At 32.8% G+C, this 70,820-nt stretch overlaps 8 protein-coding genes and 1 non-coding gene across 12 annotated transcripts; 4 read left to right on the forward strand and 5 right to left on the reverse strand.

The window, feature by feature from the left end:
• Positions 1–7,481: 7,481 nt before the first annotated feature.
• Positions 7,482–9,717, forward strand: LOC130967265 (zinc finger protein CONSTANS-LIKE 2). Its single transcript, XM_057892084.1, has 3 exons — positions 7,482–7,671; positions 8,495–8,638; positions 9,367–9,717. Exons 1-3 carry the CDS (start codon positions 7,504–7,506, stop codon positions 9,610–9,612), a joined length of 558 nt encoding a protein of 185 aa, XP_057748067.1. The 5' UTR covers positions 7,482–7,503; the 3' UTR covers positions 9,613–9,717.
• Positions 9,718–19,249: 9,532 nt separating this feature from the next.
• Positions 19,250–22,375, reverse strand: LOC130969381 (receptor-like protein kinase HERK 1). The gene is made up of 2 exons (XM_057895066.1): positions 22,130–22,375; positions 19,250–22,018 (listed from the first exon to the last, which is right to left on the reverse strand). The coding sequence occupies exon 2, from the start codon at positions 21,930–21,932 to the stop codon at positions 19,428–19,430; it is 2,505 nt and encodes an 834-aa protein (XP_057751049.1). The 5' UTR covers positions 21,933–22,018; positions 22,130–22,375; the 3' UTR covers positions 19,250–19,427.
• A 3,395-nt stretch (positions 22,376–25,770) lies between these two features.
• LOC130969223 (serine/threonine-protein phosphatase 7 long form homolog) lies at positions 25,771–26,800 on the forward strand. The gene is made up of 4 exons (XM_057894865.1): positions 25,771–26,357; positions 26,450–26,540; positions 26,637–26,696; positions 26,762–26,800. Exons 1-4 carry the CDS (start codon positions 25,771–25,773, stop codon positions 26,798–26,800), a joined length of 777 nt encoding a protein of 258 aa, XP_057750848.1.
• Positions 26,801–34,708: 7,908 nt separating this feature from the next.
• LOC130969243 (uncharacterized) lies at positions 34,709–38,348 on the forward strand. The gene is made up of 2 exons (XM_057894886.1): positions 34,709–36,899; positions 38,215–38,348. Exons 1-2 carry the CDS (start codon positions 34,709–34,711, stop codon positions 38,346–38,348), a joined length of 2,325 nt encoding a protein of 774 aa, XP_057750869.1.
• Positions 38,349–40,988: 2,640 nt separating this feature from the next.
• Positions 40,989–46,528, forward strand: LOC130969260 (probable NOT transcription complex subunit VIP2). 3 transcript variants are annotated; one of them, XM_057894914.1, is made up of 15 exons: positions 40,989–41,208; positions 41,825–41,943; positions 42,361–42,469; positions 42,544–42,722; positions 42,877–42,925; positions 43,040–43,246; positions 43,645–43,830; positions 43,914–44,009; positions 44,540–44,628; positions 44,704–44,889; positions 45,015–45,437; positions 45,531–45,583; positions 45,662–45,703; positions 45,988–46,132; positions 46,258–46,528. In XM_057894914.1, the coding sequence occupies exons 2-15, from the start codon at positions 41,926–41,928 to the stop codon at positions 46,315–46,317; spliced, it is 1,842 nt and encodes a 613-aa protein (XP_057750897.1). In that variant the 5' UTR covers positions 40,989–41,208; positions 41,825–41,925; the 3' UTR covers positions 46,318–46,528. The 3 variants fall into 3 exon arrangements, with proteins under 3 accessions (XP_057750897.1, XP_057750894.1, XP_057750896.1); XM_057894911.1 differs by having other exon boundaries at positions 42,877–43,246; XM_057894913.1 differs by having other exon boundaries at positions 42,361–42,430; positions 42,877–43,246.
• LOC130972381 (small nucleolar RNA snoR35) lies at positions 42,389–42,469 on the reverse strand. The gene has a single exon (XR_009083563.1). It is a non-coding gene; the product is annotated as a small nucleolar RNA snoR35 (small nucleolar RNA).
• A 93-nt stretch (positions 46,529–46,621) lies between the features above and the next one.
• On the reverse strand, positions 46,622–53,303 carry LOC130969259 (E3 UFM1-protein ligase 1 homolog). The gene is made up of 20 exons (XM_057894910.1): positions 52,967–53,303; positions 52,478–52,789; positions 51,943–52,209; positions 51,575–51,622; positions 51,351–51,416; positions 50,860–50,963; positions 50,685–50,778; positions 50,546–50,602; positions 50,001–50,439; positions 49,761–49,915; positions 49,603–49,668; positions 49,451–49,519; positions 49,271–49,363; positions 49,122–49,187; positions 48,890–48,936; positions 48,712–48,775; positions 48,376–48,453; positions 48,233–48,295; positions 47,942–48,034; positions 46,622–47,400 (listed from the first exon to the last, which is right to left on the reverse strand). Exons 1-20 carry the CDS (start codon positions 53,138–53,140, stop codon positions 47,293–47,295), a joined length of 2,463 nt encoding a protein of 820 aa, XP_057750893.1. The 5' UTR covers positions 53,141–53,303; the 3' UTR covers positions 46,622–47,292.
• Positions 53,304–53,880: 577 nt separating this feature from the next.
• LOC130968928 (ankyrin repeat-containing protein At5g02620-like) lies at positions 53,881–56,988 on the reverse strand. Its single transcript, XM_057894434.1, has 4 exons — positions 56,613–56,988; positions 55,848–56,479; positions 55,350–55,759; positions 53,881–54,928 (listed from the first exon to the last, which is right to left on the reverse strand). The coding sequence occupies exons 2-4, from the start codon at positions 56,197–56,199 to the stop codon at positions 54,050–54,052; spliced, it is 1,641 nt and encodes a 546-aa protein (XP_057750417.1). The 5' UTR covers positions 56,200–56,479; positions 56,613–56,988; the 3' UTR covers positions 53,881–54,049.
• A 10,309-nt stretch (positions 56,989–67,297) lies between these two features.
• Positions 67,298–70,681, reverse strand: LOC130969593 (nudix hydrolase 9). 2 transcript variants are annotated; one of them, XR_009081883.1, is made up of 9 exons: positions 70,454–70,681; positions 70,299–70,373; positions 70,172–70,228; positions 69,776–69,858; positions 69,311–69,369; positions 68,830–68,978; positions 68,425–68,553; positions 68,133–68,220; positions 67,298–67,761 (listed from the first exon to the last, which is right to left on the reverse strand). XR_009081883.1 is itself a non-coding variant. In XM_057895383.1 (9 exons), the coding sequence occupies exons 1-9, from the start codon at positions 70,562–70,564 to the stop codon at positions 67,666–67,668; spliced, it is 918 nt and encodes a 305-aa protein (XP_057751366.1). In that variant the 5' UTR covers positions 70,565–70,681; the 3' UTR covers positions 67,298–67,665. The 2 variants fall into 2 exon arrangements, 1 of the variants encoding a protein (XP_057751366.1); XM_057895383.1 differs by having other exon boundaries at positions 68,133–68,291.
• Between the last annotated feature and the right edge of the window lie 139 nt (positions 70,682–70,820).

Raw genomic sequence — 70,820 nt, forward strand, 5'->3', positions numbered from 1 at the left:
CTCCTACCTTATACCATACTTTACACTTATATTTAAATCTTATAGTTATTCAGTATTCGAACATCTATATACATAAATATGCTAAACTTTCTTGCTTATCTAAAACACATTTAGAAAGTAAAGTACTGTTGCTTCAGACCACACTTTTCCCTGACACCTAAGTTTTACAAACTATTTGATCTTTGGAAAATTAATACATATATCTGCCAAGATCTCTGCTTTTCTAAAGTATTCAAAACTATTTTAGAATATTGTGTATTAAGTTAATTTTTGAGGACGAAAATTTTTATAAGTGGGGTAGGATGTAAGACCTCTAACTTTTTAAAAGTTATTAATTAATTATTTATGATGCATTATATTTATTTAAGACTGTATTTCGGAGATTTTTATATAAAAGTTGAGTAAACTCTTATTTTTTTATTTAGAGTTCTTATAATTGAAAAAAAAATAGTGAATATTTTATATGCCTTAATTTTAAATATTTATATTTTTAACCTTATTTTATAAATAAAGGAGAATTAATTTAATTGTCTCCAATTTTTATTTAATTAGCATTTAATCGAAACTAATTTATAAATTTGTAATTGAAAGGATATTTTAAAGATGGATATTTTATATTTAATTTAATATAATATCTCTTAATTTTATTAAAATTTAACAAAACCCCAATTTGTCCAAAAAAATCTCTAATTTCACATTTGCCCCAAATTAAACCCTAAATCCCCAAAATACTAGCCTAACCCTAATTTTAATTTTCCTAACCCTAGCCGCCATACCCCTTTCTCCCAAAAACCACCGAACCCCCATCAGCAACATACAATACACTCAGCAATTGCAGTAAGAAAGAAAAGAAAGGGGAGAAGTGAGAGGGGAAGATCGCGGGAAGAAAGGAAGGGGGAAAAAGAGGGAGGCGGTGCGGTGGGTGCCACTGCCGCCGTCGCCGCCGCTGTCTCCAGGAGAAGAGAGGGAGATCTGAGAGAGCTGAACGGGAAGAGAGGGGAGGAGACCTCGCCACCGCGCCCAGCCTGCTGTGCGCCTTGTTGCATCGCCGTCCAGACCGTGTCCCTGTCACCGCGAGCCGTCGCCATCGCCGACCAGGACCCATCATTGTCGCCGTTCCCTGCGCCGCCGACGCGCCCGGCCTTGCCGTCGAGTCGCCGCGCGGTCACACCACGGAAGAACGCTCGCGGGAAGAGAGAGAAGACGCCGTCAAGGATCCCGTCACCGTCAGTCTGTCTCGCGCCGCCGTTGAGGAAGCTCGTCACCGCCATGCTTCCCTCAGCGTCGTGAATCTGCTTCATCGCCGAACTGAGCTTTGGAAGGAAGAGTTAGAACGTGACGGAAAGGAGAGACACCTTCCGCCGCTGTCTCGCCGCCAGAGCTGTGTCACCGCCACGAACCGCCACTATTCTAGCTGCCGGAAGCCGCCGCCAAGCCTTTTCCTTCTTGGATCGAATTCCGATGATTTAATATCAAAGTTAAGGTTGCTGTTGGACTATCAGAGTTTCTGGCCGCTGTCGGAGCTGCCGCTGGGTCAGCTCGGGATCGTGGCTATTCCATTTTGCTCTTACTGTAGGTATATCTTATTACGAACCCTCGCCGTTAGTTTTCTGTTATGCGTTATTAAGGTTTTCGCGATATTTATGTTTTAGGATTGAGTTATCAGGATTGCCTGTTGCAATTAAAGTCGTTTCTGCTATTGTGGAAGTGAGCACACCTGCGATTGAGGCTGCAGTTGGTTTCAGGCGGAGAGGAATGGTTCTTGTGACGCCTTTAGTTTATGGGTTCAACTTTCGAGGTAGGGGTTTTTCTTAAAATCTAATTGATATTACAGAGTTGTGATAAATAGATATTAATGTGAGAGAACATATGCCTGTGATTATAATTGCCTTCTAAATGTGGTTGTTTGCTGGACTGAATGACTGATTGCCTGACTGCTTGAGTAGTTTGTGATTGCTGAAAAGAAATTAGTTTAAAAGGTTATTTAGTTGATTATTATGATAAATGTCTTTTCTTGGTTTGAAGCTATTTTTGATGATGTAAAGAAATTGGCTTTGAAAGTGGTTTAATTTTGAGTTAGTGACTTTATAAATGATTTAGTATTTGAGCTGGTCTGATTTTAAAAAGAGATTTATTATGGGCACTGATTCGCTTTGAAAATTATTTGATATTGGAACTAGCCGAATCTTGGAAAATGATTGAGGTTTTGGAAAGGTTTGAGAAATGTTTGGATGGGACCCGAAAAGGGTGGCAGAATCCGAGTTTTAGAGGAGATGCTGCCAAAATTTTATAAAATTAGAAGTTTCATTTGAAGTAGTTATTTAAAAGGTTTAATTTTAAGCATTAAATGATGATTTAAGAATACTTCATTTATCAAAGAAAAAGTTATGTTTCGGATTGAGAATTGTTAGTGAACAAAACGGAAAGAAGGATGATGAGGATTGATTTGAAATATGATTTTTGAATGAATTTGGAAATGGATATGGATTGATGAATGATGATAATATTGAGAATGACTTAGATATTGATGAATGATGAATGAATTATTTATATGGTTTATGAATTTGAAATATCTGAGATACGAGGTTCCCTGGATTAAGTGCCGTGGCTTGCCACCACGTGTACCAGGTTGAAAACTCGATACTCTGTTGACCCTACGACGTAAGTGTGACCGGGCACTATATAAATTCCCGGGAATGTTACCCCCATTGAGTAATATTGATTATTTGAGAAAAAACTATGCATAGACTCTTGGGGATGCACGTCGGGGGACAGTCTAAGGACAATTCAGACTTGTCGGGTTGGCTGGATAACCGACAGATGAGCCTCATCAGCCATAGGACAGGCATGCATCATATGCATTTGTATGCTTTGCTTGGGTTTGAACTTGTTTTGGTTTGCCTAATTGCTGAACTGTTCTTAACTGCTACTTGAACTACTTGCTGTAACTGCTACCTACTTGTGCTTTCCTTGTTTGCCTTGCCTGTGTTTGTCCTGGTGTGCTACATTTGAGAATGAACCTTGGTGCTGAATTAGTGACTGTGTTGTTTGATTGTGTGGTTGGTTTCTGATTGAGATTTGCTTATGAGAAAGGAAAGACTTTGAATTTCTGAAAATGTTAAACACTGCCTCTTTGAAAAGGTTTTAAACGATTAGCTATTGAATTTTAGAAGTATTTATAAGACAATGATAATCACAGAATCTGAAAATAGTTTTCTTATTGAATATCTTATTATGACAACTTTGAAACTCCGTGGTGAGACCGTGTGGTTAGGTTCTCACCCCCCTACAGCTTTACCTTTTCAGGAACCGGATGAAGAAGCGTTAAGAAGAAATATACTGCGTTTGGTTGATATGTTGTTGTATTAATTAGATTATTTTATTCCCTCGTCTTTGTTATTACAAATTTGTAAGAGGGATAGGATTTATATGTTTTATAAGTATATTATATTATGAGTTATTATGTAAGGAGTCTTGTATATGAATCTATGCCTGTTTGTATTTTTATTAAGATAAAGTGTTTATTTCTGGTTTTCAAGGAAATCAGCGATACAGTGTCGAGTCACAGGCTCCTATTTTAGTATCTAGTATGTAAAGTAGTCGTAATACTCCTTGCTATCAGAGTGGCGCAGCCGGAAGCGTGACTACTGACAGTGAGGGTGTTACACTAAACCAACTCAACTTGGTTATCATGTTTAGATTTGTATATAAAGGGTATATTATATATAGCCTAATGTAAATTAAAACCCATATATATGAACACAAAAGAAATTGACATAATTAGATAGTGTTTACAACTATGTATCGCATGTTAGATTCTTTTCTGTTTAAAGATTCGGAAATAACTACAATTAATTCATCAAAAAGCTTATTTAATGTTCTCTATTTTGTTTTTCCTTTTTTCTCAGTTAGAATCATAATGTGGGTTTCTCAAACGAGGAATCAAATATACCATTAATGAAGTATTGACTTTCGCCACCTTTAAATAATGATATATATATATATATATATATATATATATTCAAATTTAATAATTAATGAATATTAAAAGATAAGTTATAATTTTTTTTTTAATATTATTGATATATATAATGCAAGGAACAAAAAATAAAATATGCTTTATTTATTATTTATTAATTATAGCAATAATTAATAAATATTAAATAAAAAAATTTTGATTTTTTAATTATTTTTTTTACTATTAAATATTTTTATTGTTATACGTAAAGAAAAACATAATAAATTAATTTTTAAGTGGTTAATATTAGTTAATATTTTTATTATACAAATATTTTTTAATTTTAATTTTTTAAAATTTAAAATTAAAAAAATAACCGAGGTTAATGTTTGTTAAAAATTAAAGTTAACTCTCTAGTTGAAATCACGTATAAACGCCAAATCAATTTGCAAGTGGTCAAATCACAATGCATGCAAGAGCATCGAGAACTATAATAAGTTAAAGAAAAATTACGAGGAGCCAATGATTTAAATATAAAATGTATATAATAAGATTAAAAAAGAAAATAAAATTAAAATAAAAAATTAGATCATTAATCGTTTAATTTTACAAAATTAGAATTAACATTTAAATTTATTCACATTATGTAGAGTTATTTCTAGTCTCACCATAATCTATAATACAAGTTTAAAATTCGCCGTCATTTTTTTTGGTCTTCACATTACGATGCTGTACTCCCCGCCAGTCATACCGACGCTGTCGCATCTTCCCACCAACACCGCCTCCATCTCCGTCAGTCAGTCCGACGCACTACCTCACCTTCTGCCGCTGTTTTCGTGCCACTCTCCTGGCAGCCATCATCGCAGACGGCAAATTCTACCTTCCTGTCGCGCGTCTGTTGTGCTAAGCTCATCTCTCTCTTCTGCGCCGAAAGCCAACGTCGATGTTGTTTTCAACCACTACAGTCTCTTTCTTTTTTTATAGTCGTACTCCTCTCTCACTCTTGGAAGCAAGACAAGCTTGTAGAACCGTTTTGCCTTTTTCGTATTTAAATTAGAAGCAAAAATTCTAGTTACTTGATGCAAAGTATGTGGTGACCAATTCTCAAGTTCGGTCAAATACAATATCTCTTCCTATTGTGGCATGTAAAGGACGAGTTTGATAACTGAGCATATTATAAGATGGTTATTTTAGTAGGTATATACAAATGGTTATTTTAATTATTATGTGGATGGTTATTTTGATTGAATTGAGTTTAGTTATATATAATTAAAATACGTTGGATGTTCAATCTATTAGGTATGCGGATGATTATTTTTTTTCTTGCGTGGATGATTATTTTTACTATGGGTAACCGAGCCGGTGATAGCGTGTGGCAAGCTAAGCAATAACGGTGGAGTAGGATGATTATTGATAAAGGTAGGATGGCAGTCAGTTGGGAGAGAAGAGGGTATTGGAGTGAAATATTTTGATAAATTAGAGTTTGAAATTATTATTTTTTTGGAATAATTGAGTGGATTTTTTTTATATAATTTGTAGAATTTTTTATTTTTTATATATATTTAGGATAAATTCAAAATCTATTATACACATTGTCAGAATTTTTCATCGTTTATTTAACGAAATTTTAAGTTAATAACCGTCCATTAATAGAAAATTAGAAATAGAAACCTGCATTAGTAAGAAAATCAAAATAACACCATCATAGTCAAACAACATTTTCATCCTAACTATAATTAAAGAGACACAAAAAGAGAGAAATATAAATAGAAGAAATTAGCAAATTCCATAACCTCCTTAGCTTGTTTCCAATAATTTGGCAACATGAAGCTCCGAATTTTCTTAAAGGTGATGTTTACTAACTTAAATTCTAATTAAATGCTAAAAGTTACAATAATAAAATCAATTCCATTAATCAACACTTTACGGCAACTGGCAAGTTGCTATTTTTCCTTTGGGAGAAAACAAACCATAAATCGAAGTTATGAACAATGAAATTGAAACATGAAATATAGTGTGTCTCACTAATATTCGTGGCACTTTGGGAGCAACAACCACCTAAGCAAACGGATGGTCGTGGAAGCCAAATAAGATATCATCATTATTCTATTTCTACTAACAAGTTGATTATATATGGCTATTATTATTTCCCAATTATATTAAGGATCATTCCAAATCATAGCAATAACGGTTCGATACAAACCACATAAGAAAAAAAAACCGGCGAGTTCAAGATGCATCTACACAGTTTAATTTTGTGTGTATGGGTTTACTTTAATTAACACTTTACGCGTATCTCATTCACATGCATGCAATATTTGGATGACCTACATAATTGTGTACATTAACTCTAAAACATATATACATAATTAATTGAGATTATTAAATAATAATTTAATCAAATATATTAAATTATTTAATCATTCTTAATTAATAAATTTACATAAAAATAAGTGCAAGTAAATTTTTATCTTAAAGATCTAAAATTCTAACATGGTTTTTATGACCGGAATAGTGTGAAGCACCGGAATACACAAAAGACAAATTAGCAAAGTAGTAATATATATCAGGGGAGTCATCTCGCATTTCCCATTTCAATTTGTCTTAATTTGTTTTTATTTAAGTCATGGATACGCCTTGCAAAACAGAATTTGTCGGTAAATACCGTAATTAAGCCCACTTTGAAAACAAAATTCTGATTATTAACAATAGTGACTGTGATTACAGAGGGTTGAATTAACGTGATGTCTGATTAAGGAAAAATGGTTAAAGATAGTGTATGTTTATATATATAGAAAATATTCAATTTGATATCCTGAAATTATATTTGAATCTCAATTTCTTTAATTTAATTTTTAAATTTTTTAATTGACTGTGACTAAAATTATTGTAAGAACTAACGTGATTAAAATTTAAAAAAATTTAAAGATTAAATTAAAGTGATTAAAATTTTAAAGATTAAATTAAAACTCGAATATAATTAAAAAAAAAAATCTCAATGACACAGATGAAACAAGAGAGAAGGAAGGAAGCTAGGTCAACTCTTCATTTTTGCTATAAAGAAGATGACGTCATGTTCCACGTTCCTTACCCCACACCTCTTTCTCCCCTTTTCCCTCAATAATAAATAATTTTTAGAAATTTTTTATTTTTGTTTGTTTCTGCATCTCTGATGCACTACACTACTATTCACTGAGCACTGAGTAGCTAGCGAGTACTCATATATAATAGGTTTCATATTCATTCACTCACTCACTCTTCTTTCTCTTTCCTTTCTAATTTGGAATAATAATCAATCATTGAATACCCCACGCGCCATGTATAACTGTAACGGCACATTCTGTTACGCCAATAACGACGACCATTTCCATCACACGATCACGGCAATGCATTCGTCGCCGTCGAGCGGAGCCGCATCTCATCAATGGCAATTGATGATCACGAACCCGTCAGAAGCGAGCATGAGCGCAAGCAGCGGGTGTAGCACGCCGAGTTCGTTGGCGAGTTGCGGTGACACCACGAGTCAGCGCGTGAGCGCCACGAATATGCACAAGAGCGTGAGTAGCCACTCGCTGTTGTTGCAGAATAACAATAGCAGTGGGGTCCACCAAAACCGTAATCAGTTGTATCCATCCTTCTCTGCTCTTTTCTGCGAGTTTCTTAATTCCGATGACGCTCCCGTTCGCAGGGTTTACAGCACCGGTGATCTTCAGGTACTTTCATCTTAATTCTCAACTCATTCAAACACTATAGCTAATTTAATTATTTTTATTATTATCTTTTATGTCTTTGTATTATTACTATTGTATTAAAGAGTTCATTACATTCCATATACCGCGAGAAAACTCAGTCAATTTCGCCTGAAATTAATAGTTACATTAATAGATAATAAATTATTTAAATTTATTAAATTATTTAACAATTTTTAATTATTATTTTTACATAAAATTTAAATGCAATATTATACTTAAACTTAAACTTCCACTTTGATATATTTATAACATCAATTTTTTATACAATTATTTAATTATATTCATTCTTTTGGTGATATTTCATTATTTATCGAATCTCGCTAGGAAGACAAAAATTTATTTGTACAATATGTACAATAAACTATATAAGTTATAAAATAAACATCTCTCATCCTATTTAAAATAACCATCCGAATACTGAGAATAATATATATCTTTCTAAAAACTTAAACTGATTTTCGGTTTATCAATGATCGAACTCTGATGAGAAAATATAACATTAATGATTATATCTCTAATACTCCCTAAACCTCCATTGTACACATTGTACAAATATTCTATTAGCTCTTCATATTTTCCCTTACCTAATTGGATGCACGATCCTCTCAATTTATTAAAATTAAATTCTTGTATTAATAAGTCTTTTGTGTAATAATAATAATTCTAATGTTAGTTAAGATGATGAATAGTATATGCATAACAGTATTCTATTTATTTGTTTGAACATTTTGAAGAAATGAATTAATGGAAAAAAAATGCAACATTATTGTTATATGATGAGCAGGAAGATACTTCACTATCAAGTGAGAGTAGTATGATAATAGAAGCAATGAGCAGAGCCAGTCCCTATAGCCCTGAAGAGAAGAAGATAAGAATTGAGAGATACAGAATCAAGAGAAACCAGAGGAACTTCAACAAGAAAATCAAGGTTATTACCTTAATTAACACCTTAAATTTATTACTATTATTGATGAGTCTCAAAAACATAAATATATATGTTCCATCAGAATCTATCAATGACTTTACTAAAAAACCAAAATAATTAAAATTTGAGACTGACTTGGACTAATTTAATATATATATATATATATAATAAAGTCTTTAAGTATATGAATCAACTCAATTTCAGTGTCAAACATATATAAACAGGGTTTTTGTGGGGCTAACTTATCATTAGTAATTTTCAACAATAACATAAACTCCAATTTGATTATTTTTTCTTCCATCATATCATGCTAAAATCATAAGAGAATTGAAAAGGAAGGAAAACAGTGAAAGTTTGAAAAAATTTCATATTCATATTCCATCATATCTTAAGATTACAGATACATGGTTCTGATTTAATTTAATTCAAAGTGTTAGTGACTCATATAGTGCATTGGTATTACAGCAAAACCTTAAATTTGTCACATTTGAAGCATCATACTTTTCTGGCAAATTATTTGTCTTCTTCTATGATATCATAGCATTACTATTAAATCAGTGGAAATTAAGGATCAATTCACCATGTTATATTCCTTTCCGGCACAAATTACTGTACCACTATAACACCACTAGTTAGAAATGTGTTATATATTTTGCAATTTTTATTTTATTTCGTATATTGAATCGACACACACTTTATTTAAATTGTTCTTTTCTGGAAATCGAATCAAGTATGCTTGTAGAAAAACATTGGCGGATAGCCGGCCGCGAATCAGAGGAAGATTTGCAAAGAATGATGAAATTGTGAGAAACCCTCCATCACTTGAATGGTGCCAATTTGGTGCTGCTGGGGAGGAACAAGATGAAGAAGATGAGAATAATTGGGCCAATATATTTGATTCCTTAGACTCTGCAAATGTTGTTGCTCATCATCATCAAGAGCAACAAGATAGTTCCCCTTTCGGTGTATTCTACTAAAATATTTGAATTTGCATGTCAATGAAGAATCACTATAATTATTTGTTTACTGTTTCCTCCCTTTTTTTCTTTCTTTCTCTGTTAAAGAGTGTTATTGTTGTGGTGTGAGCCTATAAACAAATTAGGTAATGTAAATATGGTTTATTTGAATCATGATGTGACCATGTGCAATTCTAGACTTGATATAATGTAGGATGAAGTTTTAATTTTTAATGCTCTTTGTTATATCTCTTTATAGATGACTAGCTAGGCCTCCATCATGATCATCATCAGTAGCAATATTATTGTAATATTATTGGATTAAAGAAATTTAACAACATTGTTTGCCTCTTGGGGGTTTAATTTTATATGTGAAGTATTTATAATGTTATCTTATCGACTTAGCCTATTTATTTTGTTCAATGAATTTGTGGGAGCTGAATAGGGGCAGAGCCTCTCACAAAGAAAGGGGGTAATGACTCCTCCCAAATCTCAATTTTTTTTTTATAAATTATATATAAATTTTAATTTAAATCTCCTTTAAAATATTTATTTTACTTATTTATATTATGAAATTAAATTTTATCTCTTTCGATTCTTAAAATTCAGCCTAGTTCCGTCCCTAGAGCTGAGCATGTAAATGTAAAAAAAAAAAAAAAAAAAAAAAAAAAAAAAAAAAAAATCAATGAAATGGACGTAGGTATGAAAAGGTTTAGAGGGGTAGGAAGGAGTAAGGTAATTTGGTGATTGGTGACTATCACTTGATTTAGGGTAGATGCTACCTTTTGAAGTGAAATTGGATATGATTTTATTCACCACTAGACCTAGATCATTTGGGTTAAAAGCATATGATAGAGCTTCTTTATTTTCATTTTCATTTAATTTTCCTACTAACTAAAAAATATTCACCACTATATATATATATGGTGCATGCTATCATGGAAAGAAAATAGTAAAAAAAATAATAATTTGTGTTTATCACTAGTTGGGTACTTATTACGTAAAGTGTGTCATTTTATTTTTTTTAATATTTTAAAATAAAATTAAATATTTTTTATTTTTTGCACATCAATTTTTTTATCGTAGAAATAATATATATATATATATATATATATATATATATATATATAATATTTTTCTTTATCTTTTAGTTTAGACACATTAAATGGGTGAATTCACCTTATTTATTGTATCTAATTTCACTTAAATTTTGTAATAAAATGGACAAATTAAAGTGTGTGAAATAGTGAATATTTCAAAACAATTTTCTTATTCTAAAAGCAAATTATTATTTAAGATAGAGAATGCCCACTTTCCTAAAGCAATCAAGTCCAAAGTCAAAATTAAGTCATTTTTTAATAGGAATCGTCCGAATACTAGGGATAATAAACATTTTTTCTAAAATTTAAATTGATTTTGGAGTTTATCAAAAATAGAACTCTTGACCTATCGGATTTAGAACTCTAATACCATGTCATGATACCACTTATCCCAAAAGTTTCAACTAATAGAAAAAGATAACACTAACTATTATATCTCTAATACTCCCTAAACTTCTATTATACATATTGTACAAAAATTTCATTAGCTCCTCGTATTTTACCTATATAATAATATTTGACATTAAAGAATGCCAACTTTTTATCAGAAATATATAGTGCAGAAAAGAGTGAGGTGGAGAAAGCTAAGCCAAGTAGTCCTTCCAAATTTGTTGAGCTTGAGAGATAAATGTAAAATTTTATGGTATTAGCGAGTAAAGAAAAATTCTCACTATTATATGGTCTATAATATTTATCATTTCACAATTTGGTTTGTGATTATATTATTTTTCATATTTATTAATTTATTATTAATTTGTAAAATAGTTAATATTTAAACGTTAAATGATTTTTTATGTTTACATATAATTTAGATGGATTTGACATTGGCCAATTTATCAACATCGAAATATATTTCTAAATTTAACTTTCTTAAACTCTCATAAACAAAAAGAACTCAAACCCACACATTCTTTTGAATTCTATTCTTAACTTTTGCTATCTGTCAATATAGTATGATCACAAAATGCATTGAAGATCTAGTGAATAAAAGCTTATTCTCCTTAAATAAATAAATCAAGAGGAAATATCAAGTCACATGATAATGCCTAGTGTTAATTAAAGTCATGGAAACTCAGGTGCAGCCGACTTCACGTGAAATTGATATCCGAGAATTGTTAGATGATTTAACAGATTTGACTAAATTTTCATCTAACGATTCTCAAATATCAACTTAACGTGAATTCGACTTCACCTGAGTTTTCCTTGTTATAGAATGCCACATTGATCACAAATACATGAACCTTCAAAACGGCCATAGCTTTCACAAAACCCACAAGAAGAAGAACACAGAGTAAAATTGGACATTTATTCTAATAAAAATACTAAAAAATATTTTTATGAGAATTTTTATTTAAAAATAAAATTTATTTATTTAGTGACACTTTAAATAAATATAATATTTTTGTAACATATTAAAATTAAACGTTATAATGTACTATCTAATAGTCAAAATAAAATATTTTTAATTAATAGAATGAAGTAATATAAATAATTATATTATTAATATTGTATCTAAAATCTTTCAAGTTTCCAGAAATATCTCAAATCTATTGGTTGCTTTTTTGTTATAGCGTGTAGGGCAACCTGTGAAATATTTTATTGCAAACTTTATAGTTTGCTTTCTTTATAAATGATTAATTTAAATTCAAAAGCCGCTATATGTTTTCAACTTTTCAATAATCATTGAATATGGAGACATTGATTGTTGATAGAGGGGATATATTACATATACTTTTTATTCTGCAATCTAATTTGGTTGGTGATTGGCGCTAAGGTTTTGAACCCTTTGTTCTTTAAAGGTTATAAATATAATAATATTAATTTAATTACTAAATAATATAGGAAACATTTCAAGTGCTCCAGGAGTACCGGTGTACCAGTTGTTTTAACCGTTGATTTCAATTAATATATATTATATATATTTTTTATAATTCAGATCAACGGTTAAAATAACTGGTACACCGGTGCTCCCTGGAGCACTTGAAATGCTTCCAATAATATAATATAGGGTCTAAGCTTCTAAGATAAGAAAAATACATACAAATAAAGGTGGGGTGAGGCTCTATTAATCTTTGTCAACCGGCGCTGTGTTAGCCACTATAGGTTTATGGGAACCATTTTAAAATCGGAAAATGAAAAATAAGAGGCTAAATTAAATTAACCAAATATCTCATTACATATTTTTAAATAATTGATAATATAAAGTTCAAATTTAAAGGTGCTGATAAACATAATTATGATTTGGATCCTTTAATTTTGGTTTATATAGCAATAATATAAATATTGCATTAAGATTGTGTTTGTGAATTTTGGTATATGTAAACTATCACTTTGCTCCTAAAAAGATTTATTTTTTTGATAAAATGACTTAGAAAAAATACTTTGACCTTTCAAAAATTATCTCAGTGATAAAATGTACAATTGTTTTCTTTATAAGTGAGAAACAACTCATACATTTTGATCATATTTTTAGGAAGATTTGATTAATCATTTAAAAGTTATGTAGAAAAATTGAGGGGAAAATATCGATTTTTAGATCCATTTAATTTTCAGTTTTTATTCTCTTTACCATTTTTGTAAAAAAAAGATCAACTAAAAAAAGTTATCTAATATAAAATCATAAAAATTAGAAGATGGAAGAATCTACGTTTTGTGATCAAACTTGTAAAATACCTTGTCAAAATTTGATATCTAAAATTCTTTTTACAGCATGTCATTCTATATTTCATATATTTTGTAGAGAAAAAAATTTTGAAAACCAATATGTCATTTTTTTCATTCGATGTATATGTGATTAAAAAAAAAAAAAGAAAAGTTTTTTTAGGTCAAAATAGTAATTTATTAAAGTTTATAATATAATTTATTTTCTCTTTTCTTCTTATTTTTTCTCTTTCAAAACTCTATTGCACAAAAGGTAGCCAAAAGAGCTAGCAAAATCTCTCACTAATGACAAAATTTGAAGTTTATTAGAACTCACTTTTGCCACTCACCACAAAAACTTATTCACTCATATATGTCTAAAGATGAACATTCTCAAGGAATATCCTTATTCCTTCCACACACACTTTTAATTCTAAATCTTGGAACCCCACATTCTCAACTAGCAACAATAAATAAATAAATATTATATGAAGGGTTTTAAGTGTATCAAAAATACTGATGTTTCAGTTGTTTTAATCGTTGATGTGAATTATAAAAAAATATATAATATATATTAATTAAAATTAACGGTTAAAATAACTGGAACACCGGTATTTTCGATATACTTAAAATTTTTTTAATATTATATTATATTATACAACTATATCATATATATACTAAAATCAGTTATCATAATCAATCACTAATATAAAATATATATTAAAAATAAATTAAATTATATATATTTATATATAAATATATTAATAATTAATTTTAGCAATTAATTTTAGTGTATAAATAATATTTTTTAATTTTATATGTGTCTCCATATAATGGATACCATGATACTCAGCTGCAATTTATGAATAATAAATTAATAATGCAACGCCTAGAATGTTGGAAAAGGCTTTATTTCTCAGTCATCATGATGATGAACATCCAAGATAGAGTTGTTAATTAACGCAATAACAAATGCTAATAAATAACTAAATAAATAATAAAAGATTGATAGGAAGAATTAGACTAGAGAGGGACCGCTTCCAAAAGTAGAACAAAGAATTACATGCCTAGTTGCTACTACTACTAATAATAAAGCACAAATTAATGTTATATATGTTGTATAAGCAAAAAGAATGAAAGTGAGATGATATGGTGATAACAATAACAATTACAAAGGATTTCATAGGCACATGGCAAGCAGTACCATTACATTATTCTTCTTCTTATATAAAATGCTAGACAATTAAATTTTTTTAATCGAATTTAACAAGTCAAATTTATATATGTTTATTTTTATTTATTTTTTTACGTTTTTTTTTATTTTTGATTGTCATTATTATCGATCACTATCTCCTCTTCTTTTTTTTTTCTTTTTTTTTCTTCATCATTTATTTCTTTTTTTTTATTTTTTTGTTCTTTCTGCTCTTTTATAATCATCATCATCATTACCATTATCATCATCTTCTTCTTTTTAATTAAATATCACACAATTAGTTTAACAATAACAAAAATATACTATACACAAATTCTTGGTTAATAACACAAAAAAGCTGTTAAAAATGACATTGAAATTTTAATAAATAGTACAAAAAAATTTTAAACAACCATATATCTAAATTCTTAACTCACTCAACCAATAAAATACATTTAAATGTATTTTAAAATAAAAAATACAATAATTTGTTACAAATGACATAGAAATGACTAAAATCTTATATATGAATTTAATATCACTCAATTAGTTCAATAATAAAAAAAATTGGTTATAAAATATTTTATGTCATAGTTAAAAAATTTCAGTGTTAAAATTAAAAAATTTATTGTGCCACATTAAAAAATAAATTATATAAATTCAAAACTCTCTTCTTCTTGATCGTGATCTTTTTGTTGTTTCACATTCTTATAATTCTTCTTGTTTCACTCTTTTAACAAAAACTTGTATCACAGTCGGTGTCAAAATTAAAAAACTTCATGTATCATAGTTAAAAAATTTTGACATTATTTATAATAAATTTATGTGTCACAGTCGGTGTCAAAATTAAGAAACTTTATGTGCCATGTTAAACAAATTTTTGTACTACTTTTTTAGATTATTTATTTTTAATTCAAAACTTTTCATCCTCCTCGTCATCTTTTTCTAATCTTCATCATCATCATTATCATCTTATTCTTCTTTTTTTTTTTTGTTTTACCGATTCATAATTCTTCTTGTTTTATCCACTTAACAAGAATTAAAAAAATAAAAAAAACTAAAAAAGACTGTAATAATCAAGAAGAGGAAGAGAAAAAAAAACTGCCGCAACAAAAAACGACGACGATGAAAAAAAATCACGCAAAAAGAAAAGAAACATAAAAAAAAGAAGTGTGCGATTCACACACGTTGTGTGAATATTTTTTATTGAATTTAGACTAATTTAATTAACAAAAATTACTTAAATATATAGTAGGACCATTTTTTATAATTTTCTAATACAACAATTTTTTCTCATTTTATATCTACATGAAAAATTAGCCCCATTTTTTTTAAAAAAATATCAACTAATAATTATATGTATAAAAAAATCAACTACCTTAGAGAAATATAAACTTGGCGTTAATTTTTTTTTTCGCTATGCTACTATAAAAGAATAGTTGATTCGACTCCGGCAAATTCGATCAATTTTTGTGATTGAAAAATGTGTGTAATAATATGTATAAATATATATCGATTATAATATGTGTATATTAAAATTAGTCATTAAAATTTGTTACAAATTATAAAATATATGTTAAAATATAAATATATATTGAAAATAAATTAAAACATACATATATTTATATATAAATACATTAGTAATTGATTTTAATGATTAATTTTAGTGTACGAATAGTATTTTTGTATAAATATATAATGATTGGGTAATTAATTTTTGTATTCGTTAAGAATTTTTTTACAACAAATATAACATCCTAACAATATATCTCCGTCTCTTCTTAAATAATAAATTCTCTTAAGCATCCTCATCACTACTATGATAAATAAGCAAGTATGAAATCTAGAGGAATGCCTGTTTTTGGGTCAACAATAATAGGGAAATGCTAGCTAGGCATGTGTTTTTTTTTTTTTTCCCTTGGAATGCTAAGCATGCTATGCTGGAGAACAATCACGGAGTTTGTTCAATATTGTTTTGGGCTCTTGTTTTTGTTGACTGATTGTGTTCCGAAACATATTGGTTTTGGACCACTATTCTGTTGTTCTACGATCATTTTTTCCTAGTATATATATATTCTCAGTATTCTCAGAAATAATAAAAGAAAAATTACCTTATCCCATTATGTAGGTTTTTTTATTTTTGGATGTCAGTTCGTATAATACCAATAAATATATATATATATATATATATATATATATTTTTTTTTCTACTTTGTATATACATATACATACATAAATTTTATAGAAGTACCGTCACTTTTTATTAATATTAGCCAACTTTTTGTACTAATATTTTATTTCAATTTCGTTAGATGAACAATGAAAGATACGATGAATAACGTGAATAACAATAGGTCGCATTTTAGATCTTTTAACAATCCATTTTTATTTTTATCCTAAATCTATCATTTTTATCTAATTTCGACCTAATTACACTCTTTTTTAATCCAAATCTCCTTTTTATCGCAGTCAACCATCCGTCACCTACTCAACACACAATTTCTCTCCCATTTTAGATCTTTTAACAATTTATTTTCACTTTTATCCTAAATCTACCATTTTTATCTAATTTCGACCTGGGAAAGTCTTGGGGGCCAGCAGTTTTTTGAAAACTTGGCCAGCATTTAACCATCAAGAAAAAATTGAATGATCCCACACCATTGGATTTAATCTCACACCATTAAAAACATTCTTGATGGCTACTTGATGGTTAAAAAACACAAAAAATGCTGGCCCCCTAGCATTGCTCTTTCGACCTAATTACACTCTTTTTTAATCCAAATCTCTTTTTTATCGCAGCCAACCGTCCGTCACCTACTTAACACACAATCTCTCTCGTCGGCGACAAAACTCCCAAACGCCGTCATCTTAAAAATAAATATCTCATTCGCATTAAGATCAAATATCCTATTTATATATAAAAAATAAACATTTTATTTACATAAAAAATAAATATTTGCATACACAGTGGTGGTTCATGAGAGACGGAAAGAACCCACATTCAGTGTGACAATGTGGTGGTTTGCGTGCTTCTGCTGTTCTATATTTACTCCCTGAATTCGGTTATGCTATGCGGCTTCGAGTTGGGACTGCAGTAGTGATAATGCACAAGTCTAAGATAGTGAAGTGGCTTCAAGTGGTTGTGAAGCACATGAAGAGCAAGGGTAAGGCGCTGTACAGGTGTAAAGAAAGGATTTGTAGTGGTTGAAAGTCAACTTGAAATCCAGAATTATATCTAATTAATTTAAAAGTTGAATTTTTAAATTAAATTTTTTTTTTTTTACTTATTGTTTAGATTTCAAAAAAAGCATTGTTTTTTTTTTTATATTTTATATTTTCTTTTTATATTATTATGATTTAGAATTTAAAATTTTAAAAAATTTAGAAGACAATAAAAATCAATCTAAAGTTATTTGATTTTGTATTGATTAACTGTAATAAATGAATAACATTAAATGTAATAAATGTATGATTATAAATGTTACATATATATAATTATAGATGTTAAATTAAATAAAATAATTTATTATTATTATTTGCTTAACATTACCATATTATTTAGGATTTATAATTGAATATTTAGAATTTATATTCAATTAAGTATTGATAAAAAAATAATAAATTTTATTGGTTATGTATCATTGTTAATAAGCATTTTGGTTGATTTCCTTTCTTAACTTCATTTGTATTGTAAATTTATTTAACAAATAACAATCAGAAGTAACTTGACAATTAATAGCAGAAGAATGAATTAACAAAATTTTAATTGCTGTATCCCAGTAATAAGATGGAATATGAGGCATTTCATATTTGATTAGGAACATTCAACTGATACAAGAGTAGATTATTAGGAAATGTAAGAAAATACATGTATTATCAAGATTTAGACCAAGTCAAAATCTATTTAAATTGTTGTGAATTAGTTTGTTACATGTATTTTGAAGAGGAAGTAGAAAAATTGTTTTTATGAAAAGTATATGTTAAGTCAAGACGTTTACACAAGTCGTATACATGATTATTTATTTATAGGGAGAATTAACACATGCAAAGTGTTATGTACTCCCAATAATAAAACCAATATTCACTCTAATTAAAAAACACCTTAACACATTTGCTCGAACATTACTAAAACATAATCACTCCAAAGTCGCTGCTAATCCCGAGTTTGTTGTTTACCTTACAATATGAGAATTAGGTGATGATCTTCTACAACTACTACTTTCTCTCTATTAGTTTTTCTTATTTTCTGTGTTCTTTCTTGGTTCCCAGGTAGTTAGGATCTGAGGTTTCTCGTTCGAAACCTTACAGTAGGAGTGGGCGCTAGCATTCCCATTCCGATAGCAAGACATTTTTTCATCTCTGTTGGTTTGAACCCCCTTGGTGCTTCATATTGATTCAGGGTTTCTCAAAGGGCTCGCAATAATTAATTAATTAATTCACAGCTATCTAAATAGATGTTGACTTGGTCTAAGTCTTGATAATACATGTATTCTTTTGCAGAAAATAAGTACCTTTGATTCTTAGTTATTATCTATTAATTAGTTCTTAGCACCCAAATGATTTAGAGAGACTGAACTTTAGCTTATCTTGCTTATGGTAATTTTTTTGGATTTCTCAATTTCTCATAATTCACTTCATAAAAAGTATAGTTGAAGGCAAAAGAGAAATACAGTAACACAACTTTGCTTTCATTATCAACATAATCCACTTCAAAGCCTCACAAAACGATATACATAAACATAATAAGGATGTGTTGTTAACTTGTTACTAATTGAGCAAAATATGTTTCGTAGACTTGGTCTTTTTTACTTTATAAATCTACGAAGTGCCTCAATCCCAAAAACATACTAAGAAATGCAGGAAATGCAAAACTTATAAAGACGTGTAGAATATATATTTAAAAGTCATCTCCCTTCAGATTTCACCAGCTGTGAGAACACCTTACTCATAGAAACACCGGAAAGATCATTAAGGCTTGAAGATTCAAATTGGGCAGCCGAAACGCTTTCCTCACGGCTAAAATTGTTGATCTGAGGCGAGAGATCGCCGATCATGTTGGTGCTATTTTCTTCCGGATCACCTTGAAAAACGGCCTCCTGAAGTTGGAGAGCATACTCTAGATTCCACAGGACATCTCCTATAGAAGGCCTATCAACACCGAATTCAGCTAGGCATTTCTCGGCTGTTTCGCCAAACTTCCTGAGAGAATCCGGTCTTATTTTCCCGGTCAATGTAGGATCAATGATGTGTTCCAACTGACCTTTTTTCTGCCACTTCAATGCCCATTCTGCCAAGTTCACCATTTCCCTCGACAGCGAAGGGTCTATGACCGGTCTTGCACAAAGAACTTCAAAGAGTACCACCCCAAATGAATATACATCTGACTTCTCAGTTAGTTGTTGTCTTCGAAAATACTCCGGATCAAGGTATCCAAAGCTCCCCTTGACAGCTGTGCTAACATGAGTCTGGTCAATTTCCGGACCAGTTTTTGATAGCCCGAAATCGGCTACTTTTGCCATAAGGTTCTCATCAAGTAGGATGTTTGCAGACTTAACATCGCGGTGAATTACCGCCTTTGCATAGCCGGTATGAAGATAATGAAGTCCCCGAGCAGCTCCTATGCATATCTCAAGCCTCTCTTTCCAACTCAAGCTTGGAATACCGGAACCATACAAATGACTCTTAAGAGTTCCCTTCTCCATATATTCATAAATCAATATCATTTCATTCATTTCATCACAGTATCCAATCAGTGACACCAAATGTCGATGCCTGAATTGAGACAACATTTCGATTTCAGTCCTAAACTCGGCTAGACCCTGCTGCGACCGAGGATTCCCTCTCTTAACTGCAACTTTAGTTCCATCACTCAATTCTCCCTTGTATACTTTGCCAAAACCACCTATGCCGATAACCAAATTCTCATCAAAACTATTTGTAGCTTCCTGAACAGCCAAGAAAGGAATGCGGTAACCACAATTTATGGCAGCACTTGCTGTTGTGGCATTAGAATATTTACTTCCTATGGTGTGAGAAGTTCCATCATTGACAGATATTGGAATCCATGTTTTTGAATGTCTTTGCTGTGCCAACTTTCTCCTTTTCATGTACATTACAAATAAAACTCCAATCAAGACAATCACACTACATGCCCCAAGAATCGAACCAACTATCACCCCAACTTTCTTAGAATTCGAACCAGAACCACTCGTTACAGGCACCGTTGTAGCTATACTAAGACTATTCATAGAGTTGTTCATTTTCATGATTTCCAGCCCATTCAATATGGCATTAGGATACTCTGTATTTGTCAGGGACGGACCGATACTCACACGAATTCGGTTGCTAACAGTTGGGAGAGTAACCAAATCCTTAAAATATGGAGCAGCCAAAACATTATTAGTTTCTGTGCTGAGATCAAGATCTTTGGCAGCATAAGAAGAGTCAATGTAAACATTGAAATAGAGTTCATTAAGACTTCTACTGATTACATCACAGAAATGAAGCCTAAGAAAGTACTCAAATCCAGGATCCACATCAAACTGCCATGTCACATTGAAAATAAACCGGGGATCGTACATCGAATTCATCTGTCTAAGAGTACCGTAGACAACTGGTGGAGCAATGTCTTCGGTTGGCCCACCTTCCGTGTACTTAACAGCAGCAATGTTTGAATTACTAGTTGCAAGGTTTGAGTTTATAAGGAAGCTCTGATCCGTAACCCAAGTTCGTTGAAGGGTGTCATTGTCGGCAGAGACTTTAGGACCACCCATGTTAACCCTGTAAACAGTCTCTAATGCTTGTGAATACAACCCATAATAAGGTGCTAATGATGGTTTTAAGGTGTAAGCATCATCAACAATGAGGTCATCTGGAACCGAAACAACTTCAATTGCATTGACAAAGGCTATTGAGTTGTTTGATGGCGTGAAAGTGATCACAAGTGTGTCCGAACTCACATTCAAAGAGAACTCCTTCATAACAGGATTCTTCTGGACACTGAAGTTAGCAAGAAGTATAGTATCTTGTCCGATAACAGCAAAATTTGCAGTACTCAATTTGTACTTTCCAAAATCAAATGGAAAGAAATAAAGCCTGATCCAATGTCTCCCCTTTTGGTTAATAGAGAATGTGTACTCAGAGGATCCGGCGAAAATCCTCGCCGTCCGATAGAGAGGGGAATCACCATTTAAATTCAAGGTATTGGCAAGAATGTCTTCATTGGTGGAAACCAAATCCTTAAAAAAACTATCTGCTGCGAAATTTCGACTACCTACTGTGGTATTGGAAGGTGATCCACAGTCTATAAGGTAATTATCTATAGGCACAAACTTTGCAGCAGAACAAAATAAGGGCAAGATTGACAAGGCACATGTTAATAAACCAAGTTCTCTGAAACCCCACATCATAGTATCAAGTTAAGAATTCAAACAAAACCCCAGATTTTCAAGTTGCAGCCTTGTAATTTAATCCTAGGAAGAACACTTCATTCACACTGGTACATGCAATAACAGAAACAAATGAAAAAGAATAATAAGGTTCTAGTTTCTAAACTACTAAACTAATCAGAAACTGCAATAATAAGAATAAGAGTGAAAGATGGCACCTTTAAATTTAACGGTTTTCATCTCTTCCATGGTGATGATGATGATGATGATGAACACAAGGCAGATAGCACATAAGGCACAAATCTGAAGTACCCTTTTCTTATTTATTTTGAAAAGGATTGAAAGTGAAAATGGTGAAGAGAGAAGATCACAATCACAATCACAAGCATGTTCAACAAGAATCTATATCTGAGAGGACAAGCTGGTATGGAAAAAATAAACTTATCACTGACAACCTTAACTTTCATAAATATGGTACTAGTACTAGATTCTTCTATGCACTCAATTTATTTATTATTTTATTTTTAAACAAGCATAGGAAAAAAAAGAAAAACAAAAAGCAAAACTGCAAGAGAGTTTTGAAGAACATGGTCAAAAGGGTTGGTGGTACAAAATTGAAATCAAATACTACCAGCTAAGACTACTTCTGAGGTGATTTTGTGTGAAGAAATATGAACAAATTAAATAAAATAAAAGAAGAGGAAAGAGAGAGAAATGCAATAAGGTGAGATAGGTGAGTTGGTAATAATGATAACTGGCTGGGAAAGCAATAAAAGATGTGTTACTGCTAAGTTTTGTAACTTGTTATACAATGAACATATATAAATGAGTGAATAATGTTTCATTTTCATATCTTCAGTTGATTTTGGACTTTGGTTTGCAGTTTTACACTTTTTCTGACAGAAAAAAAATAAAAAATAAAAATACAAATCCTAATTTAAAATCTAACCACTAACTTTTTAAATTTCTTATTTCAATTTTAAAAATTTTAAATAGGTTCAATATTATTCTATAGATAAATTTAATACAAACAATTAACATATTTAAGAATCAATATAATATTTGATTTTAGTATATAAAAAAATCAGACTATTAATTATCACTAATATAAAAATTCTCTCGTTAATTATTCGAGTTAAATTTAATGATAAGACAATATTAAATCTATTTAAAAAAATTTTAAATTAAAATAAAATATTAAAAATATTAAAAATCAAATAAAAATTTAATCCAAATATTGAACCACCAAAATATTACTTTACTCTTTATTTATAAAGGAGGTTGGTAAGTAAAATACTAACATTCTTCAGATGTTGTAAAAGAATGAATCCAATGAAGTTATACCATATAATTATAAATGAATGTGTAACTAATTCTTAAAAAACATTCTTTAAGACTTATGATCATTGTTATAAAAGTGAATTTCATCAGTATGTCTGGTTGAGATGCATATATAAGTATTACTAAAATTAAAGTTATATTTTTTTATATTTTAAATAATAAAAAATTAAAAATATTATATATGTATTAAGATTAATTATTATATATTTAGATATAAATATATATATTTTTTAATTTATTTTTAATATATATTTTATATTAATAACTAATTTTAATAATTAATATAAATATACACCTAATATAATTAAAAAACATTAATTTTGGTGATATTTTTTGGAACGCCATAACACATGCTAAAATGCACGTATTGTAAAAGTAGAAGATTACAAAGATAAGCAATTCTTATTTGAAGGAGATAATAAGGTAAGGTGATATTTTTATTGGAAAATGTCGTGGCATACAACAATTATATTATATGTTGTATAGGGAAAGCAACATTTTTTTTTAATAATTGGATTGCATATGGTTTTCTGAAGCACAATTGATTTTTTCCCTTTAATTCATGCAACAATTATATTATATGTTGTATAGGGAAAGCAACATTTTTTTTTTAATAATTGGATTGCATATGGTTTTCTGAAGCACAATTAATTTTTTCCCTTTAATTCTGAACCAAACATTCGTAAATATATATATTTTTAACAGCTTTGTTCTGAATTCTGATCATTCCACTATCACTATTATGAGAAAGCTAATAAACAAATAAATAAAAATATTGGTTGCAATGCCATTGGTGAGTAGTGGACCATAGTAGAAGCATGCATGCTATAATAATGCCATTTGTTCAGGGCAAAGAAATAATGAAAGATAAGCATGAGATTCTAAGATAGTGATGACACTTTTTAATTAAATATCGTATGGCCACTTTGATGCATTTTCCAAATATATAATTGATAATTAATCTGTCTTCATTCCACGAGTTTTTTAATTTAGATATGACGCCGTTGATGGAGTTATGCAGCGATATGGTGATTATTGGGGATTAACGGATTTGTGACGGCTGGGCAACAGAAATCGGTAGCACCGATTGGAGACAAGGAAATTGGAGGCACCGATTTCAGGTGGGAGAGGGTGCACAAATCTGTGGCACCGATTTGCGTTCTTTCGTCACGCGTCGCGCATGCAGTTCACCCGTGACCCCTTGCAACAAAAGAACCCCTCATCCGCGTATCCCTTTCACTCTCTTTCACTTTCGTTTCCCTCTCATTCTCTTTCACTCTCTTTCACTTTTCTATCACTCTCTTCAGCACCTTCACCGGATCCCTTTCACTCTCTTTAACTTTCATCTCTCTCTCTCAACCCCACCTCAACCCCACTAAATCTTTGCTGCACACCATTGTTGGACAACAACAGGTTTTGAAAAGAATTCAAAGAAAATGCCAAGAAGACGGAAAAATAAAGAAGTAAATCAACCAGAGTTTCACATTGTTAATTATCTTGGAGATCCAAATTATGTAAGTTTTTATTTTTAAATAATCTGATTTAATATTAATAATAGTGATAAATATTAAATTTAATTAGAAATATATATTGTAATAGCATTAGTTAGAGATTAATTAAATCATATATGTATGTATGATTTTATTATTAGGTGGTTAGAAATAGAAATTAATCATGTATGTATGTATGTATATATGTATGTATGTATGTATGGATGTATGATTAGGTGGTTAGTAATAGAAATTAAAATCGAAATTAATCATGTATGTATGTATGTATGTATGTATGTATGTATGTATGGTAAGCTGTAAATAATTTTTTTTTTTTAGTTAATGAACTAATGAAATCAGATAGTGTACATGTTCCCCTAAAGTAGATTGTAGTTATTATTAGTAGTAGTACATCTGATTGAGTTTAACAATTTATTATGATTAATAATTAAAATTTAATAAATTATTTTATTTTTGATCAATAATAAATGAATTTTAATTCATTAAAATTTAGAAAATAATTTAGTAGTAACTAAATTTAGATTAGAAAATTGTAATGCTGTGTTATGAATAATAATAATAATAATAATAATAATAATAATAATAATAAACGTGTATGCTGTTTTATGAGTAATAATAACAATAATAAAATTAGTATGTTGTTTTACGAATAAATAGTTTATCAGTCGTGAGGTTATTCTGGTTAGTTAGTTAAGGTTAAATAATTTTTGTTTTAAGGTAATGAATATGATTGAAAGATTTTTGTATAATAGATTTACTGCATATATTTAGAATGCAATTATGCTGGAATTAGTTATAATGGTCATGTAATGATAATTTTGTTTTTGAGAATATAGTTATATTATACTGGGACTTATAGTGGAAACGTGATATTGTAGGGTTTACGGTTGTTGCTGTGTGATCATTTAAAGCCGCCGGATTCATACAACCAAATTGTTGAGTCACACTTACGCGAGACAAGATTTTATAATGTTTCACAAATTGGATTTATTCCATGTCAGTCAGCAATGATTAATGCTCTGATTGAGAGATGGCGGCCTGAAACTCACACGTTTCACTTTCCAGTTGGTGAGTGTGCCGTGACCTTGGAGGATGTGGCGATGATTCTCGGTCTGCCGACAAATGGTCTTCCGGTAACAGGACCGACCATGAGTAGTTTTGAGGCAATGGAAATCGAGTGCTTGCACCAATTTGGAGTTGCACCGAGGAAGACGGAATGTAGAGGGAGCTTTATAAAATTAACATGGTTTAGGGGTTTGAGAGATCGTATAGTGTTGAATGATGTTGAGCATATTCAGATGTATGTAAAGTGTCATATAATGTTATTATTTGGGACAGTTATGTTTGGAGATAAGGCGACTTCAGCTGTTCATTGGAAATTTTTACCTTTGCTCCGTAACTTTCGTCAGATCATACAGTTTAGTTGGGGTTCGGCATGCCTGGCACACTTGTATAGATCATTGTGTAGGGCAACTCGTGTCGGAAGCAAGGAGATGGACGGTCCGTTGGTACTCTTACTCACTTGGGCTTGGATCCGGCTACCATTTTTAGCGCCTATTCCCGGCAATCCCCGAGTGTTTCCAATTGCAAACAGGTAAGTTTGATTAAAGTATGCATTAAAATGTATGATAGAAATTGTTTATGTTTTTTACAAGATTAGTTAACTAATGAATTGTCCGATGGCAGGTGGCGTAGCTGGGACCGTGAAAACTATGCCTACCGATATCATTCTCTTGTGCACTTCAGGAGATTGTTGGATGATCTACAAGAAGGACATGTATGTTGTAAAATACAAGTACCGTATGTAACTTGTATAGTAAATTAATTGTTGTGTAATCATCTGATGGTTCGATGTGTCTAGTTTGTTTGGCAGGCATATGGCATTGGAAACATCGACCCAGGCTTGATTCCTTTAGACATCCATCATAATTCGGTTATCTGGAGTGCCACAGTGCCACTTATATCTTTTGAATACATCGAGTGGCATGCATCTAATAGAGTCAGGAGACAATTTGGATTGACACAGGGTGTTGCTAATCAAGCAGAGATTCTAGGTGCATCACACGGCGAAAGAAGGCTCCTGAAACGGATGCGGGTTTGCTAGTGCATCTACAACTGCCGCCACATCTGCATTCATGTCGCCGCCAGCTTCATCTTCGTGTTCACCTGGACCAACAATCTCATAGTTACTTTCAAATTCATCCTCGCTTTCACTATTATAATCTTCCAACACAATGTTACGGTCCGCTTCAGATTGCTCAAACTCAACATACAACTCGATATAAGACATTCGGTGGCGATTTTCCATATACATTGAAAACATTTCATGCATACTCGCTTCATCCGTCACGTACTTGGTCTGAAATTGAACGAACCCACCAAACACAGATAAAGGATACCTGTACAAAATATAGGATACTCTTCTAGATCTTTGAGAATCTATCTTCTCACAAATCACACCTTTCAATTCCTCAAACGACAACGTGAACGGAATAACAACATCTACTGGATTTTCATACACAAATTGAACTCCTTCGTATGTTTGCAACAAAATCTACCCATAACAATAAATCTTCAACACAACTCTATCATCCATATCAGTATACGTACTTGTCTATTCTCACACTCATTTAAATTTTTTCTACAAGAATGATGGAAAGAATGACGGAGAAGAATAAAAGGAGAGGAGGAAGAACATCAGCTTATACGGAGAGCACAGACGAAGAAATGAAGCTTCTGTGATGTTTTCTTCATTTTATTTAAGCAATTACCGCAAATCGGACCCACCGACCGTGTTCCACACAAATCGCTCGCTCCGATTGGTGCACGGTCGTATTAAAAATTTTTTTTCCCGCCCGAAATCGGTGCCACCGATTACTATGTTATCAAGTAGGACTCCTATAAATCGGTGGGTCCGATTTGGTTTCTCCATCTTACACAAATCGGTGGCACCGATTTGTGTTCTTCATCTCTCCTCCACAAATCGGTGGGACCGATTTTTGTTCCCTCTTCTCTTTGCTTGAAATCGGTCCCACCGATTTCTTCTCCCCTAAATTTCTTAAATTAACGCCGTCATAACAGTGTAATTCCCCCCAAATGATCATAATGAAGCATTACTCACACCATTAAATTATATCAAAAAAAATCAGCCTCATTCCACATCAGTTCTCACATTGTTTTCATTAGCCTGGAAAAAAATTGTTTTATTTTTTTTTTCATTAAGATTAGATCACATCCGACCAGATAACATGTATGTGTTTCGACTTTTATAGACTTTAGGCAAATAGTTATTATGCTAAGGGTTTGGTTAATAATGAATTTTTTGAGAGAGTTATTAAAAAAAATACTAAAAGATAATTCTATGATGAAAAAAGTTGTGTGAAAAAAGAATAAAGAAGAGTATGTAAATTAATTTTAAAAATTAATAAAAATATATTTTTTTAGGTAAATATATAAGATTAAGTATGATTTTGGTCCTCAACGTAGAGGTCGAAAATCGATTTCGTTTTCAACTTTTTTTTCGCTACAAAATAGTCTCTATGGTTTAACGTAATTTTAAAACCGTCTTTCGGACATCTATACCCTTACCCTCTATCACAATTTCGACATCTCCTCTCTTGCTATGCTTCTTCATCTTCTTCAGATTATACTCTACTTCTTCGTCTTCTTCAGATTGTGAAAAACAGACTAAAATATTTAAAAAAATTCAAGCAACATGCACTTTGAACAATAATCAACAAATTCACCAGCAATAATATTTCAAATTCAAGCCAAATCAAAAGCAGAGATTCATTAACAGAGCATGACATTCATATATTCCACAGCAAATTCATAACAAATTCAGATATTTCACAACAAATTCAGAATCACCAAACAAAAAATTCAGATATTCCACAACAAATTTCACAAAAAAATCAGAAGTTCCAGAAGAAATTCAGTTCACAAAAGAAGAAGAAGAAGAAGAAGAAGATAACAAATTCCATAACAAATTCAGAATCACCAAGCAACAAATTCAGATATTTTCACAACAAATTTCACAAAAAATCCAGTTCACAGAAGAAGAAGCGGCGAGCGATGAGGGTCGTGGAACAGTGACAAGGACGCGGATAGCAATGCGAGTGGCGAGGAGGAGGTGCGGCAAGACGAGGGCAACAGCGAAGGTAAGGTGATGACGTCGGCGAGGGTGAGGAGGAGGAGCAGAAACGGCTCGCGGCGCACGGTAAGATCCAGCGGCGAGAACTGAACGACGAGGAGCAGGAGCGGTGGCGACGACGGCGAAGAGCATCGGCGGTAGCCCTTAACTTTCTCCCTTCCGATCTCTCTCTTTTTCCTTAGCTTTCTCCTCTTTTGCTCTCTGTTTCCCCTTTTGATCACAGGCGGCGGTGCGGCGGTGCGACCTTTCTTTCCCTCTCCCCTGGATTCTCTTTCTCTCCCCCCGCCCCCTTTTCTTTCTCGCTCCCCCCTCCCCCATTCTCTTTCTCCCTCCTTTCTTTCTTTTTATTTCCTTTTTATTTTATTTTATAATTTTTAATGAGAAATAATTTAGTAATAAAAAAGTAAAATTGGTAAAAAAATAATTTTAAAACAAACTGAAATTTTGGGATCATTTTGTAGTGGAAAAAAAGGTTTGAGACGAAATTGATTTTTGATCTCTACGTTAGGGACCAAAATCATACTTAACCCTAAATATATATCTATCTATTTATGAAAATAAATTTTTATCTGTTCATCATCTTTTCTCTTCATCTTAACATACACCAACGCTAAAAGCCTAAAAGTTAAAAATAATTAAAATCTTTTCATTCATTATTGCAGAAAATTAAAAATGAGGTGTATGCTTGGCAAGAGCCAAGAGCTAAGAGTAGATAGTGGATTACCTTACAATGCTAATACCTTCTTGGACAAATTGTTATTTTATTTCTGAAAATTTTGAAATCGTTATTGGGTATTATAATCAAAATAAAGAAAATATTTCTCATCATTATGTATAATCTTAAGTATATGATGTGTTACTGTATATACACGGCAGTTATTGAAAACAAAACAAATGTATTGAAAATTTAATTTTTTTGTGTTTCTAATAAAAATATTTTTAATTTGTAATATTAACATGTGTTTTTAAAATATAAGATAAATAAATCTTTTTTTATTTTAGACATGCTAATAACTAATTTATTATGAAATTTATGATTTATTACATATATAAAATAATATTTAAACTTTCTAATAGTTATTTAAATAAACGAATAAATTAATTATTTGACCAACACAAATTAATTAAAAGATCTAATGTTTTGATAGTTTTTTTTTTTTTTGGTAAATAATGTTTTGTTGTTGTTGGGGGATAGCTGTATTTTGGGCCAAGTTAGTTAATTGCTGTTTAGTCAACTATCATTTAGCACAAATAAGCCTCGTTTAGTGTGGTAATGGATCAAGTTATGTTCTCCCCGTCCTTTCGTTATTCCGGAGAGTTCAGAGTGGGCTTTCAACTTCTGCTGTCATGAAATTTATTTATAAACAAAAAGAAAAGGAAGAATATATTTTATTATAATGGCCATGACCCATCACCCATGAGCAAAGCTACAAAGCCTCGCGGTCCAAAAATGGAGAAATTGTTGGGTGCTATATTCGGTAAGGATTGTGTCTCCCAAAAAGAAAAGGTATGGATTTCTTTTTTAAGAGAAAGGTTCAAGACCAAAAAGAAAAGGGCAAAGGTTTTATACCTTTATCATTATGGTTAAAAAAAAAAGTTTTAATTATTCTATTTGTCTTTATAGTTTCGCAAAATTCTTAATTAGGTTTTTATATTTTTTTTTTCTTTTAATTGGATTCCTGCACCATTTTTTTTCAATTAGATCCCTATCGTAACCAAATAGTTTGATTTAACGGAATATTCTGTTCCTAAATTGCGGAGAGAGTGGTGGGGAAACACCGGGTATAGAAGAGTAATGAGTGAGCGACGGAGAGAGTGGTGGGGAAACACCGGGCGGGGTAGGGCTAGGCATGACCGACATCTAGGCAAGGATCCAAGGGTATGGAATCGAGAGGCGTTTCTTCGTTTGGAACAAGACCCTTCTCCGTTTTTGTTGACCAGCTACCAAGAGACATATCGAAGAAGGAATTGTTTGAATTATTCTCATGGACGGGGAGAATCAATGACATTTACCTTTCCAAAAAGCTGAGACACGGGGTGGTCTACTTGTTTGCGTTCATCCGTTATACGACTAAGGGTGGAGCCTTGAAGGCTATTTCAGAGATGAATCGTATGTGTTTAAGGGGAAAAGAGATCTGCGTTGGCGAGGCCAGGTTCAGGAGAAAGGTCTCAGAGGGGAAGACGATCCTGGATAGTGCTGGGGCAAGGATAGATATAGACCATAGGATAGCTGATCAGGAGAATTTTCATGAGAAGAATGCGAGTCCGGTGGGGGAAATGATGACTGATTGTGGGTTAAATCCTGCTCAGACTAAGGTTCACTTAAATGAAAAGGAACGCTTGGATCATGAGACTGACCCACACAGAAGGTGTTGGCCGATCGATAGAGAGGGATTGGGTGCAAGGGTCATACAGGTTACAATGGCGGAGAATAATTTGGATTGGCTGCGTCGGAGTATTGTTGGGAGTACTTGGAATGCTATTGATTTTCGTTTGTTGAATGAGATAGCTCAATCGGAATGGCCTCATGTAGTTAAGGTTTGTGAGATAGGGGCTAACAAAGCCTTGCTAATCTTTGACAGTGCTCTCAATGCAGACGAGGCACTCACGTTTAACATGAATGGGCTGTTAAAGTTCTTCTATCATGTTGGTAAATGGAGTGAGCCTGATCGGTGTGATAGGAGAAGGCTCTGGCTTCAGTGTATCGGAGTTCCGATTCATGTGTGGTCCGAAGCTACGTTCCGCTTGATTGGCAAGCAGTGGGGAGATGTGGTGGTGTGTGATCCTGCGACAATCACATGCTCGTCGTTCAGTGTTGGTTGTGTATTGATTGATACGTGTAAGTTTGAGGTTATTCATGAAAGGGTCCGCATCTCGGTAGGTACGACTGAGTTTGACGTCTTTGTCTCAGAGATGGGAAGCGGTACTTCTGCTTCCCTGGGTTATGCGATGAAGTGTGGGATGAGAGGTAACCAGAACTCTGTAATTGGAGGAGGTTATGCTAATATGGGCCAGGCGACTCCTGCTACTGGAAAATGTAGTCAGAAGCGGCGGGGGACGTGGGATGCAGCGGCGGAGTTGATGACGTTACCGATAAGGGAGGAAGAGCAAATAAAGGATAGTAATGTAATTTCTCCGGAAGATTTGAATGAGTGGAGTAACAAACTTTTGAATTTGAAAACGGAAAGGACTAAAGTTAAGGAGTCTGACCTTAATTTGACGAAAGCTGGTTTGGCGGGGTACGTAGCTCAGGATGCGGACGATGATTCGGAGAGAACCGAGTCCTGGGATCTGGAGCACGGTACGGAGGCTGGAGCAGATATTACTAGTGTTAGGAAGTGGGTGGGTCCTAGTCAAACTTCTCTTAATCCTAATAATGCTAAAGCCCAAAATTTGCTGTTTAAGACTAAGGATATGCAATTGGGCCTAAAGATGTGTAGTCCACATGATGGGAGTGTTGGGATGCAGCAGATGGGCCAGGCTAATAACAACAGGGAGGAGGTGGCCTGTTGGGTCGGACCGGGTGTTGGTGTGCTTGAGGACAAGAGGGCTGACAGGGGGGAGGGTCTCCAAGGCGGCGCAGCCAGTACAAGCATCCAAAGAGGATTGACCGGTCGAGACGAGTACAATTACGAGGGAGGGATGGACTCAGTTGGGGTGGAGGGAGGACCGATACCGGGTTACGCAGTGCTAAAAGGAGATGAAGGGGGTTGGCCAAGACTTGTCTCTGGAAGCTATGGAGGGTCGGTTCGGGGAGCAGAGGAAGGGATCTCGGTGGATGGACGAACGACGCTCCTCGTAGCGACGAATGGAAGGGTGGGTCGGGAGGGAGATCTCGGTGGTATCAATCCAGCTATGCACGCCGATTTGGGCTTGAATCAGGTGACCGGGGACTTGGGTAAGGCAGTTCTGGGCCGGGTCGCCGGCGGGTTGGAGGTTGGCAGTTGTGGAGGCATTGGTTCTGGGGTTGTGGAAACTGATAACATTGATGACGAGGGGCGACGTGATTTGGCTGATGCTTTGGGCGTGAATGCTGAAGCACGCTGCGGTGGTTGTTGGAAAGACATCAATTTTATGACTCAGGGTAAGTTGGATAGCACCTCAGCTGAAGATGGAGCGCTGGGTCTGTTGGAGCAGTCGGGAATTGGGGAAGCCGTTGTTGGTTTGGACGAACAACTTGAGGTTGACAATGATGCTGGTTCTGAAACAGCTGCTATCAAAAGAACGGAGGAAATGCAAGAGAACCAAAAGGCTTGGGAATTAGCTGTGGAATCTGGAGCTGTGTTATACAATGAGGAAGAGGATATCATGGCAATACTACAGGCACAAAATGAGAAAATAGCACTGAAGATGAAGCAGGCTAAACACAAAGAGAAAGTTCGAAGAAGTCGCCCGAAAAATAAAAACAAGGTGTGTACCAATTTGTTAAAATGAGTTTTGCATCATGGAATGTTCGGGGGTTGGCGGGGATTGGAAAGTTGAGTATGGTCAAAAGTTTTCGAAAGAAATTCAATGTGCAAATATTAGGCTTGGTAGAGACAAAAAAAGAGGTGGTGACTAAATTCGATGTAGTACAACTGTGGGGTAATGATGTAGTGGGATGGGAGTTTGTGGAAGCGGAAGGAGCGTCGGGAGGCCTGTTGTTGATGTAGGATGCAACAGTGTTTAAATTAAGCAACTGTTATAAAGGGGTTAGATGGTTATGTGCGAATGGAGTGCTGTTAAAAAATAATTTTCGGTGTGCGTTCTGTGTAGTGTATGGGGAGCATGTTAGGGAGGACAAGCTTGTTGTATGGGAAGAGTTGAGCTTTCTGGCTGGTTTATGTCAAGTTCCTTTCTGTTTTATGGGGGATTTCAATGAGATTATTCAAGTGGAAGAGAGGCAAGGGGCTGTTTCGCTGCCGAGGTCTGCAACAGAATTTAAATCTTGGATTCACGATATGGAGCTAGTGGATATAGGTTTAACTGATCGTAGGTTCACTTGGTTTAGAGGCCAGTTTCCTGAAACAAGATTAAGAGGAGGTCCAAGAGGGTTGTCAGACCATTGTCCGCTTATTCTGAATGTCACAAGGTTGGGAGGGGGACCGCGACCCTTTCGGAGTCTAGATTCTTGGTTTACGCATGATGGGTTTTTGAGGATGGTGAGGGAGGAGTGGAGGAGCCTAGGGGAAGTTCAATTCTTGGACAAGTTAAAGGCTTTGACGGGTCCGTTGGGCAGATGGCATAGGGAGCATTTTGGAGATGTGGAGATGAGGATTAATAAGTTTGAAGAGGAGATCAGGAAAGTGGATGACTTGGTGAGCAATGGAGTGTGTGATGGAACTACGGAAGCGAGAAGAAAGGCACTAGTCAGCTCCTGTAAGAAATGGTATATCAGGAAGGAAGTACATTGGAAGCAGATGTCACGATCCAAGCATGCTAAGGAGATGGATAAAAACACTAGATACTTCCACAATCTAGCCTCGGCTCATAGGAGGAACAATCGGATCGATGCCTTAAGGATCCATGGAAGATTAGTGCGGCAACAGTCTCGGATTAAGGCTGCAATAGTAGATTTCTGTAAGGAGTTATACCATCAGGAGCCATCACCAAATATAGGATTTCGAGAAGTTCTGGTACGACAAATAACTGAGGAGGAGGCAACAGAGCTGGAGTTGATGCCGAGTGCTGATGAAATAAAGGCTGTAGTGTGGGATTGTGAGTCAGCAAAAGCACCAGGGAGTGATGGATATAACATGAATTTTATAAAGAAATGCTGAGAAGAAGTTGGACGGGAGTTCACGGAAGCAGTGATGGGGTTCTTCCAATCAGCTGTGTTACCTACAGGGTCGAATGTCACGTGGGTGGCGCTGGCACCGAAATTTGTTGGAGCTACAGAGATAAAAGACCTTCGACCGATTAGTATGGTGGGTTGTGTCTATAAAGTCATATCTAAGGTGTTGGTTCAGAGGATGCGGAAAGTGATGCCAGCTCTAGTGGGCGAGACTCAGAGTGCATTTGTGCAGGGCAGGAAAATTCACGATGGGGCGTTGATAGCTTGTGAAACAGTGCACTGGCTAAGGGCACGAAAAAGGAGATCAGCGATAATTAAACTGGATTTTCAAAAGGCTTACGATAGGGTCAAATGGAGCTTTGTGGATATAGTGTTGCAGAAGATGGGCTTTGGAGATCGGTGGCGGTGGTGGATTCAGGAGTGTGTCTGTTCTGCATCTATGTCAGTTCTTATAAATGGATCTCCCGCTAAGCCGTTCAAAATGGAAAGGGGTTTAGGACAGGGAGATCCTTTATCTCCATTTTTGTTTGTCCTGGTTGTCGATGTGCTTCATAGAATGATAGGGGAGGCGGTGAGGAATGGGCGCATATCGCCGCTGTTGGTTGGTAGAGATAACATCGAGTTATCGCACTTACAGTTTGCGGATGATACTATACTTTTCTGCCCTCCAGAGGAAGAGACCATAAGGAATTACAAGCGCCTACTGCGTTGCTTTGAGCTGATGTCTGGCTTGAATATTAATTTTGAAAAGTCCAGTTTCATTCCGGTTAATTGTGAACAGCAGTGGACGAGTAAAATGTGTCTCTTGCTGGGATGTAAGGAGCAAGTACTCCCTGTCTGGTACCTTGGGATCTCTTTGGGAGCAAATTCGAGGCTAGTTAAGACGTGGAAACCAGTGCTTGATAAGGTGGAAGCAAAGCTGAGTCTGTGGCAAGCAAAGAGCCTAAATAAAGCGGGTAAGTTGGTACTAATTAAATCTGTCCTTAATAGCTTGCCTATATACTACCTCAGTTTGTATAAGATGCCAAAGGCAGTAGCGGAGAAGCTGATCTCCTTACAAAGACGGTTCTTATGGAGTAAAGAGGATGGGAGGGTAGGGCTGCCGCTAGTGAGATGGGAGGTAGTGATGGCCCCTAAAAAGGCAGGTGGATTGGGAGTAGGCGATGCAGTGGTTCGGAATACAACTCTTCTATTTAAATGGTGGTGGCGGTTTTCGAAAGAGGATTGCCCCTTATGGAAAAAAGTAGTGTGTTCTTGTAATAACTTGAATCCTTCTGAGATGCTACGGGGTCAACCTGTTCCCCTGAGAGGGGGCCCATGGAAGGATAATTGTCAGCTTCAAATTAGAGAGCCACAAGTCAGGGAAAAGATGATTAGTGGCTTGTCATTGGAAGTAGGAAACGACAGAACAATCCGGTTTTGGGAGGATGCTTGGTTAACTGGTGGTGTCTTGAAAGAACTGTTTCCAAGACTTTTCTCGGTCTCAAACCTTAAAGGATCTGTTATAGGGGACTGTGGGTTTTGGGATGGGCTAGAGTGGATATGGAGCTTCCAGTGGAGACGGGAGTTGTTTCAATGGGAGTTAGAACTGTTGAACCAACTTCATGTCATCCTACGCTCAGTTACGCTAACAACTGAGAGAGAGGATCGGGTGGTGTGGAAATTTGATAGAAGTAGTATTTTTTCTACAAACTCCTTTGTGCAGGTGATGCAGGACGCAGTACTCCCGGAGGAAATAACAAGCTATAGTTTCACAAGTGCTATCTGGAGGGGTTTCGTCCCGCCAAGGGTCGAATTGTTTTCTTGGTTTGTTTTGATTGAGAGGGTGAATACTAAGGACAGATTGTGCAGATTAGGTGTCATAGACCAGCTTGATAATATGTGTGCTTTGTGTTGCAAGTCTGTGGAGTATACTTTTCATCTCTTTCTTGGTTGTGAGCTCACTTGGCAGATGTGGAGTGCTTGGCTGTTCGCTCTGGGAAGAGAATGGTCCATTCCAGGTACATTGAAGCAACACTTTGAGAGTTGGACGAATGCTCCACAAAGAAAGTGTGAGAGGAAGCAGTGGTTGATTGGTTTCTTTGCTGTAATTTGGGCAATTTGGCTTGAGAGAAATGATAGGGTGTTCCGTAATCAAGGCTCAGGTGTGGTGAAAATCGTTAACAGGTCCTTTATGCTATCTGACGAATGGATTGGTGGTACTACTCTTGGTTGTTGATGGCAATGCCGAAGATGACTAGGGGTTGTTTTGCCACGTTGGGTTATTAGTGATGTTTTTATTTTTTAGTTGTACCTATGTTTATTCCTGTTTGCTCCACCGGTGGTGTAGAGCCTTTTCATTCAAAAAAAAAAAAATTCTGTTCCTAAATTAATGATTCTTTAACTTTTTCCTAAATCCCTAATTCTCTTTTACTCTTATTTTTTTATAGACCGAAATAGTCCTCCCAGACTTAAACAAAAACCATAGTTGTTATAACCGAACTGAAGATCGAACCGGTCAAGCTATTAGTTCACTGATTTATTGGTTTAACCGATAAATTACTGATTAAATTGGTAAAATCGGTCTCACGTAAATATAAAATATAAAATAGTTAGAAACTTAAAATTAAAATTTGAAATACATATCTTCACTAACATTTTATGAAGAATCAAGTCTGAACTTCTAAAAATAACTAATATAAAAAACCATAAAATTTATCAGTAATACTACAATACTATCTTAATTTGACACAATAAACAAATAATTACACAAAGCTTATCATCTAACTATAATATTAGTAGATTTTAACACTAATATTAAAATAAATAACCTTAATCACAATACTAACATTGAAATAGATCAAGCATATCATAAATTTTTAGTGAAATTTATATTTATATTAATAATGGTATATAATTAAAATATAATTAACTTGAAAAAAATATTAAATTAGATATTTATGTATACTATATAATTAATATTTGTCACATATATTGTTAAGAATAGCAACGACTGAGTTGTAAGTAGAATCTACTTTTGCTTAGAGATTCTTTGTTCGAGACTTGGTGGAGACATTTTAAAAATTTTTTTAAGTAGACCGATTTACACCGGTTTTTTGTCGATTTTGACCGATTTGATCCGGTTCTTATTGATTCATATTGGTTTTCTTTCTTAAATGGTTCAAAGAGTAAATCGAATCGGTTTAAGATTTGGTTCACTGGCTTACTAATTAAACCGACCGATCCGGTTCGGTTTTTATAACTATGACAAAAACTGTTCAGTCTCCCAAATTTAGAGAAAAACTCTTCACGTTTCTCCCCTCCTTCGTTGCTGCTGCTTCTAGGTAAGACAACGCTTAAGCTACGTTCCTCCCCTCTTTCGTTGTTGCTGCTTCTAGGTAAGACAACGCTTAACCTTGGCAGTCATTGAAAATTTTTTTCCTCCTGGGGGGAATTTGCGACATTGTGTATTGGAGCTTCCTTTTGTTTCTGAAAATGGTTGAATATGAATTTATGATATTGTATTTTCTTATTTTTGGTATGCAGTTATGGGTGATTTGGATTTCACCAATGAAGTCCACCATGGTAGAAAATTTGTTGACAGTGGACACGGATTAGAGTATTTAGGAGGAATGGTTGTGGAGAATTTATATTTTGACGTTGATAAATGGTCATTGTAAGAGATTGTGAGTGAGCTAAAGCAACTAGGTATAAGGGATACGCCAGGTTATGGTACAAGAAACTAGGGATGGATTTGAAGTTATGTATTAGAGAGATGAAGTCCGATAGGGATGCGATGAGATTGGCTACGCCACTGGTGTCAAGTTCTTGCAAACATTGCAAGGCATACATTGTCGATGGAGTCAGAGAAGGTAACGGAATTGAAATCACTTCTAGTGATGTTGATTATGTGCTAGAGAAAGGTGAAGACAGTAGCTCTAGGTTGATAGAGGTTGAAGTGGAAGTTGAGTCAGAGCCTTCTACTGATGAAGAGGTATTTGATGACAGTGCTGATAATGGTGACCATGAGGATCACTTTGGGTTTGAGGTGAAGGATAATGATCTACAATCAAATGCATTTCGGGGATTCACTGGCCCACTTAATGATGAGGGACCTGCAGCAGCTGGAATAGCTCAAGGTGATTAAGGTTTAACGGAGGGTGATGAGCAAGTTAGGGAAATATCTTATGGATATGAGACTGAAGATATAAACAGTTATGAGGGGGATTCTGATGATATGATAAAAAAAATAGGAGGTTTCTCATAACAGGCATACTTTCTACATCTTTACATATAACACTGCAACAATCAAAGTACCAAATATCAAAATCAGCATAATTTGCATCTTGTTTTGCTTTTTCATAGTATCTTCCATTTTACCAAATTGCTATTGGACTAAACTCAGCTCACCACACAACTTTTCTACACAATCATCTATTTCTCCAACCTCTGCAATTAATCTCTATAGATCCACATTTAATCTCTCTATCTTGCTTTCTTGTGCCTCCAAGTCTCTAATCCTTCCAAATTATTGCTGTGAACCCATTATTCCATCTTTCTTAGATAATTTTTTTTCTTTTCCATCAACCCACTAAAAAAACTTGCATTTCCTGTTAGGGCAAAAAATGAATCTTATGTTTGGGTTTCTTGATGTACTTGAACTCTGAAGAATCAGAGTGTCTCTACAAAAACAACGAACCCTCCTTTCCTTTTGCTTCAACCATCCACTCTTCTCATCTTCTTCATCATCAATCCACTCGAAGAACTTGCATTTTGACATTCTTCTACAACCAACATACCTTCTTCCATGGCTTGCTACTGCCGAAAAAGACATCACAGTAATTGTCTCACCACAAAAATAAAGATGTCTCTTCTTGACGAGGGTTTTGGAACTAAAGACTCCTGAAGACAAGTGACTTTCATTCATAAGTATTCACAGAATAAGAAAAGCAAACAGAAGAGAAGAAGTTTGAGGAAGAGGCGAAGAGAGTGAGACTCAAAACCCTATTGATTTTCAATGATTTATAAGGGGTAGATGAGGGGTATAATGGTCAATTTATCCATTCTTAACGTTTTTTGTAACGTTTACTGTCAAGAGAGACCTAATTGAAAAAAAAATGGTGCAGAGACCCAATTAAAAGAAAAAAAGTATAATAACCTAATTGAAAATTTTGCGAAATTATAAAGACATAATTAAACCTTTAAAAAATTTTATGGACCACCAAAATATCCAAGAAACATGCTCCATTATATTAGAATATATTTGATTTGTATTTGTATTTTTTATTTTTATTTTTAATATTTTTTATTTTTTGAATTTTATAAAAAAATAAAAATAAAAAGTAAAAACAGAATTTTATTATTTTTGTTATTTTATTTTTTTCACAAAATTAAAAAAATAAAAAATACTGAAAAAAAAAGAATGCAAACTAAACAAATCCCCAAACCCTTTCTCTCTACAAAAGAAAACACACTTAACAATATTATATGAGAATATTGTTAAAAAAGTCAAAAAACACAGTTAGCGTTGAGCTCTTTGTATAATATATTATATGAAAATATATGATATTATGATTAGATGTTTCTTAAAAAAATTTGATACTACCATAATTGCATTGAACGTCACTATAATTTTAAAGCAAAATTTTGACTTTCTAAAAATGGTTCTTCTATAAAATTCGAGGTAAAGTTAATATAGTATTCAACTAACGCTATTAGTATTAACATTTAACAATAACTTAAAATAAAATATAAATCTTAAATAACATAATTTTCTTATTTTTTATATAAAGGTCTTGAATTTTATTTTGAAAAAAAATATTAAGTCATAAATATTTAATATTTTACACAATTTAATGCGTAAAATATTTTTAAAACAGTTAAAAATAACGTTAACAAGTATAGCAAATACTTGTTTATTTCACCAAATCATCATACTTTTAAGTAAAAAGTAAATCAATATAAATATATTATTTATAATTTTAATTAATTTTTTATCAATTATTATTATAAAATACATATTAAAAATGTATAGTAATTAATTTAGTAACTAATTTTTAGTTTGCATATTGTATTTTTGGTTTTTCAATTAGATTAAATTTGTTAAGCAATTTTAATTGGATTTAATTGAATTTGAATAACTCCATGGAATCTCACAAGTCTCAACTCTCAAGTGGCATAAGCTTTTCACAAATGAGGCCCAAGGTGTTGGTGCTTGGTGGAGAATCCTCACCAGCAGTTAATACAATAATACTTAATTATATATATAACTTGAATATATATATATTATATATAATTTTATTTTTCCCCCTTCGTTTTTCCACTTATCACAGAAATTCGTAAACGCTCGTCTCTGTCTTCACAAACCCAAACTCAAACCCAAACCCAACCCGAAGCTTTTCTCTCTCTATCTTGTTTTCTCTCTCTTTCTCTCTCGCTCATACCTATCGCTTTCTATCCTTCTCTCTGGTTTTCGATTTAGGGCTCACGAACTCGCTCTTTGACTCAGAACCTTCTTGCAGCTCCGATCTGCTCCTTCAGGTATCGCCGAGTCGACTCGTTCGCAGCTTCGATCTACTGTGCTCTCTCTTACAACTCCTTCATTTCATTCTCTTAGAAGTTAGATCTCCGCGTTTGCGCTACTCATCATTTTTACTGTTTTAGATCTTTGCGGTTCCAGTTCTTAAGCTTCGAATTTAATTTTCTGCTATTAATGCTAATTCTTGTTCGTGCAACTGAAGCTACGTGTCGTCAATTGAACTGTCGTTTGGTTTATTTTTGTTTTCAATTTAAGATGTGAGATGATAGAGGAATCTGCAATTTGGATGATGTCTGATTAATGTGCATTTGGAAGTGTGTTTTTAGCTTGCGAGCTTGGTTTAAGTGTTTTAGGTTAGGAATCTGGCGGATTTTCTTGGTTTTAATGTGTGTTCATTCAACACTGTCATTACCTTGATGTATTGTTACTTTTCAGTGTTGCCAAGTGTTTGGTTAAGTCATTGTTCTTGATTCTTTATTTTCAAGCATGACAGTCCCCGTGTTGATAATTAGTTTTAAGTTTTAACTGTGGTTTCTGCTTCAGTAAGTTATTGGTGTCTCCTATGGACAAATATAGAGTTTGCTCATTCTTACGAGTTACTGTTTTTATCCTCTATAGGTTGTGTTGATTTGTTGCAAGGAAAACGCTCTTCAGGTTGGTGTTCAAGGGAGGACTCAGGAAAGGGATGACTTATAGTTTGGCCTGTTGAAATTCGAGCAATGTCAGGGCTACTTAATGTATTCCCTTATACCTTGAAATGCTTCCCATTTTGTTCTCTGTCATTTGGAGAAGATTTTCAATTTTTGTTCTTTCCCGTTTTAGTACTTTGCATTGTCATGGCTACCAGATTTTTTTACTATAATTTTCTCGGATAGTTTGAATAACTGCTTGTTTGGTTGCATTAGGAAAACTAGGGTTTTTCTATTAGGGATTGACCAGACAGACTATTAGCTGGCTTATACTGGGGATTAACTTCTGTTACTTAATGAGTGTTAGAACTTACTCGCTTTCTTGTATGCATGTTGTTTGCCTTGAAGGTGCTTAAATTCCAGTCTAGTACAGTTTCCCTAGGATGTTGGTTCCCATGTCTTGATTTTATTCCTTTTACTACATGTCTATCATAAAAGTAAATTTTAACTGAGATTTCCTTGCAGTCTTCTCTGAACGGTTCTGCTTCAAATCTTCCAGATGGTGCTGGGAGGTCTTTTGCTACTTCATTCTCTGGTCAGTCTGGTGCAGCCTCCCCTGTCTTTCATCATACTGGTGGGGAGCTTTTGCTGGCATTAATTCATTTTCTTGTCCCATTTAGTTGTATAATTGCTAGGTTCTTGGTGCAGGATCCATTCAAGGACTGCACAATATTCATGGGAGCTTTAATGTACCCAACATGCCTGGTACACTCACATCAAGAAACTCAACAATAAATAGCGTTCCATCCGGTGGTGTTCAGCAACAAACAGGTAGCCTTTCTAGTGGAAGGTTTGGTTCCAACAATCTGCCTGTTGCATTATCCCAGGTATTTGTTATGTCATCTGTTTGTTTCTTTACACTATAGATTGGTAGAGTAGTTAATAGAATATTGTGCATAATATCAACTCTTCTTCCTATCATCCTTTTCCTACTGTTACATAATTTATCAGGGGTTCATTTATCTCAATTAAATTTTGCAGCTATCTCATGGAAGTGCCCATGGACACTCGGGAGTCGCCAATAGAGGAGGTATAAATGTTGTAGGAAACCCTGGATTTAGTAGTAGCACAAATGGAGTTGGAGGTTCTATTCCTGGGATTCTTCCAACATCCGCTGCAATTGGTAACCGAAATGCTGTTCCAGGATTGGGAGTATCCCAAATTTTGGGAAATGCGGGTCCTCGAATCACAAGTTCTGTGGGAAACATGGTTGGAGGGGGGAACCTTGGAAGGACTGGTGGAGGATTGTCTGTACCTGGTCTCACATCCCGTCATTTGAGTGCAAACAGTGGATCTACTGGCTTAGGAGTACAGGGACAGAATCGATTGATGAGTGGTGTGCTTCCACAAGGTACGTATGTTTATGGATGTCCATTATAATGGCGTTGAAGCAATACTTATCCACAAAGATGTTCTCATGCAATGACCCCTAATTGCATTTGCTTTGTGCATGATGAGTGTCCAAGTGCAGCCATATAGAAGATGACTTTATTTTCTGTTTGCATTGGTTCAGCTTGTCCAACTAGTTGGCCTTCTTCTATGCAACCACATTGTTCGCTTCCACATGTTGAAAACTGTTAAAGAACTGCTGGTTGTTTTAGATTTGTATATAATATGCTTGATGAAATCATTTATATTTGTTTTTATGCATGTTGAATGCATAAATATTTTTCCTATGATTGATACTCATTTGAGCTTACCATAGGTTTTGAAGTATTTCTTTGTGGTGACAAGAGCTTCTTGATTCAGGATCTCCGCAGGTGATTTCAATGCTAGGGAACTCTTATCCCAATGCTGGTGGTCCACTTTCACAAAGCCATGTTATGGGTATGTTGAATGATGTAAACTCGAGTGATAATTCTCCTTTTGACATGAATGACTTCCCTCAACTGACTAGTCGACCTAGTTCTGCTGGAGGGCCTCAAGGACAATTGGGTATGCAAACGGAAATTTTCCTTTGCATTTTAGACATTTGTCCACTTTCTTTTATGGTGATTTATTGTACAAACATGTCTCAGGTTCTTTACGGAAGCAGGGTCTTAGTCCCATCGTTCAACAAAACCAAGAGTTTAGTATTCAAAATGAAGATTTCCCAGCTTTGCCAGGATTCAAAGGTGTAGTAACTGGAGAAGATATGTGACCTGATTGGCTGTTGTGCATTTCTTTCTAGCAATTTTGGCTGTTTTATGTTATCAAATAGTTTTTTTGTATAGTTGCCTTATGATTTGTTGTTTAAAGAGTCTCTTCTTAGAGAGTTGAGTTGTAGACTGAATTAAGCACTTTCTCTTTTGGAAATTTTATGGATTTACGTGCATATCTACCTTAGTTCCTTTGGTGCTTGGTTTTATTGCTTTGTTTATTATATTCTGACATTATAACTTGTGTAAGGTGTTAAATAAGCATATGGTTTCCTGGTTTGTATCTCATCAAGTGATTAAATGATCGGTTATAGATCTAGTGAGGATGCTAAAATGTCTCGTAAATGACAACTTAGTGATTCTCCTTAAGAAGAATTCGTGATGCCGCACTGTTGGAGCTTTGATTGCTTTGATTAAATGACAACTTAGTGATTCTCCTTATTTTTGGTTACCTTTGCTCGCAGATCCTTAATTTAGTAACCATATTATATTATTTATTTTTACAGGTGGCAATGCTGATTATGCTATGGATATGCACCAGAAAGAACAGCTTCATGACAATGCTGTACCAATGATGCAATCTCAACATTTCCCGGTGAGTTGCATGTTTAAAAGACTAAGAAATCTTTATATATATATTCACTTATTATTCTATCCTTTTAATATGCAGATGGGGAGGTCTGCTGGTTTTAGCTTGGGGGGAACATATTCATCACATCGTACACAACAGCAACAACAACATGCTCCTTCGGTGAGTAGTGGTGGTGTCTCATTTTCATCTGTAAACAACCAGGATCTTCTCCATCTACATGGATCAGATATTTTTCCATCTACGCATTCAACTTATCATTCGCAGGTCTGCAAGCTCTCTAAATTGCTGTTGTAATGAATAAGCCTCGTTCTTTCTCTAGTTTGCTTGATTTTAATATTCATTCTGAAGCAAGATTTCAGCCATCCTAACCACTTCTGGATTTGTTCTAGGCAAGTGGACCTCCTGGGATTGGATTAAGGCCACTAAATTCTCCAAATACAGTCTCTAGTATGGGTCAGTATGACCAGATCCTCCAGCAGTATCAACAGCACCAGAATCAGTCGCAGTTCCGCCTTCAAATGTCAGCCGTAAATCAGTCGTTTCGGGATCAGGGCATGAAAGCTATGCAAACTGCACAATCCACACCAGATCCATTTGGTTTGCTTGGCTTGTTAAGTGTGATCAGGATGAGTGATCCAGACTTGACATCTCTTGCACTTGGAATTGATCTTACTACACTTGGATTAAATTTGAATTCATCAGAAAATCTACACAAGACGTTTGGGTCTCCATGGTCTGATGAACCTGCAAAGGGTGATCCAGAGTTTAATGTGCCACAATGTTATTACGCAAAGCAGCCCCCTGCTTTTCATGTGAGGTTTTTTAATTATGCTATAGAATCGATTTCTTTATTTGCAAATCCTTCATTAGGCTTACTGCATTTTACTGCTTATTGCATGATGCAGCAAGGTTACTTTTCAAAGTTTTCGGTGGAAACATTGTTTTACATATTCTACAGGTTTGCAATTACATCTTACTTGGTTTCTAATTGGCTTGCTTAGTATTATAATTAACCACTTTTTTTTCTTGGCTGCAGCATGCCCAAAGACGAAGCACAATTATATGCTGCAAATGAGCTGTATGCACATACCCTCCAATTCATCCTTCTTTTGTTATTTATATTTTATTTTTCTGTGGTTAGGGCTTATTTCCCAATTATGTTGGGATTGCTACAATTTGGGAGCAATTAATGGTTAATTCAGTAATTCAGTCAATATTTGGTAACCTTTCTTTGTTTATCAGTCACGGAGTTTAAGTGTTCCTACAGCAAAACGTATATTGGGCAGGAACTCCTGAATTAAAATCTAAATTGTTTTCCTCTGATCAATAATTTCTAACAGGGTAGGTGGTTGTTGCTTTCAGGCACAATAGAGGTTGGTATTATCACAAAGAAAATCGTTTCTGGTTTATAAGAGTTCCCAACATGGAGCCGCTTGTTAAAACGAACACATACGAGAGAGGATCTTATCACTGTTTCGATCCAAACACATTTGAAACTGTTCGCAAGGTTAGCTTTATACATAATAGTATTCGTAGTGTTCTTAAAACTATTTCTCGTGTTCCAATGTTTAATTGTTTTCCTTTTATCCCTGATAATATTTTAGGCCTCTAATGAAAAAAACATCCTTGCAGGATAACTTTGTTCTACATTATGAAATGTTGGAAAAGAGACCGCCTCTACCACAGCATTGAGTAGGAATCAGAACCTTTATTGTAGAGTTTCAACTGTAAATTTTCATTCTGGATTTTAATTCCTCAGAAAGTCATTAGCATAAGTATTCCTTTAGTTTGGGCTTTCTCTTACTATATGTCGCTTGAGTGATCCAAGCATTTCATCTTTAACTGCCCCAATTTGAACAGAAGAATTATGATACGTAGGTATTTCGATAACCTAGTTATCTGACGGATTTTGTCTGCCCCTTAGCTCCAATGCACAAAAGAAAAGCACCTTTGTTAATATTTGATATATTTCCTAGGAATTATGCTTTAGAGTTCACAGCTAGCTGAATAATGATTTAATTAATCTTAACTTGTTAGAATATCTCAATCTGACAGGCTAAAGACTAATTTATAGCCTAATCTGTTGCGAATTAGGATTTCAGTTAAGAGTTTGTTTTTGGCCAATGACTTGTATGTACAAAGCGGGAGTCGATCATAGGATTGTTTAATTTTGCAAATTTACACTCCCATTGCATGGCATCATTTTGCCCTTTCCCCTGATCGATTGTAGTTGGGTTTACATCATACTCATCGGACTGGTAAAGTATTTATTTCATTTCGGATTATATAGCTCTTTCAGCTTTCATATTAAATCAATTAGAATATTGCTTGATATTTTAAGTGATCTAATCCATAATTATCTTCGTATTTTAACAAATGGGTATGAAAAATTGTCTTTAGGTTCAAAATTATTTGGTAGTATTAGTGAGGCTCTGGCTCTGAATATTTTAAGTTTGTTAAGCAAAACTTGAAGTATGGAAAACACCCGAGTATCGAACTTTGCGCGGGATGAATTAGTAAAAATGATCTTTGTACTGTCTAAAATAAAATTGTAAAAAATTTCTCTAGTCTACACAGTTGTCATAAACTTTCACTTAAGGAACTAGACATCACCGAATAGTTGTCGTGTGAAATGCATCCCTGCTCGATTGAGGTGTGAAATGTTATTTATGAAGATTGTTGTGTGTTGGTCAAAACCAAGCTTTTGAGATCCCACATTTGACTCTCCAGAAGTTCCCTTTTACTCAAAATTCTATCAGATGCACAATCGTCGTCCTATAAAACATGGAGGCGAAAACATGGTAATTTACAATGTATACATTTTCCAATTATTCACTGATATTGAAATTAGGTGATCATAATATTAAAAGAAAAACGAATATTTTGCTTCTTCATGATTGCCGACATGGTCAGCTTTTCAGAGTAAACTTAACTGAGTAAGTGGTTTCTGCTTCTACTTTTTAAAGATAAAAGATTCTATTAAAAACGTTTGTGCAAAGAGTTCATTAAAAGGATGAAAATTAGAATTCTTATCTAGCTTTTTCGAAATGTTGATGAAAATTTAAGTTTTTTCCTAACAAGCAGGACATTTGTTAAGAAACCAAGAGTGGAAAGGTTTTTACTTATTACAGATAAAAATTTATATACATATATTATTATACGAAATTTAAAATCTTACCTTTTCAATAAAAAAATTTCCTCCCTTAGTTTACTAATTTGAACTAAGTTAATTTAGTGGGGACAACTATTTTGAATGAACTCAGCCCAAAGATGTACAAAATGCAACACGCAAGTAAGCATGATAAGTAATACTCACATCACCAGGTGCAGCTGATAATAGCGCTAAGAGAGTCACGGTAGCAGCTTGATAATCCGTCAATACCTTGTGTGCTGACTCATCGAGCTTATCCTGAAAGGTTTTAAGGCGGGAAAGAATAAATCTCCGAGATCTTTTGAAATATGATAATGTTAAATATTATATGATTGCATGAAATACAGTCCCTGTCAAAGGTGCCAAAATTTGTCTATATTACCATCACAGATACAATCTAATAAGCCTAAAATATTCATATTCAGTGTGATGTTAACCCACAGAGAGAGAACATACCTTCAATTGGGAAATAGCAACAGAGATCGCCCTTCCAGGGGCTTGAAGAGCTTTATGGTAAACCTGAACAAAAGTGGAAGAAAACAGTAAGGAGATGGGAGGCTTCAGAAAGAGAGAGGGGGTGTGGAAGCAACCAAAGTTACCTGGATATAAAGTAATGACACAACTTTTGGCAGAAGGGATACAGGGTCAGTCTCAGCAGAAACTTGGGATGTTAATTCCTGATATTCAATAACAAAAGTTAATGGTAGGCCAACTCTAATAAATATTTTCCCTGATTGGAAATTTGTTCCTCAGGACTTAAATTAGAATTTTCCTTCCAGCTGAAAAGAACTTATTCATTAATATTTTGGGTAATTTTCAGTTGATCTACCAATCTGACATTTAATATATTACCAGTGTTATTGACAGTATATTTGTGAATCTAGTAGCTTCAAACAAATTCTGATAAAGCTTTATGCGGGTGAAAGCATAAATACCTTACGATATGAATGTAAAAGTGTTCTTTCAAGTTTCTTGTCGAGTCTTTTCAAAGGCAATGCACTGAGGGAAAAAAAAGAATATTCAAGATCAAATCACATTGCAAGGCTTGAATCACTACAGAAGCACTGGAGATCAAATAATTCCTGAAGCTCAACAAAATAATAGACACATTACCTCTCTTCAGTTACTGCTCTAAATGCGTCCATGAATACTTCAACATTCTGTTTTGAACATTCAAATTCAACTTCTAATTATACTGTTCACAAATCAGAGAGGATAATAGTTTTGATGCTTAAGAAAAACGATATTTTCACCCAACTGGTTGCAACTGTAAATTGAAAAATGGTTGACAATGAATTACATAAACCTTAACAACAAGATTTGTTGCAAAATTAAAAATGCCAACCTTTCCCTCCAATGCTTCTACAACAGCAAGAGCCTTATTTGCAAGAGGTCTAGGAAAACTCTTGGACTACAAAAGGAAATAATAAACAATACGTAAGTACTCATTCTATACGAATACAGACGTTGATGCAAATAACATCTTATTCTTACAATTGCAACTCTGTCTCCAGGACTAACTGAAATAGATTCAGAACTTGGAGCCTCCTGAACCTCAACACCATTCTTCAATTTGTTGTGTTCATCCTGCAGATGATGATTCTATTGCGTTAGACCATATTAAACCCTCAAGATATGTATTACATTTACAAACAGTTCATTGTATAGAATTACCAGATCATGAAGAAGCATATCCACCATAGGAGCTGCTACTGTTCTTAGTAAATGCCTATGTAAAACAACCTGCCATCATTTACATGTCAATTTGCACATTTCAACAATGAAAACAGAAAAATTAAACTTCTAAAAAACATTACAGAACTTACAGAAGTTGATTGATCATCTTCAAACAATTCCAAGGCTTTTTCATAGAGCTGCATGTTTAAGAAAGACTGCCACCAGGGAAACACGGAAAAAACAATTAAGATAGTAAACTGTATGTATAAAAGACCACAAAAGTTGTGTTTGTGCCACTTTAGCAAACCTCATCAAGTTTCTTCTGCAAATTATCAAGCAATCGTTTCATTCTGTCTGCATTTTCTGTTAGTAATGCCTTCCTTTTCTCCATCCAAGAACTGATTATTGTAGGCCTTAATTTGTTAGCCAAAGGCTCAAGAATTGTTTCAGGATCATCTAGACCTATCAAATTTATAGCACTGCATTTGAGAATACAGAATAACTTGTATAGGAAGAAAGGAAAGATTTGAAGTCAGAATCAACAAACCTTGTTCTTCAAACTCAGGAAACAGGGTAGTAATTTTCTGCACGATCCATTCTTCTGAGGGACTACTAAGATTGTCGTCCTTCATTTTAACTGATTCTTTCCTTGAACCTGACTTTGAATCTGATGTTTGTGACGATGTATCCTTGCTCTTTCTCTGGTTTTTCTTAGATTTTGTGGATGCCTGCTCCTGGTTATCTGGACCACTTTCAGATAGATTTGCTGCTGCATTTCCAGTGGCTTTCCCCTTTTTTTTCTTGGACCCTTTATCAGAATGCTTGTTGGCCCCAGCATCACTTGCCATTTCATTGGACTCATTCAACCTTCCTGAATCGTATCCTTTTGCTTCATTGGTTACTTGTAGATCATCAGACATCTTAGAGCCAAAAGACCCTGAAACACCTAATGTCTCCAACTCTTTCACCACGCGATCACATATGTCCTATAGAAAGGAAAAAATGGCACCAGGAAACCAATGAGAAAAATAGCAGCAGATAGTGATCTTTTATTCAACAGTACCTTTTTATTACTTATATCAATCACCATACCTTCATAAAGCTGCTGCTTAATACATAAAATTCTCCAAAAATGTGCGCTTTATTAGACTGCAAGGTAAATTATGTTTATCAACAGATGAGGGGAGCATAAAATTTTACGATGTAGATTGTAATCAAACTCAAATATTACCTTGAGAGCCAACTGAACAGATTGACAGAGGGACAGCATTTTAGCTGCATCTTGAGGTGTGAAAGATGAGGGCAACAAGGAAAGAGAATCACTCCTGCGACACTGTTATGTCAGGACACAAGGAACAAACATGACTTGCTATAAAGGTACACAAGGAACATAACAAGGACCTTACCAACTACCACGTTCAATAGCATCCTCAGTAGCAGCATCTAACATGTCAATCATAGATTGGTGAACAAATGTTGTGACTAGAGGTTTTCCTTCAGGATATCTGGACTAAATTGGATTGCACAAACTTAGACTTCATCACATAAGCTAGGTAAACACATGGTATAATATAAGATATTCATGTAACATATGTTATATCCTATACATTGCATGGTATTTTTAGATTCAGATAAAATCTTTAAAAATACGAAAACAAAAATATTTTCATAAATAAAATAAAATAACAAACTACGAGCAACATGATAATTAGTTCAAAAGAACTTCAATTTGTGAAGATAAATAAAGAATGACATGTGTCAGTCTTTAAGGGACAGCAGACTAAGAGATTAAGGCACTATAAAGAGTGTATACTTTAACTCAATAAATAGGAGTGGGTGCATGATCATTGTATTCTTTATTTGGAAAAAAGAATTGACATGGTGACAAGTTGCTTACCTGCAAGAACTGAATGGGCTGTGGAATTCCAAGTTTGTGCAGAACCTCATAGCTGATAAAAGAATTCTAAAGCATGCAAGGAAAGGCAGCACAACATGAACGATAAAGACAAAGAATACAACTGGAAAAGATTATACAGCCATCTAGCTCAGATGATGTACTATAAATATAAAAAAAGATTGAATATGGTCAACAAAACAGAGTAATGAGAAGTGAGTCTATACCTGTGAAAAAAATGAATCCACAGATTCCTTCTGAGCAATGGCAAACACCTGTAATGTGATGTAAGAAGTGAAAACCATAATAAATTCCCTTAACGTTTGAAAGAGGAACTAAGTTATTAGCACCAACGTAGATAGCAGAGCAATTTAATACTACCACGTTGGACACTATCAATCAGAGGATTAAGAGTAAAAACTGTAAATGCAATACATCAAAAGCATTTAAAAATGCTTCCAATTGTTGCCAACCAAACATTGAGAGAAGGATCATCAAGGGTTCAACCAAAACAAAGGCCCAAGAAAGAAACCATAAAACCTTAATCTAGACATCACTTTGACAATGCATAATCGATTGCAAACATGTCACTTACAGCTGGTGTCCAATGTACTCCTGCACGAACTGATCCTTGAATCTCGCCTTCCTTCACAAGTCCATTAAACAAAGACTGGAAGAAAGATCCGTCAACCGCCACACCACCGGTTCCGCCCATTTCCTGCAGTAACTGCTGCAATGAGGTCCACAACACCGTCAAATTTGTTGGCACTGTGATGCCCCTTGCTGCCCCCCGAACCATTGCATTCATGCGGGCCACATAGGCGGGAGTATACAATTGCCCTCCTTCAAGCCTTCCTTTCACCTGTCCCAAAGATCAACAACACTCATAAAATATAACTCCGATGTCATTCCAAAGGTTACATAACACATGAGAAACACTAGGGGAACTTGTCAAAACAGCTCCAATGCCATTGCAATTTCCAAAGTTAACACAACACGAAACACTCACTGAACTAATCAAAACAGCTCCAATGCAGTTTAAAGTTGACAGAACAGACACAAGATATTCAATGAACATATCAAAACATCTATCGCCATTCCGAAGCTAACAAAACACTCAGTGAACTCACCATAGTGCCGAGTCGCGGCTCCAACACGGATGCAACCAAGTCCAATCCAACATTAAGCTGTGCGGCGAGTTCTGTGAGCGCGATCTGGCTGCATTCTTGAAGCCTTTCGTTAACCTCTTCGGCGACCGAATCCCAGTACGAATCGGACATGATTTCCCCCTGATTCAGCATGAACTCAGCGTGATCTGCCACAATGCGCTGAGCCTGCTTCTCAACATAGTACAAGTCAACACCAGTAGTGTCCGCAAGGTCAATCACCGAAACGCGCCCTAATTTCCTAACCTCAGAAACCATCTCGTTCCTCAATTGATCCTGATAACATTTCGCGATCGCATAAAATCAATTGAATTCGATTAACATCACTTATAACATCACAGTACATCAAAATACACAAAAGAGTAGTATTAATCTGAAATTAAGAAGAAAAAAATGCTGAAAAATGGAAACTAATCGGTGTTTTGTTTCTTCGTGAATAACTGTGAAGCTTACGAGAGTGATGTATTCTTTGCCAGAAACGGTGTGAAGGAGCTCGAAATCGATGATTTGGAGTTGTTGAAGCTTTTGGATCAATTCGACGACGTTTCGCTCAGATAATCGAATGCTGGACTTGGCTTGCTGAGCGAATTGGAATTGTCGCTGAAGCTCAAGCAATTCTTCGTCCATGGCTGTTCTCAATTACACGCACAAACCGCTTTCGCTTTTTTTGGTTTCGGCTTTCGATTTTCGATTTTTTATTTTTAAGCTTTCAAATTCAGTTCGGCGTGTTGATGATCCCCCGAATAATGGAGATTGGGGCTTTGGTGCCAAAGTTTGCTTTTCTTCTCTATTTTCGAGAGTTTTCAAAAATCAAAATATAAATAAAAAAATTATTTAGATGTTATCCACCTTATATTACACAGTTTAATTAATTTAGTTAAATATGCTGAATTATATAACAACTTTTCATTATCATTTTCGTTAAAAAATATTTTATGTAAATTTTTACCTAAAAATATTATATTAATAATTACTTTTAGATAACTAATTATTTAATATTCTTTACATAATCAATAATCAATAAAATATTCTAAATATTTTAACTAAAACACTAATAAGGTTCATAGTTTACAATATTATTCAATATTTGAATATAAATTTAATTTTACAAAGATATAAAATATTTAATTTAAGCTAAAATAAAATTTTTGTAGTGTGTGTATGTATATTAGTTTAATTAATAATATAAGGTTAGATTGTCTTTTAAAAAATTATAAAGATAAATTTAAGAAAGCATTAATCATAACAAATCTTTAAATTATCTCCCTTTTCAACTACTTGTGTCAAAAATAGAAGCAAGCCTCTACTTACTTCTAAAAAATGTAAAAAAATAAATAAATAAATATTTATTTTTATAAAACAAGTACTAGAAGAAAAAGAAATGAGCCCATTATATTGAGAGACAGAAATAGATATGGATGAGCAAAGTGATATATATATATACATTAAGAAGCTTCACTTTGTATTTGATATATAGCTCCAACTAGCCATGGAAAAAAAAGAGAACATGACTTAGCAGCTCTCTATAAAACAATTCTAAATCGCATACATTTTTTTATACTCATTGTTTAGTATCTCAGTATCTGACATAACAGAAACTGAAAATGATCTTGACCTGCTTCCCATTGAAGACTTCCTTATGCTTCTCAAATTTGATGCCTCAATTCTGTGCCTAATGACCCAGTAACACATTAATCCTAATGTTGTAGCCATTATAGTTGTTCCTATAACTGTGACTCCAATTGCAAGCCACTTTTGATCTTTTCCAACAACTATGAATGAAAGTGCCAAGAATGCCACAGTGATAAGCACACAAGCCAGCCACATTAGCTTGTTAATGATAGCCATCATCTGCTTCTTAGCTTTGCTCTCTATGACCACGATCGAGGTCTGCACCACCACGACGGCTAGGGAGATGAACAGCGCAATGGAATCGAAGACAATGAAAATGATGAATGCAGCTGTAGGAGCTATGTTTGCTTCCCCAAGGGACATCCCTTTAGGAATGTTTTTTGGATCATCAACAAATTGGCCAGGAACTGTGAAGATAGCTGCAAAGGCAACTGTGGCAATGAGGACAGCAACCACAGTGGTTGAGTTGATTGCATTGTTGAGTCCTTCAGCATGCATCTTGTTGATGCGCTTGGCGATTCCCTGGACGCGCTTTCTGGTCTGGCGCGTGTGTTCTAATTGATAATGGACTTCATGCTTTATGTCACTCACTGTTTGTTTCAACTCTCTAGCTGCTGTTGTTGGCTTTGGCTTCATGGCTTTGGCACTTTGAACACCGTGTTCCGAAAGTATGGCTTTGATTTGGGAGTTCCCAGTTTTCTCAGCAGTGTCTAATGCACTTTCGCCGGATTTATTAACTGCTGTGGTGTCTGTTTCTTTTTGTCCAAGAAGCAACTTCACAATCTGCACAAACAAAAACTCATAGTTCAGACCAAGAACTAATCTGCTGCGAATCTGAACTCTATTTAAGGATTTGCCAAAACTTGCTTAAGCAGACAAGTGAGCTAACCACTCGACTAACCCAAGTTGATCATGATTCTGTCTTAAAAATTTTCACTTCTCTTAAAATCAATTCTAGTTGATCATGAGGGTCAGAGATCAAACAACATTAAAACCAACAAATTCAATTTAACTTCCTCAATCCTCAGTTCCTCCTAAAATCAATTCTAGGCCTCCCAATGAATTTCCAAACATGCAAGGACATATAAGGGAGATGATGATATAAACCACAATCTGTTTATTGTCATCCCAATTCAGAACAATCCATATGAACTATATTTGTATAAAATTTAGAACAACAATTGCAAGGATAATCTTAATTTACCTGAGCTCTACCCTTCCGGGTTGCAATATGCAAAGCCGTATTACCCTTATTATCAACCATGTTTACTGATGAGGGATCCCCTTTTATCAACTCCTCCACCACCTCAAGATTCTGCCCTTTCACCGCCATGTGAAGCGCGGTCTGGCCCTTCTTATCGGTCCGTGTCACAACCCCAGGCTCCTTCTCTAAAAGTGCCTTTACAACAGCCAAATGTCCGTTTCTTGCTGCAGAATGCAGAGCTGTTTTCCCATTGCTTCTAGCTATGGTTGCCAAGCTACTACCTGCCTCTAATAGAAACTTCACTATCTCAGTATGCCCTTGTGTCGAGGCTGTGTGCAAAGCCGTGGTGTTCGAGGGATCCACGGTCATTGACAATTCAGGATGAGCCTCCATAAGGATCTTCAACACATCTGCAAAATCAATCAAGAAAAAGGTTCAAAACAAGGTCTCATGTAAACCAAATTGAACACAAAAACAATAAACAACAAAGAAATATACCTAGATCCCCTTGTTTAGCAGCAATGTGGAGTGCATCAAAACCATTCCTAGCCTTGATTCCGGCATCAGCGAGATCATAATACCGAATCATCTCCTTAACCAAATCAACATAACCATACTCAGCAGCAACATAAAGGGCTGTTTCCCCAGCTTGGTTCTGCTTTGCCAACAACTCATGAAGTTGACCCTCTTCGGCACCACTAAGTGTGTCCTTTATCAGAGCCAAGTTCCCTGCTCTCGCTGCCGAGTGCAGGGTCGTGTCGTCGCGCTTTCCAGTCAATTGCTTGGTCATTTTCTTCCTTGGAGCAGCGGCCACGGCCGCAGCTTCCTGCTGCACAGTTGGTGTAGCCATTGAATCCAACAACCTTAATGAATCCCTTTCTAAATTGAACCCTAACTAATTCTAGTGTTATAGAATTTCAGAACCTTCTTTTCTTCCTACCAGCAAAAACCCAGATCAAAACTACCATCTTTCATCCCAAATAGCAAGAATCATCTCCTTGAAGCAACTCAAAGGAGAGATTATAATCCCAACCATCACCAAAACCAAATAAGTAATCAAAATGCTCCAAAGATCAATTCTTATCTCTCATAATATGTTCCAGAAACTGTTAACTAATTGATACTTCTTCCTGCATCCAGAATCATAAAAAAACCTGGGTTCAGAACTACTCACACCAAACATTGTATATAAAAGAAACCATAAAGCTGCATAACTTATACAAAAGGAAAATTTATAAAAAAAAAAGAAAGAAAGAATCTAACCTCGTTGTGCTTCTTCTTTTTCTTCTTCTTGTTCTTGTTCTAGCACCATGATTGATGGTTGAAATTAGAGAGTGGCATGGTGGGGAGGTTGGTCATACACCCTGTAACGAACATTCGGGAATTGAAAGGAAGAGATTGTATTTATATATACAAGGTTTGAAGCAAAAGAAAGAAAAAAGGTAATGTCTGAAAGAAGAACCAATAATAATAAATAATTAGGAGAGGTTTATATAATAAGATTAGTAAGAATTAAGACACATGTAAGCAACAACAACTACTTTATGTGAATCTAAATCAAAATCAAAGGGAAATTAAAAGCTGGTGATGATGAAAGGAGAGAGTATATGATATGATAAAAATTATTTAGAGAGAGAATGAGAGAAAGTGGTGGGCAAAGACATGAACATACATAAGGTTGTGTTGTTATTATGTAATGGACTAAAAACGAGTGTGTCCAATGAATGAGAAAAAAAAACTGAAAATAACAGAACCACGCGCACACTCACGCGCGTGCCTTCTCTTTCCTTCTCTCTTTGGCTTGACGGAACAGTTATATGCCGTTGACTCTGTAACTGAACCTCTTCTTCTATTATGTTCCTTATCCAAATCTTTATCTTTTTACTTTACTTTTGTTATTTTGGTAGATTTAGAACAAACAATTCCACGCGAAATTTTTTATATATTGTAGTATCAATAAATAAATAAAAAATTCTTGGGACAGTAATTTTTAATATTTTTTGTTATTATTTGATCAGTATAAATATTAAATTATCTTTAACATATAAATTTTTTATTAATTTATGTGTATAAATTATATTGATTTATGTGTATAAAATTTGGATAAATATAAGTATAAATTATATGTTTTTTGTGTGTAAAATTCTTGTAAGGATAAAGTACTAATTAGTTTTGTACGTTTGACCGTAATTCTGTTTTGGTCTTTAAAGTTTAAAGTGTCTTATTTGAATTCAAAAAAGTTTCATTTAGCTTTAATGTTGTGAGGTTAAAGTTAAATAATTAAAGGAATGTCCTACATAACAGTAGTACAAGAACAAGGTCGATAATTTGAAGAATAAGTATAAGCTCCAAAAGCACAAAATCAACCATAGATGCATCAATATATTTATTTATAATTTTTCTTACAATTTAAATGAAATATTTTATATAGAACTAAAGAGAATGTTAAATAAATGTATTGATGCATCCACGATTGATTTTGTGTCTCTAGAGCTTGTACTTGTTCTCTAGATTATCGATTTTATTCTTGTACTACTGTTACGTAGGATATTCCGTTAATTATTTAACTTTGACCTCACGATGAGACTACATTAAAACTAAATAAATTTTTTTTAAATTTAAATAGAGCACTTTAAACCTTAAGGACCAAAATAGAATTATGTCCAAATATAAAGGAGCAATTAGTTATCTTTATTGTAAATATAGATACAAATTATTATTAATAAAAAATAATAATATTTATTGATCATAAAACATTGCTCATACATAAATGCAACTAAATTTCATATTTATTAATTAAATAGTCATCCATGATAATAATGATATAACACTTTTTATGTTAATAGTAAATAATTAAAACTAACAAAAAAAATTATATACATTAACAATAATCTTTAAATTAATTATTATATATTTGTATATATTTATAATTTTATATATGTTGATTTATATATTTTTTAAAATAAATAATCAACTATTAGAATAATTAAATATATTAAATAAAAATAATCAAATTTGTTTACATTGGATAAAATATTTTATATATATATGAATTTTTGTGCATAATGAATAATTGTAGCTTTTTTTTGTACAATTGAACTCTCGAATATATGTATTTTTGAAATTAAAACATTGTTAACATATTTCTTATATTATGTTTAGACACCAAAAAATTATTTCTTACATTATAATCTTAAAATGTTTAACATCGTATGAGAATTGAGAAAAACTACCGTCGATTACTTTAATATTTCTTGTGCAATTTTCATATTTTAATATAAATATGTTAAGACTTACTTTTAAAATGTCAACCTTATTAGTAATTTAGCACAACGTAATGCAAGTAGCTAAAGGTGCACTTCATATTATGACATGTTGATAGCTATCCAATTATATAATTAAATTCGATAGAAAGGAAGCTCATTGCATTGATGTGATTACAAACTTTAACATTATATTTTTCCTCAACTTTTTCTTTTTAGAGTTTTTTACAGTATCTTATAGTTTGACTAATCTGTTGCGAATCTTAATTTTATTTAAAAATTTATTATTAGTTAATTTTTATATATATAAAATAAAATTTAAATTTAATATTTATTTAAACGAACGAATAAATTAACCATTCGATCAATATAAATTAATTGTCTCACTTTTTTTTATCTTTCTAGGGTGGTAATGTCAATCTCGGTTGATAATCTTTAACTCAATGTCATTGAATGGGCCATTGTGACAATGAAGGATAAACATGATTAGTGAAAGTAAATGTGAATGTGAATGGAAAAGAGAAGTGACGTCACAAATATGGCCCACTCAATTGAACTTCCAATGGTCGTTTTTGGACGGTCGTGGCAGCCCACATCCAATAAATTAATATGTAATTATTAAAAAATATTTGATATCAACTTAGTTAAGATTTAAAAATTTACCAAGAAAGGGGTTATGATTTAATTTGTACATAGTTTTATCATAAAAATAATAAAAATAATTTATTACACTAAAAATTAATCATTAAAAAATTCATTATGCACTAATAGATACTTATGCACATTAATTTATATATTTTTTAAATTAAATAATTAATTATCAGAATAATTAAATATTTAATAAATAAATAATTAAATTTATTTACATTAATATAATAATATTTTTTTAAATGTCAAATATATATTTTTATATGCAATAAATGATTAATAATTATTTTTTTTATAATAGCATAATTATAGAAATAAAACTTATGAGTTGTGACAAAAATTTAATAATAGTGGCATGAAGATTGAGATGAAAGAAATTCATGGAGATGAATATTTTAAGTTTACAAAATCCGGAGTGATAAATTGAATGGCAGTATCAAGCGAAAGAAAATAATTATTGGAATTTGAATATTTTAAAAGAAAAGTAAAATATTATTATTTTTGTCCATAAAATATTATCATCTAGAAATATTAACTGAAAATTAATTTGGGTCAATAATAATGGCCTTGATAGTGACCATTGACACACATCGAACTCGTTATCCGCGTGAAGCACACGCGCGACTTGAATTATAGTACTACCAAGCATTAAGCAATGGTGATTGAGAACTTGAGATGCTCCACTACTCCATTTTTGTGACCTTACCCGACAAACACTGAAAAAAAGTATACTATATAGTTAAACTCCCATGTGATGCTAAGTTTGTGTTACTAATATACTACTACATAGCATAGCATAACATAACATAACATTATCCTAAGTAATAATCAATTTAAATTGGTCGAGTGATCAGTGTATTCGTTCGTTTAAGTAACTGTCAGATATTCAAATTTTTCTTTATATATGCAGTAATTTATTGACTAACACAAACTCTCAAAAAAAATTCAAATTTACAACAAATTAATTTTTGACTTATTGAATTAGAGAATAACATAGACAACTAAAAAACATAATCCTAAGTAATATTATAGCATGTCCTTGATTTGTTCATTTAAGAGAATAATTGCCATAATTTACGGCTATAAATTATAATCTCTACATCACAATTTGCATATAAGAAATCTATGTGTATATTCTTGTAGTCATGCCCATCAAATTAAATTCCTTCAATAATATTCTAGTGTATGTGTTTGTAAATTCATATTGTTATTTGCGGCCGTATATATAAGAAAAGACAATTCAACTTGTCGATTTTGGTAGTATAAATGTATAATTTTGTTGATTATGAATTATTTTGGATATAAAAGATTAATTACATACACATTATAAAGTCCCTATTATTGGTTTCTTTTTTGCATCTTGATGTGGCTCAATTCCGCTTTATAACACATTTTGAATGGTTTTCCGACGAGATTAAATAATATAGTAATGATATATTTGATAAGAGAATTAAGAGAAAAAAGTTTATATATATTATGACTCTAATAATATTTAATAATTAAAAATCTTAATACATTTGCTTAGATAATTGTGTAATTTTTTTACAGCAGTAATTAGTAACTACAATTAAAAAGGGGAAGAGAAAAATAGGAACTACAAAAAGATTAGGAAATTAAAAAAAAAACATTTATAGAATGTATTTAATAGGGTAGTAACTAGTAAGTAACCTAGTTGAATGATAAAGATATATCTGCAGTCGTTACAGATAGGTAGTTGAATGTGATTTAGATATATAACCAAGACTTTCATTTCATATATATAAACTATCTACTACACTTGAAGACTTTCTGTGGTTGCTGCAGCTCATTGACTTCTAGGCCTATCATCATCATCATCATCATATTCAATATTAATAATCATTTACTCCAATCTATTAAGATATGGAGCACTTGACTGTTAAAAATATTCAACATGGACTATGTTACTCAAAATAATCAGAAAATAATCGTTATAAATTACCTACTATTTTACATTTCAAAATCAATAGAAATACTTATATTGGAATATCCTGTCATGTTTATTATATAATGAAATAAATAAATAAATAAAGAGGAACTAAACTAAAAGAAAATTTAAGTGATTATTATTATTATTATTATTATTATTATGTGAATGGGGAATCCAATTTTTTTAATTAGTGGATTAATAATCACATTTAGTGCCTATTAATTTTTTTTACTTCTAAAATTCAATGTGAATAATAATAATAATAAGGGATAAGTACTTTTTTTTCGTCTCTAAGATTTGAGGTCAAAATCAAAATCGTCCCCGACTATTTTTTTTATTAAAATTATCCTCAACGTTACAAAACGTTATAAAATCGTCCTTATTTACTTCAATTTTTTTCTACTAAATTACCCTTATTAAATAATAAAAATAATTAAAAAATTAAAACAAAACCTAACCCCAACCAAACTGCCTCACCGTAACCCCCACCCCTCACCCCCTGACCGTAACACCCCCGCGCGCGACCCCTCTCACCGTAACCCCTACCTCCTCACCCCAGGTGGGGTGTTAGGTTTTGTTTTAATTTTTTAATTATTTTTATTATTTAATAAGGGTAATTTCGTAAAAAAAAAAATAAATAGAAAAAGACGATTTTATAACGTTTTATAATGTTGAAAATGATTTTAATAAAAAAAAAAGTCAAAAACGATTTTGATTTTAGGAATAAAAAAAATACTTATTTCTAATAATATTAATAATTTGCTTGAGATAGTCAAGTAGTAAATGAGTTTGACTATCAATATTAAGCTGAAAAATAGTAAATAGAGGGTGTAGCTATTTATTTTTTTATTTTTTACGCTATTTCCAATTTGACAGGTCAAAGACTAATTTGTTGCGGATTTAAGCTGTATTTAAAGATTTGTCACTGACCAATGAGTGTAGCTATTTTTTAACACCTTTTAATTGTTCTATGTTTGGTTATATATAGGCTTGTGCTGTTAGTAATAACCATAATAAATAAAATCAGTATGAAACCACGAATACGTGTGGCTACCACCAACCAATAATAAGATACAAACATCCAACGCTGTAAATGGTTAAGGGTCAAAACCAATTAGTAATTTAGTATTATTATTTTCATTTTATTTCAAGTGGTTTTGTGCGCGTAACTGAAATTACTACCATTTTAAATATTACAAATATAAAATTAAATAGTCTTAATAAGCACTACCCCACAATGAGATAAGATGCAAAATAAAAACACACAAAATTACATATAAGCCAAACTCTGTCATTTTCATCGAAGAAATTTTCCACCATTCTTTTGTGCCATCAATTTATGTTCATAAACAAATTTCAACACTCCAATTATAATAGTTGACATTTCAATTAGATTTTAAACAAAGGGAGAGTTGTGTTATTTCCATCAAATAGTGGTCAATTATTTCAGTGACGAAGTACATGGTAAACGTGTATCACAGCCCCGGGCTTGTTAATTTCTTAAGTTTAATTATAAATACAAGGAAATTCTTTCAAAAAGGGTAACATGTTGAATAATATCATCGTGTCAATGTAATATATATTAGGCCAATTATATTATTGCCAATAAGGAGGAGAAATTAAGTCAAATAAAATCCAACTTTAGAGACTTTCACACACTAGTATTTCCATTCACTCGCAAATATGCAAAATAATAGTACTAATTAGTAATTACTAATGATGTCATCATTGTATTACTGTATAAGTTAAAAATTATTAGATAATTTAATATATTTATTTTAATTATTAATATAATATATGTTAATATTTTAATTATTATTTTTAAATAAAAACATTTTTGTATAAGTTCCTTTTTTTTGTAAACAACCACGTTATTAAAATAACATCGATCATTGTGTGAAAAATAAAAATAATTAGTTTTACTTTTTCGGATTTTACTTTGTAATAATAGCTGAAATATTGATTTCATGTAAAGAAAAAATAATTCATGAAAATAAAATTATATATAATTATATAGAAATGTTAATTTTAACTATATAATCTTCTTGTCATTTCATAATTTTTTATATTTGTAGAAATAAATTTTTATTTATATTTAAAAAAGTGAAAATAATTTTGTTTATTTTCTGTTTCTATTTTTTAAGAGTATAAATAAAAATTTTAAATTTATTTGTTTAAAAATGTGAAGAAAATAAAAAATTAACATTTTCATGTATTATATATAATATTTTAAACAAAATACATGTTTACAAATATTTGGAAAAAAATTATATTATAAAATAATATTTTTAAAAAATTAACTATTACAATGTTTTTAATTTTTTTTAACAATGATTTAATTATTTTCAAGTAATATAAAATAATTAAAAATAATGTTACATATAATTAATCATAATAAAAATATTTTTGTATTTATTTATATGTTTTATATTTATTAATTTTAAAACAATAATTACACTTATTTTTTTTAAAGTATTATATATTAAAATATATTTATATATATATATTATATATTTATAAAAATTTATTAATATTCTTCTTTTATAATATTATTTAATTTTTATTTAATAAAATTAAATAATTTATAAAAAAATAATATATCTAATACGCAAAAAATTATTGAGGTCGTTTTAGTCCATTGGCAACCAACGAGGTTCAATATAAACGACATTTTAGGAGCATGCAATGGACAAAAAGGGAAAGAAATTAAAGATAACCAAGTTGTATATTTTGCTTTGGGCGGCGAAGACAACCATGTATATATTATTGGTTACTTAATAGTAAATAATTGCTATAAAATTATTTAGCCAAAAGAACAAAAAAGAGCTAAGTAAGCCCACATGGACATGACATGCTGCGCTAGAAGCATCCAAACGAAACCGCCGAATAAACACTTTTATTATTATTATTATTCTGTGGAAATTGGAAAACTTAGTTAAAAAATAATGAATCATGCATAAAACACTAAAACAAGCAACTATATGCAAGACAAACAACTGGTGGGTAAGAGAAAAATTCTTGTTACAGATTTTGTTTGTTTTTATCTTTAATTATCACTATTGTTTAAATCATGGATGAAAAATTTAATTGAAATGTGTGGCCATATATGACTAAATAAAATATTTTTTCAATTGTAATTGAATGAATTAAAAATATTAAGGACATTAAGGACAAAAGTATATTTTACTCTATTATTAAATATTTGAAAATAAATAATAATTTACAATTGAAAAAATATTATTTTGGTCCATAATATTTGAACTAAGTTCTAATTTTATCCTTAATATTTAAAATATTTTATTTTTGTCTAAAACATTTTATATCGTTCTAATTTAGTCTTTTGTTCAAAGTTAAATATTTTCTTCTAAAAAATGGGATACCTTTAATAATAGTAAATTATCAATTCAATTTATAAATTAAAATATGTAAAATATTAAAAATATAAAAATAATTAGTAATATATTTAGGACATATAATTATAAAAACAAATTAAATTTGTTAACCACAGTAAATGAATAGTAATTACCTATTACTTAAATTATACATTCTTTCGTTTTTAATAGTAATAATTTTAAGAGTAAAAGTAAGTTAGTCTCCAAATCTTTTTCTTTTTTAAATTCTATGAAAAATATTTTGGTTAATATTAAAAAATATTTTTTTTTTCAAAATTTTTTTCATCTAATGGACTTAATTCTAATTTGATTAGTGATATACATATTTATTAACAATAAATCAAATAATATGTGGGAATTTTTTATTTTAATAAATTAAATAAATATTTTATTTTCTGAAATAAATAATTGAAAAAATTATTAGAAAAATACATCAGCATCTCTTATCTTGTTTATACTGTAAACGAGATAATTTTATCCGTATCGAGATATGTGTATTTTTTAAATTTTCATATATCTCCTTACTGTAAACGAGATATGTATATTTGTAAATATAAAAATATAATTTTTGAAAATAATAAAAAATATTAATAATTTAAATTAAATCAAACTCTTAAAAATAGAATATTTCAAATAATAAAAAAGATAAGCAGTTTCAAATAATAGAAAAGATGAGCAGTTTCAAACTAATAGAAGAAATAGGCGGTTTTAACTAACTAATTAATGAATTTGGTTTAGTGGTTAGCTCACTAGTTTGCTTAAGTAAGTGTTGGGAATTCGAATCCAACCTTTTTATTATTTGAATTGATTTATGGAAGTAGTACGGTTAAAATCGTCCACCTTCCATATTAATTGAAATGTTCTATTTTTAAGAGTTTGGTCTAATTTAAATTATTAATATTTTTATTATTTTTATAAAATATATTTTTATATTTATAAATACATATATCTCGTCTACATGGTAATAATCTTTTAAATTATTTATTTTAATAAATAAAATATTTATTTAATTTATTAAAATAAAAAAACCTAATAAGTTGTCTCTATGATATAGATATAATGTTACACACTCTCTTTTTTTTGTGGGTCCAATGAATCAACAATTGTGTACTCTAATTAATTCTTTCCCATCCAAGAGCCATCAACATAAACTACTAATGCATTGACACCTATCCTTCTACACATGTAAAAACAATTTTCTTTCTACACTATAAAATTCACCATCCATATAAGAATAGAACGACAATTGTAATCACGGAAGATGACCTTCGTGTGCCAAAAGTACCCATACGTTGGTTATGCAATTGGTCTGTTAGAATATTTTTGATACACATAAGCCATCTTCTGTCGTTTTATTCTTATATGAATACATTTGTCAGCGTCTTTATCTTTTATGGATACAAATGATATTTATTCTTAAACAATTCTATAAAATATTTTTACACTCTCAAACCATCAAATTAAATTTATAAAAATATAAAAAGTTTATTACAGATATGCTCATCAAATAATTAAAATCCTGTAAATGTAAAAACAAGTGTAGTGAATAATACAATATAATCAGTGCACGTGCAACATGGATTGCGCGTTATGATTCAACTACTTTCCAATTTATATGCTCATACATTGGTCGTTGGGGCCTGAATAAAGTTTAGAGAATGCTGTCACTCACTCACATTTCACATTTCAGAACATAGCATTCTGATTTCTGCAATCTGCATCTGCATATTATAGAATACTAAGCAGTGTGCATTAATTAGTTAGCTAATATATCTTATTAAGATTATTATTATTATTATTATTATTAGTAAAAAAATTAATTTTTTATTTTAATAAATATATAACAAAAAGGCTAAAAATTTAAAGTTTATATCCTTTCTTATAGAAACTTTTATAACTAATGATTTAACATGTGTAAAGTACATACTAATTAAACCCTAATTACTGAGATAATACTTTATTTATGTTTCCGGTTGTTGACCATTGACTCCAACAATTATTGAGCAAGTACTGAATATTAATTAATAATAGTATATGGTTTAAGTTAACAAAAATATTTGGTAACAAAAAAAATATTAACAAAAAATAACCTAAATTTATTATTTTTTACATTATTTAATACGTTATATAATAAATAAATATTAAATAAAATAAATTTAGATTGTTTATATTAGATTATTTTTGTTTCTCTAGTATTACCGTTAACACGGTGCTAGAAGAATGCTATTTCAAATTATGTTTACTTCATAGGTGAAGTGGTATATACAGCATCCAGCCACCCACGTGAAAGAAACACTGATTTTGCATGCGGTGGAAATAATGCTGAGAATCTTACAATATTTAGCATACCTATTCATAAGAATCAATGTTCATATCACGAGGAGAATTTGAATTTATCCGAGGCATAATTACAAAATTATTAGGTGAGATACATAATAAATTTAAGAGAGACATTTGAACTCTTATGAAAAGTGAACTTTGTTGGATTTGAGAAGCCACATCCACCCTAGCCTAGTTCCATATGTAGGTTCTTCCTTACACCAAGTGAAAATCCATAAAATACTTGTGTATGTTTTAAAAGAACATTTTATATGTGTTTTTTTTTTTTTTATATATAACTTTTAAGCATTATAAATTATACATGTTTTCAAAATGCATATTAAATACGCTCCAAATTGAAATATGAGAAGTCATGTATTAAATATTATTTTCAAATATATTGATGTCACTCAGTGGTGATGAAGGCAAGGATTATTACAGTATTCTCAATCAAAATTTTAGGTATATACACTGGGATATGAACACAGCATTTTTGTATTCGGTGTACATAGATACAAAATTAGATTGGCTTTTATTATTTCGGCAAGAATACAGAATCTGTATAAAATTATGCTGAACGAATTGAGCTTGGTTAAATTATGCAGTTTTTCTTTTTGGGGTGCACTACTGCACTAAGGTAGCTTTAACTCAGCAATACCAACTTCAACTTACTCAAGAAATACACTTGAGAAGCCATCTTGATTCAACCACATGCTTTATAAACTGTAAGTGCTCAAAAACTTTGATCAAGTAGTGTTGGCAGCTTCAACCATCAATTTGTAGAGAGCAAATCCGCCGCGATGACAGCCAGGCATCCTAGAAGTCATGCTTTCTAACTCAACCTAACAAATACAATAATAATCAGTGAATGAATGCTAGCTTCAAGGTTAAGCAAGAAACTAGAAGTCTAGAATTAATTAACTATCCATCAAAACAAGCCAAGAGTAATGAATTTGGCTTCAAGGTTGGTTGTAAAGTGTTGAAGTTTTCAAATGTTAAAAATTTGGCAACAATAATTTAAATGATAAGCTTTGAAATATCATTTGAGTATTCAATTCAACACCAATCAAGTAGCTGTGTCATAGTTTTCAATGCATTAGACTAAATGCTCTTAAAGTTAAATGGCAACACCGAAATTGTGAAAAAGAGAAGTCACATAATTATCATGAGTGGAATTCATGGCAACACAGCTTAAAACAAGCTTTAGATTTACCACTGAGACAGCATAAAGCTGAGTTGATTCATAGCCATCTTGTGCATTAGAATAAAGCTTCTGAACTTCCTCCGAATCAAGATTGCATCTGATAAAGAAAAATGCAGCCGGTCTCACATTCAAGTCCCTGCGAGATATGCCAATAAAAGCTGGAATGCTCTACATGGCGGTCGAAAGATATAAATTGGATACTTAGTCTTTCAAGCTATTCAATCCCTAAAGTTCACTCACTCAAAAGAAAAAAGCTATATATTTGTGTTCATAATTATATCGAAGTACATATGAAACTTACAAGGGATGAGGCTGGCACTCCAATTTCTTCAACAACTTCCCGAACTATGCTGTCAAACATCTCCCGTGAAACTTCATTGTTGACTGATTCCTTGCCATGTTGATGGGAAGTTATACCAATTTCTTGAGGCTGTGAATCATCAAGAAAGAGAACCATGTAAAGCCATGTGCATCAAGGACTGATGTGTCTGAATTTTTCATAATTTAGGATGAGTTATTGGCTCCTAATCAATAATGATTACATACGAATAAAATGATTACATGAACAAAAGGAAATAATATGAGAAACAAATCAAAAACTAGTTTCAGAACTAACTTCTGGTTTCATAATTATCGCGCTGAGAAGAAATTTACCACTGCTCTACTAGTACAGAAAACTAAAGATTTCCATTTCACTACTATATACCTCAGGATGGCCTCCGGGAAATACAAAATGACCAGGAAATTCACCAACATTGTTACTCCGTTGTAAAACAATTATCTTCTTGTCTATTGTCTCCACCACTGCACCATTTCCTAGCGGACTGGAGGTATGCTGACAAAGAATAGGATCATCTGATGGAAAAGAAAGATGTGACAACTTAGGTTAAGACAAATTGATTAATTTTGATTTGAAAGATAAGAAGTGAAGAAGGAAGAGGCACAGAGGAAAATAAAGCCTTTGATTACATCTAATCTAATCCTTAGGCAGAGACAACATGTTTGAACACTAATTGTAAGGAATTCTGGCTAACTAGGGAGAGATCATATTTTAAAACACTAACTCAACCTTCATCTACTTGCTTCCTTCCCTATAGATTACTGGACATTAACATGATGAATCTTCAGCTCGGAAGTTAGATATAGCAGCGTCTCCATGATAAACTAGTACTAACTGTAATGATTACCTTCTGATGGAACCAGAAACCTTTCCCACAGAGGACTTAAGTTTGTTCCCACAAAAGTCCTGAAAGCAGTTTAGCCAATAGTTACAAGAAAGGGGGGGAAGTAGAGTTGAAATAGAAATACAAAGAAACAATAGCATTAAGATTAAACTCCGCTTGAAGTGGTGTCAAACAAACACAGAATGCATTGTATTTGCTGCAAATACATCATTCACATGCTTTTTCAGTTCAATGCCGCTTTTATGCCCTTGCATAACTAATTCACCACATTCACACATCATTTGTTTACTCTTCGCTAACAATCTATGAAGATTGAATCAGGCTAGTTAAAAAGGTAATGTTAATATGTCACTGAAGCAAATGCAGATCAACATCAAGAAAGTTTATTACAGAACTATTTAGTTTATTAATCACTAACCATGCTAATTAAGAATGTAACATAGAAAAGAGGGGGCATTGAGAAGAGACCTATAATCTGTCAAACCTAGATGGAGGCACAAATGAGGTTCATGATTGGATCCACCTCCATCTTTCAATTCATACCCTCCATACTGCAATTCACACTCTGTTAGGAACAGTCCAGGAAAAAAAACCACAAACCACATAGATAAGTCCTCAAAATCATAGTTACATGAAACACAATACGTTCCAATACCGATACGCAGCAAGCCAAAATGCAAAATAATTTATATGAAAAGTATAGTTATGGCGTTCTAGTACACATATAAATTATGAATTAGTATGCAATATGTCAGCTAATTGGCGAATTCATGTAACTACATGCCCAAAATTACTACACTTAACAATTAGCATAGCATCCATTCGATGTGTGACCTGATCTATAGTCTATACCCTAAAACATACCCTGAACTTGTTTCCATTGAAGAGTGACTTGTTATTCTGAGCTCTCTGCTCCCATATCTACACAACCGAAAAGCGATAACAATTATACAAGGAATCAAATCAAAATAAAGAAGAGTGTGTGATGGACCTGAGAGATGGTGTTCTCCAAGATGGTGTCAGGGTGAGGGACCCGGTCGTAATCGGCGCTGAATGAAGCAGAGACCTTAATGAGAAAAGGATCCAAGTGAGGCACATTGCTTTAGAGTTTCGATGGTTTGTTTCAGAGAGAGAGAGAGAGAGAACCTGTGATGGTGAGAGAGGAGAGGGACACGAAACTAGAAGCTTGAAGGAAAGAGGATCCACGATGCTGCTGCTGCTGCTACTCGTTGTTTCGTTGCTGTTCTCATTCTCCATGGCAGGTACAACGGTTAACGATTCCGAACGAACGAACTCAGTGAGTCACAGAGTTCAAGTTAGAGTTTCTGTTGGTATCGTTTTTCTGATTTATTTTTCATTTTCCGTTTCTGTGTTACTGTGTGTGTCGTGCTCTTCGTTGAAACTTGAAAGATATTGGCTTTCACGTTTTTTTCTTGGACATGTGGTTGGCACATTCAGAATTCGACTGACGTTGATTGGGCTTTTGCGCTTGCGCCTCATTTATACAATGGGC

The sequence above is a fragment of the Arachis stenosperma genome, chromosome 3 (genome assembly GCF_014773155.1).
Source record: "Arachis stenosperma cultivar V10309 chromosome 3, arast.V10309.gnm1.PFL2, whole genome shotgun sequence".
In the NCBI taxonomy this organism is placed as follows: Eukaryota; Viridiplantae; Streptophyta; class Magnoliopsida; order Fabales; family Fabaceae; genus Arachis; species Arachis stenosperma.

Coding starts and splice junctions, on each gene's coding strand:
- LOC130967265 (XM_057892084.1), top strand. CDS start 7,504: ATGCACAAGAGCGTGAGTAGCCACTCGCTGTTGTTGCAGAATAACAAT. Junction 7,672..8,494: donor ACAGCACCGGTGATCTTCAG/GTACTTTCATCT, acceptor TATGATGAGCAG/GAAGATACTTCACTATCAAG. Junction 8,639..9,366: donor ACTTCAACAAGAAAATCAAG/GTTATTACCTTA, acceptor AATCGAATCAAG/TATGCTTGTAGAAAAACATT.
- LOC130969381 (XM_057895066.1), bottom strand. CDS start 21,932: ATGATGTGGGGTTTCAGAGAACTTGGTTTATTAACATGTGCCTTGTCA.
- LOC130969223 (XM_057894865.1), top strand. CDS start 25,771: ATGATTAATGCTCTGATTGAGAGATGGCGGCCTGAAACTCACACGTTT. Junction 26,358..26,449: donor GTGTTTCCAATTGCAAACAG/GTAAGTTTGATT, acceptor GTCCGATGGCAG/GTGGCGTAGCTGGGACCGTG. Junction 26,541..26,636: donor ATGATCTACAAGAAGGACAT/GTATGTTGTAAA, acceptor TTTGTTTGGCAG/GCATATGGCATTGGAAACAT.
- LOC130969243 (XM_057894886.1), top strand. CDS start 34,709: ATGGGGTTCTTCCAATCAGCTGTGTTACCTACAGGGTCGAATGTCACG. Junction 36,900..38,214: donor GATTGGTGGTACTACTCTTG/GTTGTTGATGGC, acceptor TTTGGTATGCAG/TTATGGGTGATTTGGATTTC.
- LOC130969260 (XM_057894911.1), top strand. Junction 44,629..44,703: donor TGCAATCTCAACATTTCCCG/GTGAGTTGCATG, acceptor TTTAATATGCAG/ATGGGGAGGTCTGCTGGTTT. Junction 45,438..45,530: donor AGCAGCCCCCTGCTTTTCAT/GTGAGGTTTTTT, acceptor TGCATGATGCAG/CAAGGTTACTTTTCAAAGTT.
- LOC130969259 (XM_057894910.1), bottom strand. CDS start 53,140: ATGGACGAAGAATTGCTTGAGCTTCAGCGACAATTCCAATTCGCTCAG. Junction 52,210..52,477: donor AGCCGCGACTCGGCACTATG/GTGAGTTCACTG, acceptor TCTTTGGGACAG/GTGAAAGGAAGGCTTGAAGG. Junction 49,188..49,270: donor CTGGAGACAGAGTTGCAATT/GTAAGAATAAGA, acceptor TTCCTTTTGTAG/TCCAAGAGTTTTCCTAGACC.
- LOC130968928 (XM_057894434.1), bottom strand. CDS start 56,199: ATGGCTACACCAACTGTGCAGCAGGAAGCTGCGGCCGTGGCCGCTGCT. Junction 55,760..55,847: donor TGCTAAACAAGGGGATCTAG/GTATATTTCTTT, acceptor TTGATTTTGCAG/ATGTGTTGAAGATCCTTATG. Junction 54,929..55,349: donor CCCGGAAGGGTAGAGCTCAG/GTAAATTAAGAT, acceptor TTGTTTGTGCAG/ATTGTGAAGTTGCTTCTTGG.
- LOC130969593 (XM_057895383.1), bottom strand. CDS start 70,564: ATGGAGAATGAGAACAGCAACGAAACAACGAGTAGCAGCAGCAGCAGC. Junction 69,370..69,775: donor CTAGGTTTGACAGATTATAG/GTCTCTTCTCAA, acceptor AACTGCTTTCAG/GACTTTTGTGGGAACAAACT. Junction 67,762..68,132: donor AGCTTTATGCTGTCTCAGTG/GTAAATCTAAAG, acceptor TGTATTTGTTAG/GTTGAGTTAGAAAGCATGAC.